The sequence below is a fragment of the Sorghum bicolor genome, chromosome 5, assembly GCF_000003195.3.
Source record: "Sorghum bicolor cultivar BTx623 chromosome 5, Sorghum_bicolor_NCBIv3, whole genome shotgun sequence".
NCBI lineage: Eukaryota > Viridiplantae > Streptophyta > Magnoliopsida > Poales > Poaceae > Sorghum > Sorghum bicolor.
The window spans coordinates 70,312,025-70,367,196 of NC_012874.2; the positions used below are offsets into that span (position 1 = coordinate 70,312,025).

General features: G+C 41.5%; 4 protein-coding genes, 2 long non-coding RNA genes and 1 pseudogene across 6 annotated transcripts; 3 read left to right on the plus strand and 4 right to left on the minus strand.

The window, feature by feature from the left end:
• Window positions 5,130-7,253, plus strand: LOC8085990. The gene has a single exon (XM_002449952.1). The coding sequence runs from the start codon at window positions 5,130-5,132 to the stop codon at window positions 7,251-7,253; it is 2,124 nt and encodes a 707-aa protein (XP_002449997.1).
• LOC8070242 (ethylene-responsive transcription factor ERF094) lies at window positions 17,394-18,282 on the plus strand. Its single transcript, XM_021462181.1, has 2 exons — window positions 17,394-17,997; window positions 18,068-18,282. Exons 1-2 carry the CDS (start codon window positions 17,655-17,657, stop codon window positions 18,280-18,282), a joined length of 558 nt encoding a protein of 185 aa, XP_021317856.1. The 5' UTR covers window positions 17,394-17,654.
• On the minus strand, window positions 21,785-23,633 carry LOC8085991 (9-beta-pimara-7,15-diene oxidase). The gene is made up of 2 exons (XM_002451234.1): window positions 22,683-23,633; window positions 21,785-22,411 (listed from the first exon to the last, which is right to left on the minus strand). The coding sequence occupies exons 1-2, from the start codon at window positions 23,631-23,633 to the stop codon at window positions 21,785-21,787; spliced, it is 1,578 nt and encodes a 525-aa protein (XP_002451279.1).
• LOC8085992 (cytosolic sulfotransferase 10) lies at window positions 28,385-29,773 on the minus strand. Its single transcript, XM_002451235.2, has 2 exons — window positions 29,703-29,773; window positions 28,385-29,612 (listed from the first exon to the last, which is right to left on the minus strand). The coding sequence occupies exons 1-2, from the start codon at window positions 29,718-29,720 to the stop codon at window positions 28,620-28,622; spliced, it is 1,011 nt and encodes a 336-aa protein (XP_002451280.2). The 5' UTR covers window positions 29,721-29,773; the 3' UTR covers window positions 28,385-28,619.
• Window positions 42,071-53,777, plus strand: LOC8070244 (annotated as a pseudogene).
• Window positions 45,521-47,346, minus strand: LOC110435414. The gene is made up of 3 exons (XR_002453073.1): window positions 47,187-47,346; window positions 46,729-47,078; window positions 45,521-45,672 (listed from the first exon to the last, which is right to left on the minus strand). It is a non-coding gene; the product is annotated as an uncharacterized LOC110435414 (long non-coding RNA).
• LOC110435415 lies at window positions 50,211-52,036 on the minus strand. The gene is made up of 3 exons (XR_002453074.1): window positions 51,877-52,036; window positions 51,419-51,768; window positions 50,211-50,362 (listed from the first exon to the last, which is right to left on the minus strand). It is a non-coding gene; the product is annotated as an uncharacterized LOC110435415 (long non-coding RNA).

Genomic DNA, 55,172 nt, shown 5'->3' on the forward strand with positions numbered 1-55,172 from the left:
GAATATTTTAATCTCTTTAAGGTCTACAATATCTTTTTATAGTCGAGGGGTTTTGTAATCAACTCTTGATATGATATGTCATGGGTTTATATAGATATCTTCCTATTATTTGTTGAGTGACCATAATATACCTCATCAGCGAAACTACCTTTAAAGCAGCATAATGCATTTATATAGATGGTTAGCTTTCATGGTGTAGAATACATGATTTTGTAGGTGAATAAATGAAGTATAGACAACCAACAATATTAAGCAGGGTTAAATAGATATTTTTGTTTAATTTTTGTGTGAATTACACAAGTACAAAATGCAGACGCTCAATACATACGCACACTCACTTCTATGAACACACGTATACAAACCCTACCTCTATAAGCATCTGCGAAAGACTATGTCGGTACGTCTCAAGATTGACAAAGTCACCACAGACGTCTCGCTGTCGACGAAAACATCGCCTCTACCATTGAAAGCACAACGCCGTTAAATCCTGAAATAAATCCAAGAAAGCCCGAACACCCATGCCAAGTTGATATTATGATCGGTAATTTTTTTGTGTTTTAACCCCCGTTTGTCATGGCTTCACTTCACTAGTGAAGCCTTTTTTTGCCTCTATAAACAACTTTATCGTTGGAGCTATAGCTGTTTTAATGACCCATTTGGCAATACTGCTTCTCATGGTGTGCAAAAGGAATGAGATAACTAGAACGCCCTTCTCCTTTTCTTCTTTGCTTCTTCTCCGGTTCTTCATGTGAGTCCCGGCAGCTTGCACGGACTTCCTTCTTTACGCGCTTCTTCTTTGCGGGGCAAAACAGGCTCAATGCTTGCTGAGATACACGTGGAGCCATGTGGTGAATAATGTTTAGACAAGTGTTTGGCATTCGAGGTTATGTCATGTTAATTTTGATTGCATGTCCCCGCTTAGCTAGTTTAAAATTAATCCTGAAATTTGATATGGTCAATGTTTTAAGTGCCACGCTTGTGTTAAAGCAAAACAAGAGAAGCTTAATATACAAAGGCTAATGAGTTATGATCACCATGTTACCTTTGAAAACAATGCACTTGTGATACTAGATCATTGTAAGAGCAATGCAGTTTCATTTATAATATAGTACACATTTGTGCAAGCTTATTAACATATGCTATTATTTGTAGTACATATTAATCGAGCTTTGTTCTAACTGTAAAAAAGAATAGCAAAATCACTAAGCGCATGTGAGTGTTGGCACTAGAATATTTTTTTTGAAAGATCCGGACATTGTCCGGCTTTGATTAATAATAAGGAGAAGGAGCAAAACATCCGTTTACATGTGCGAGCAGCGCCCCCCCACTGTGGCCTAGGCCGTGCGGGAGTAGGAAACAACTGACTAGCTAATTACTCACTAATTGTGTGGACAATAAAGAGAGACTGTAGAGCAGAGCCACCAGCCAAGCTCCATTGATGCGCCGTATCCTTTATTTCGATTAGCAGTGCATGTGCTGTTCTCCATTCTTGCCTGAAGATGACCGCATTCCGTCTATTCCAGATGCTCCACAGGGTGAGGATTGCCAGGGTGTGACTCTTCTTCCCTCCTGATGCCAACATTTGACTGAACCAGTCTTCAAGCTCATGCTTAACCTCCCAATTTGCCGGGTGTAGACTGGAACAAGAGCTCCATGAAGCCACAAGCTGCCAGACAAGGCGGGAGTAGGGGCATTCGAAGAACAAGTGATGTGCCGTCTCCAGATTTCTCTCGCAAAGAGCACAGAAGTAATTGTTTTCCCATTGACGTCGTAGTAGCCGTGCCGCTGTCCACAACCTGTCCTGGAGTAACAGCCATAAGAAAAAATTGCATTTCGGCGGCGCCCAAGCTTTCCAGATCAAAACTGGGTGAGCCGACTGGAGGTGTCCTGCAAACTGGATTGTATAAGCTGACTTGGCTGAGTATTCGCCTGAGCTCTCCAAGGTCCAAATTATGGTATCCTCCCGGCTATCTTTAAAGTCGAGCTGCACTGACTCAATAGCAGTCCATAACGTGAAGTACTCCCTTAGAAGGTCATGGTTCAGGTTATGTGCAATATCCAGGATCCATCTTCCACCTAACAGTGCTTCCCTTACCGTTCGATTTTTGCGCTTGCTGTATCTGTACAGCCGTGGACACAAGCTTGCTGGAGGGCGCCCTTCAATTCAGCTAGAGTGCCAAAAGGAAGCCTTCCGTCCATTCCTAACTGTGACCTTGGTGGCCGCTGAGAAAAGCGCCAGGTCCTTATAATCCACTGGCAGTTCAGATCCCTGCCATGCTCTCTCTGGATTTGTCCAACTGAACCAAAGCCATCTTAGTCTTAAAGCTCTACTAAACTTTTCCAATTCAATAATGCCTAGCCCACCAAATTCTACTGGTCTCGCTACGGTTGTCCATGCTACTTTGCACTTTCCCCCAGTCAGTGTACTGTCACCTGCCGAGAGGAAGCGTTGTCTCATCTTGTCTATGTCCTCTGTCATTTGTTTTGGGGCCTTAAGCGAAGTCATCAGGTAGATTGGTATGGCACTGAGCACCGAGCGAACTAGTTCTCTCCTCCCGGCTGGGTTTAGTAACTGTCCCTGCCATACAGCAAGTCGGGACTTTGCTTTGTCAATAATGTTTTGGACATGGACTACCTTGAGTCTTCCCAAAGACAATGGCAAGCCTAGATATGTTATTGGAAAGCTTGATTTTTTACCCCTGAAATCCTGCAGAACATGGTCCAGGTTGACTGCCGCACATCTGATTGGCGCAACCGTGCATTTCTCAATATTCAGCCTCAGTCCAGTTGCAGCCCCAAAAAGCTCTAGGATACTGAAAAGTGCTCTTACTTCCTCCCTAACCGGGTTGACGAAAATTACAGCATCATCAGCATAGAGTGACAGCCGCAACTTGGCATTCCTCCCTCGTAGCGGAGACAAGGTATTGTTCTCTGTTGCCACCTCTAAGATCCTGTGTAGGGTGTCAATGGCGAGAATGAATAGGTATGGAGATAGCGGGTCACCTTGCCTGAGCCCACGGACATGGTTAACGTTGCTCCCCTCAGTGCCATTTAGGAGAACAGTTGAGTGCGAGGATTTAAAAATGATGGTGAGCCACTCCCTCCACCTGGCACTAAAACCTCTGTGGTCTAGCAGCTCCAGCATGTATTCCTAGGATACCGTGTCAAAGGCTTTGGAGATGTCCAGTTTAAATAGCAGTGCCGGGATCTTCTTGCGATGGTATGCACGGGCCAGGTTTTTAACATACAGGAAGTTGTCCTAGATGCAGCGTCGTTTTATGAATGCACTCTGGGCATTGGAGATCAGCTTGTCAACATGTGGTGAAAGTCGGATAGCCAGGGTCTTAGTCACAAATTCACCAAAAGAATGAATTAAGCTGATCGGTCTATAATCTTTTGGTGACTCCGCTGTGACCGTTTTCGGAATGAGGATTATGTTGGCTCCATTCAAACTGCTCATTGGGCCGGTCCGTAGTCCATAAAAACTATTCATTGCAGCTAGCAAATCAGCCTTGATGGTATCCCAACATTTCTTGTAGAAGAGTCCAGTGAATCCGTCCGGCCCTGGTGCCTTCTCTGCCGGCAGCTCATCGACCGTGTGTTTCAGTTCCTCTAGCGTGAATGGCCGGTCTAGATAATGGTCATCAAGTCTGCTCAGGTTGAGGCTGTCCCAGTCTAGCGTCTGGCATCTGTTTAACTTAGTGCCCAGAATCTCTACAAAGTGTCGGTGGAGTATACTTTCCTTTTCACTGTGCTTCCAGACTAGGACATCAGCTTCATTTTTAAGGTATGCAATCATGTTTCTTTTTCGACGCCCTTTGGCTCGCTGATGGAAAAACTTAGTACAAGCATCACCTTCTCTTATTTGTATGATTCGAGAGCTTTGACGTCGCCTTGATCGCTCAATAGCAGCCCAGCCAAGGGTTTGTTTTTTAAGACGTCCGTGTAATTCCAATTCAGCATCAGAGAGTGACCTGGATTCTTGAGCAATATCCAACCGCAGGATTACTTTGTTAGCCATTTGCAATTGCATACGGGCTTCACTGAAAAGGGATTTGCTCCAGTTTTTGAGAGCAGAGGCTGTGTTCAGCAACCGGTTATGTAGGATTAGTAGTGGGTTTAAACCATGGACAGGCTTCTCCCAGGCCTCCTGTACCACTTCCAGGAAGCCCGGAGTGCGAGTCCAGAAATTTTCAAATTTGAAGGTCGCTTTACGGTGCGGTTGTTGTTGGTTGCAGAGGACCAAGAGGCAATGGTCTGAGCATGAACTACTTAGGGCTGACAGTGTGACCCAGGGGAAAAGCTCATCCCAAAGCAGGTTGCAAAAGGCTCTATCCAGTCTTACAAGCGTCGGGTTTCTCCTCCCGTTGCTCCATGTGAATATTTTGAGCCAGTTAAATATTCGTTGCCATTTCTAGATCTTTGTAGCATACACATCCCGCTGCACTAGTTGTTTCTAACCAGATCAGGTCGTCACTAAATCCAGCGCGGGGTTCTGCTTTGAATCTATATATCGGCAATCTTAGGACCTAATGTTATAAGGATGGATTAAGTTGGTCATATTCTAACATGGCTCTGTGTTGTGTTTCTTCTAACATCGCTTGTGATTAGTAATTACAACCCAGTTGTTCAGAAACGTGTTCAGCCGGCGCACCTATATATATATATATTATATTGCGTCTAAAATGTGGTCACATATGTCCACTCACATGAACTGTAATATATATATATATATTTCTCCATATGGTAGAGTGTGTTACGCATACAGGCTACAATGACAGGGCGCCCGACTTCAACAACCCTAGCTATGTGGCAAAACAACTCACCCAACTGGACCAAGAAGAAGCAATACTTATAATTTGATTTGACTTGTCTACGGCGTGACTTTCTTGGAAGCAGGTTTCGTTATTGTGTGACGTTGGATGCTTACGTTAGCTTTTCCCAACACTAACAACCATCAAGCGATGCTTCTCTCGCTCTCTCCCTAATCCATAGAGCCTTAGAAGAGACGACCTCTCCACCCTCCAACTGTTGTACTCCCTTCATTAGAGTGAGGCAGAGAGACTACTAGTATAAACAGTGTCCACTCTTGTCAAATTCTTGGGGAGGAAACCATGCTTGATGCCGACATGGATTTGTCACCGAGTCCCTCTCCAATTTCTAGTCCCATATACGATTGCATTGATTCTGGGAAGAATCATATAGGAATAGTAGAAATTTTGGTCGTCCTGGCCGTTGCTGCCATGTTCATCCTACACATACTTGGTTCCTCGCGCCGGAGGTCCAGCCACGGTGGCATCCACGCCCTGGTGATGGGAGTCAGCACGCTGTCCTACCCACTGGTGAGCTTCACCATTGGGCGGATGAGAACTTCCGATTGGTACCTCGATGACTTCCCTGTGTGGGCTGTGTTCATGCTTCTCCTCCTTGGAAGCACGGACAACCTCACAGTTTGCCACCTCAACGACATCGACAACTGGAAAAGCATCTATGTAAATCACCTATTCAAGGGATTCTTGGTGGTGTATGTCGTCGTGAATATTACCATGTTGCAAAATCATCACTTCCGCTACCTTCACTCGATCCTGGCTATCCTGTTTGTCGGCGTCCTCAAGTGGTACCAGAGGATCGCTGCCATGAGGATGGTGAGCAAGTCCTACCTCTGCAAGAACATGAAGGTGATCGCCGAATACATGAAGCACAAGGACAACCAGCTGAGGTCCTTCGACCCAGTGACCATGGAAGGCTACAAGTACATGGTCGCTGGTGAGAAATACTGCACCAAGCGTCGTACTGGGCGCATGCCGTGGTACCATGAGGATGGCAGCACCTCCAAGGTTACCACAGTGGAGCAGATCTGGCAATGTACTGGGAATCTACTGCTCCATGAGCGGGGCATGTTGCTCAAGGACGTGTGCCTGTCCATGGCACTCTCCAAGATGCTCAACCGAAGGTTTGCTGGCTTCATGCTCTCAGAGGCGAAGCTTCCGAAAACTCATGACTTCGTGTTCAAAGGCCTACTTGCTGGGGACAAGCCACATCAGCGGGCATTCAGGGTCATCGAGGAAGAGCTTGTTTTTGTCCATGACTTGTATTACACAAGGTACTCTTACCTCTACCAGAAGGGTCGCTACTTAGCTCTCTGTCTTCCTATCATCATGTTTGGCCTATGCTCGTGGCTCACCTACCTCATCGTCAGGGATCGCTCTAAGGATGACCCGATACTGTCTGATTTGACCATATTCATAACTGTTGTCTTGGCATTCCTAGAGCTATACCAGCTGTACCTGTACGTAGCCTCAGGTTGGTTCAAGGTGGCCCTGATAAGAAGCTATGTCACTACATCTTTCTTGCAAAGAAGGGGTTGTTTCCATGAGATGATCTTGGGACTTCTCTTGAGGTTGCAGGCATTTCGCCCATGGAAGAATAGACTGGGGCAGTACTGTGTCATCCAGGAGCTTGGCCACAAAAGTAGAGCTAGCAATTGTCTCCATTATGCTACACTGCGCCTGGTGGACAAGGCCAAGAACAAGAAGGGGTGCAAGAAATCAGTCAAGCTATCTGAAAATGTGAAGAAAGCCATCGTTGAGACATTACTAGGAAGCAACGGCCACCTGACTAACGGGGTAACATCGCTGAAGAAAAATGGCGTTCATGGTCACCTATCCTGGGCATGCGATGGTGGTATCGCTGCTGAGGGATCGGTAACGCGCACCATACTGGTCTGGCACATTGCTACAACCCTGTGTGAGCACCAGCTGGATACACAAGCCAAAAAACAAGATGTCGTCAGAACAGCCTCCACGTTATCTCAGTACTGCTTGCAGCTCCTCGCTTTCGCACCTCACCTCTTGCCTGACCACATCTCTATATCAGAATCTATACTTGACGAAGTAATTGAGAAAGCAGGTGAGGTAATCGAAGGAGCAAAGACGATGAAGGACAAGTGTGAAAAACTAAGGGCATTTGGCACCCATATAGGTCCGCATGCTGATGAAGCAATGCTGGTAATCGCACAAGGCGCTAGGCTTGCAAGCTATCTGCTTGAACATGTACAAGAAATGAGATCAAGGTGGAAGGTCCTCTCTGATTTCTGGGCGGAGATGATGTTGTACATCTCGCCGTCCGACGATGCCCGCGCGCACCTGGAAACTCTTGCCAGAGGAGGGGAGTTCATCACGCATCTTTGGGCACTGCTCACACACGCTGGTGTGCTAAACCGAGTGCCCACAGGGCCAAATGATGTTGTCTGATCTTTCCAACCAGTGGATGCGTATATCAATCCATGTATTTCTATTCATCTTTCCATATTGATAATAAGTTGTAATTGTTATTTTATCTTTTTAGTTGTCTAAATTTTCATTAATGATCTTCAACTTTGTTTGTTATATTTATAGTTTTTATCAATATATATATGTACTATAAGAATAAGCATCCATTTGTTGAAAGCCTTCTATACCAATAGTAAAAGCGGTAAATTTTCTTTCTTCTGTCTCACGTTCTCTTCCCTGTCCATCTGTGCGTCACTTCACTTTTATCCCTGACTCTTACTCTCGCTTTGAGTCTGTCCATGGAATATAAGTGAATTGTCCATCTCTTCTCATCAGCTTAAACTTTGGGGTTGAATTGGTCGGTGCATGCAACTCAATAAGTTATCAAAGCTAGAGGTCTCAAGTTCGAATCCTTGTTAGCGCTCCTATTCCACGTCTGAGGCCTGAGGGAGCCTCCACACATGAGGGGGAGTGTTGGAATATAAGTGAATTGTCCACCTCTTCTCATCAGCTTTAAGCTTTTGGATTGAATTGGTCGGTACATGCAACTCAATATACCCCTCGTTATATTCCTCTTCGTTCCTCACACTCGCTCCCAGCCGCTTTAAGTTTCGAGCTGCAAATTAAATAAACCTTCGCTTGTGCCGCACAACTCATGTCATGATATGGCCATCTGAGTCCATGTGTGCCACGACATTTGTGCGGGTGTGTGGCTCACCCTTCCACCTTCCTTAAACTCACAACTGGTGTATACACTCACTCTCACTCTCGCTTTCAGTTCATCGTCCATCCCTCATTCCTCTTTCGTCCCTCACACTCACTATCAATTTGAGATGCAGAACTTATGATGCTGCCACACCACTGATGTTATGACCTGGTCACCTGAGCCCGTCCACGTCGTGTCGTTCATGTGAGCATGTGGGCATGCAGGCGTTCAACTGACACCTCACTTCTCATGTAAATCAAGAGTCATAGCGGCGTGCTACAGAGCAGCTCTAAAACTATTGCTCGCTGCCACTGCCAGTGCCAGGTCACACTACAGGAAACCGAAACTTTGCCGAGTGTTATATGCTTTGTCGAGTGCCGTGCCGAGTGCCTGACACTCGGCACAGTTTGGCACTCAGCAAAGAGCCTATTTGCCGAGTCTCAGACACTCGGCACATCTTTGCACTCGGCAAAGGTTAACGGTGGTACACATCGTCAGCCTTTATCGAGTGCCACGGGCAGACAATCGGCAAAGAGGCTCTTTGCCGAGCAAGTGCCAGGCAAAGAATTTTGTTTTTTTTTGCCTCCAAACTTTCTTTGCTGACTTTGCACTTTATTTTGAATTGTATGTTAAAATTTGGCACAATTCATGGTTAACTATTGCTCGCTGCCACTGCCAGGTCACCCATATGGAACCCATTTGCGGCCAGCCATTCGAATATTAGGTTTCATGGGCCAAAAGGTTAACCTTGCCATCCCATTTCTATTGCACCCATTATGCAAGCACAACAACGACATGCCATTCCAAAATTATGCATCATTTCATCTTGCACGATTCACCAGCCAAATCAAACTGTAGCTCGTCGCCCTGACCCAGGGTCTTAACACACCTTGTGCTTTGATCCACACCCACATCTTTCCCAAGCTAGGGTTAAATCCATAATACTGGGTCCGCTTCTTGATGTTATAGTAAGAGAAAAAGCACAACTATTTAAGGTTGGATGTGATGCCACGAGGGAGAAGCTGATCAATCCCTTGGTGCATTGCGTAGAATCCTAATTGATAGAACAGTGCCTCAACAGGATGGTGAAGAGTGGGACGATTCTGCAGCCAATTCAAAGGAGCTCGTTGCATGGTGCGCCACCAATGGTCAACATATCCTATCCAGAAACACCGATGAAGTAGTCGTGTATGTTTCTTCTGATACAGTTTATAAGTTGTACAAGCATATTAAGATTCAAACTTTACATTCTTTGCCCAATAATTTGGTCAATAAATTTTAGTTAGTGTAGCACAGACTTGATACGGTTAGTTTGTAATAAACTGTACTACTAGTAATCACAATTTCATAATCATAAAATAAATGAATAATCAAGGTCCAACGTACTCCCTCTGTTCCAAATTATAATTTGTTTGACTTTTTTGAGCCTAGGTTTGATCAATCCTCTTATTCAAAAAATTTATACAAATCAAATTTAAATTATTTTTAAAGAACTTTTGTTAATAAAGTGAGCCACAACAAAAGAAGTGATATTTTGCATACATTTTTGAATAAGACACGGGGTCAACCTTGAGGTAAAAAAAGTCAAACGAATTATAATTTGGAACGGATTTAGTATGAGACTATGCCATATCAAACTGGTCCTCGTAAAGTGAACTGGAGTTAAGAGAATAAATAAAGCACATTTTCTCTATACAGATGAAGTTTTATCATACTTGTATTCGGTTTTATTTGTAAAATAGGGCGCGACAAGGACGTTGTTGATACAATTTCAATACATGTGTTACCAAAAGAATAGTTGTTATAATATTTCAATTCTCAAGACTTGAGAGGAAAAAAAGAAACATGAGTGTTCTCTTTTTTAAGTACCCGTTGCAACGCATGTTGCAGCAATGATCGGTACTGAAGCAATCATATACCCGGTGACGTTATAATATTGAGGTGATGTCAGTGGAATTTTTTAGGTCTACACGTCAGTGAGGTCAAGGACTGCACCCAAAATAGATAAATACGTGGTCTCCGCAAGTTGATCGTTAAAATTTTGTCAAATTAATGTCGATGACCTTTCTCACGCAAAATAGACAACATGTGCTAATTATTTTGTTTTGGTTGTAACTTTTGAACTAACAAGCTACGTGGGTACGTATCTCATATCGATTACCGTTGTTCACAGTTGCCAGCATTTCCAGAGTGATGAACTGATGCATACAGGAATGCGCATTCTAGCTAGTAGCTCGGTCTAGTCAGCTCTATGATCGTGTGGTTCAACGTTGATCGAGTCATTTGTGCTGGAGTCTACTTCCAATGTTCCATTATACTATTGATGATCCATCAACTAGTATAAAGAAGATAATGCATGAATAACTACCGTAATACTGTACCATGCATGCATGTAGGAGGCTTCATATATAGCTTGTCAACTGCAAGATGTCAATGATCACGCACGTTATTTATTAGCTTGTTGTACAATACGAATATACTATAACATATGTGGAGTACGTATAACAGCTAAGGTTAGCCTGACTATGCATCTGCTTGTTGGGCAAAACGACGAAGACGAAGCTTCATTCCTCACAGAAAGCTAAAGAACTAAATCATGTTCCTAATTCAACTGCCTTAGCACTATACATATATCTTCGATTGCTAAAAATCATTGTCCTACAAAAATTTATTTTACAACCATCATATATACAATACATCCTAACATTTGTTTTTTTCAAAATTAATGATGTTTCACTTTAATTCGTAATAATGCTACATTATATATAATGAAAAAGTGTAAAACTTAGAAAACTACGTGTTGTTAGTCGAAGTCATTGTAAAACAACATATTTAAGCAGTTATATAAAAAATTACAGACAAAACATGTCGAAGTAGTTCTAAAGCACTAGAGACTTTACAAGTTATGTCACAATTAAACCATAGAATTTGGTGCATGACGCATCATCATAATATAAACGCATTAGAATGTCAACTATACATATGATTGAGCAAGTTGCATACAAGTATATATATATGAGAATGGGTCAGTCCGATCTGTTACTACAGTTTAGAGTAACCCTATGACTTTGTCCCCCAATGGTATAGTTGCTACTAGGCCTCAGTGGAGAGTTTCATAGCGTTGTTTTCAAGACTGCCATGTCATGTGAAAGGAAATGAAATTTGGATGAAACACCCACCCTCAAAAGAGTTTCATTTCATAGTTTTATAGACATTTAATTCCAAGACTCATAGAGTTGGTAATCGTATTAAGAAGTTTCATCTAGATAAAACCTATTTCTTCTCTCTCTTCTTAAATACACCGCTATGTCATAAAAAAATCTATGTGGTAACCTATTTAATGCAATGCAACTCACATGAAACTATAAGCGCTTATTAACTAGTTGTATTTGGCTAATAGACTAACAACTAAGGAAGCTTGACTAAAATTTAGTTCACTTATATTATCCTTCTAGTTTAGATGAACTTGAACTATTAATTGTTAGTTGTTATTTGCAAGTCCATGGATCCCTTATTATGTTATTAGAAATACTTATATATACTGTACCAAGTGGGATAGACACTGAACCTATACAATCTTTGGCTTTGCTTGACACTGCTTCTCAGGCTTAGGAGCAGACTTTACAAATCCAAGTATTCAATTTGTTTTTATCAAATCATTTTCGCTTTAGCTTGGTTAGGTGCACACTTTACAAGTTTATGTATTCGAAACAATCGCTAGATTTTGTGAAAGGGTCTATATTCTAGTGGTTACAAGAGCTCTATGGAACCTTTTCCAACAACGAAGAGGTGCCAGTGATGACTACATCAATCTTGAGGATTTGGCCCAACCATTGAAGATGCTCATATTGAGCATGCAGAAAATATAGCTCTAAATAAGATTGATTATATGCAAATTTTTTGATTACCATAATCCCATAATGCAGGTGGATACCAACAGTAGTATAAGCGCAGTGCGAGCCTCAGAGTTTGGCTAAGTTGCTGTGCGCGTGGTGCTGCTGGCCCTGCTTTTGTTTAAGCCATGAGCTGATCCATTCGCTTGTCTTATCAACCGTATTTTTTCGGTCAGCCAACAATATTTTTCTCTTATAATAAATCAACGGTTAGATCTTCTCGAAATAAAACAAAAAATTACTATTATTTTGCTAATTTTTTGGCCAAGATTTTCTATTTTTTTAAAAAAATAATTTATAGAGGCCGTCCGTTTTTTTAGCTACCCCTAAAAATATATATGTAGCCTCTATATTTTTAGAAACAATTGACCAACTGTTCCTAAAAATTAATTATTTATAGTAACAGATAAATAGGGGGTGGCTAGCCTAACCACACCTACATGGTTAGGAGCCGCCCCCTAAAAATTCCCTCGGTAGTAGTGAAAAGGCACCATTAGCCCACAAGTGACATGTACAAACAGTAAACAGAAAGACAAAAAAATGCAACATATGAAGGCGAAAAAAGTTGCCCAAATTTGATTTCACAACATAATGCAACACATTGGAATCAGGAGCAGCTTCATTTCTTTTTTCCTTTTTTATTTTTTGGAACGATGAGCAACTTGATTTCAATCAATCAGACTTTTAGACTTCAAGTTGCTAGGAAGTGCATCACTAATCTAAGCTAAGGGCCCACTGCAACACCGATGCGAAGGTCCTTTCCTAGACAAAATGATCCTCACGTTGACCTGGGGGCCTACATGTAAAATTCGGTTTGTGATGAATACACGACCTAATCCTACCATTTTCCTAATTAATGGACCGGCCATTAGTTGGAGTGTCCGTGCAGCCTTCTGGCCGGTCCAGGCAGTCCCATTCTAAGGCCCATCAGCCCATGTGCCCCAAAGAATACAAGCCCATGATTTGGTTTTTGAGTACAACTTTCAGAAAGTGGTTCCAAAAAAAAAAAAAGAAAAACAACTTTCAGAACCGAACTTGGCTTCCATGGGCAAAATAACGTATTACAGTTTTGCAATAACAATACATACCTGCCCGTCTTCTTTCCAAATTCATTTATTCATAGTAAAATGTTTGTATATATGTGACAACATTTATAGGAACAGAAACGTGGAGTTGGGTACGGTAAGGTATTATTCCTCATTGACATCTTCAAATATAACCTTGGAGATGTGAGTATCAACTGTTTCTGGTGAGCAGTGAGTGACGTAGTAGTAGCTCTTTGCAACGTGGAGGAATGTCTGCCTGGTATCCCAGCTGATGGAGCTGCAGGTCCGAAGAACGTACTGAGCCAATTCCTGTATCTCCAGCTCAACTTCTTCCACGTCTATATTCTTCCCAACACTTTCCATATTTTCTCCATTCTGATCATTGATCTTCAGTTGCATTATTGTTCGTAATATAAATCAGTAAGCAGCATAGATTTAGAAAAAAAAGGAACCGTCGGTAATTTCAGGATGATCGAAGCCAGTACATACCTGAGCACGAAATCTAGATGCCAGTTTGGAGCAGATTGAAAAGGTGAGCTTCTCCAGCTGGGAATACTCCAGACTGTTGATGTTCTGCTCCTCCATCAAACTGTGCCTTCCTGAACAGATCTCTACTGTACGAACTAACAGCAACGCTGTGCTCCCTTGACGCGTTCCCAGTGTCTCCTTTGTACATCTTGCCATGAGCCACTGCTTCCGCTGCAATTTCAAGAAAATATATTGATTCATTACCATTTTGATTTATCAGTAACAATTTAATATTATGATGTGTGCATCCATCTTACAGGTTCACGAAGACTGCAGGAAGCATCGCCAGAAGCAGACAGGTCGATGAGGTCATCTACCGGATCCTCCATTCCACTGCATCCAAAGCATCTTAATTATTACATTTGATTACTGAAACCAGATACTGAATTATTGAACATGAATTTGTTCCATACCTGGCTAGTTCATTGCGGCCATGGTTGTCCAGTTTACTAATGAGTGCATTCCTCTTTTTGTCAGTATAAGTGTCGCATTGCAAGTGCCACGAGATAGCATCGGCAACCACGCACCGCCGTGCGCACCCAAGAGCGAGCCGCTCCACTGCTCGATTTTTCTCAAAGATGTTAGCTCCAACTAGGAAGTATGCCGTCTGTGCGCCTTTTGCGGTCACTCCAAACCTTTCGAAAGTTGTTCCTGTCATACCACCTGCAAAGAACACACAGTACTTGAGCACCTGTAAGTAACCCCTCCACTTCACCAGTGAAACCTTTTTTTTGCCTCTATGAACAACTTTGTCATTGGAGCTGTAGCCGTTTTAATGACCCATTTGGCAAATCATCTTCTCATGGTGTGCAAAAGGAATGAGATGACTAGAACGTCCTTCTCTTTTTCTTCTTCCCTTCTTCTCTGGTTCTTCATGTGAGTCCCGGCAGCTTGCGCGGGCTTCCTTCTCTGCGCGCTTCTTCTTTGCGGGGCAAAACAGGCTCAATGCTTGCTAAGTTACACGTGGATGAGGTGAAGCTAGGTGAAATTACTCTTTTTGGCTTTTTATCTCTCCCCAACCCAATGTGAGAGCATGTTTTAAGAGACTTCATCAATGAAGCCATTTTATTTTACCGGTTTAGCATAAAATAGCTCAAAAAACGGCTCCAGAAGGTGGAGAAGCTTTGCCCAACAAGGCCTTACTTCCTGTTTGTCAACAACCGAGTTTATTTTTCTCATTTGACCTTGATATTTACCGTCCACGCCAGCGCAACAATAAATTTATACTATTGTTTTTCCAGTCTCCTTTGACATTGCAGTGAGCGCAAGTACTGTACTTGTTGGCCGTCCGGCCGTACCACCTTTGCTGTGCGTGGTTATTATTTGCTCTATACTTTTCCACACAGACAGTTGTATTTTGGCTAATTCATCTCTGGTAATTCATGATTGTTGTAGTTTCGGTCAAAAAGGAAAAATGATTTGTTGTAACATGGGATATTATTTCTTGTATCTCTCGATCGTATTAGATCATGACAGGACTGTGCAACAGACGAAGACAAGATGAAGGCCGGCCCAACCAAAACATCGAAAGTTTCAGCCATTCATGTCAGCATAGAAGTGATAGTTAGCGACGAACACGCGCTCAGAGCCCCGGTGGTCTGGCAGATCCAGAAGGACGAGCGAGGAGATCCAACGCAAGAGCAAGAGGCCTAATTAACAACCAGGCAAAATTAGTTTGTAAAGACATAAGTTACCGGGGTGAGCAATACAGACTTGCTACATACATATTTCCTCCGTACTTAATACATACTTTCATGGCACAGTTAAACTAGGTAACCGAGCCACTTCAGTTTCATGGGGATGAAATTCCTCTCTCATCTGATGAAACTCCTTCATTTAATGACCCTGCCAAGTCAACAATTTTGCTTATGTGGCACTCTATTCAATGTGCATGACACTCTCATGAAACATGCATTGAGACTGGCCTTAGGACAGCGACATGGTCTTCAAAGCTTAACTTTTGACTCTTTGTCTTTTTATAAAAATATTTACCAAAAATGGTATATATATACTTTTATGAAACTATTTTTCAAAAAAAATCTATTTATATGGTCTTCAAAACAAAAAAATATATAAAATGTGATGCAATTCAAATGTTTATAATAATTAATTTTTTTTCACAGTTTTCGGAGAGCCACGACCCTGCTAGCCCACTGGTTCTGCCATTGCGCCCATCCTGTCTCCTCGTTTTCTTTGACATTTATAACCAGGATTTTTTTTAGTAACGGGGTATTTAGTTCTCTTTTTCCTAAAAAAATTTAGGTTTTGGTCCAAAATGGAACTAAACACCATATGCAATTTTTTTTTGGCAAAAAAGTAGTTTTTCTCCATTTTGGATTTTGGCCTCAAGAGGCAAAAAAAAACCCCCAAAAAGAGCATCAAGAGGTCATGAGGACAATAAATTCTTTATTTTAGATGAAACTAAACATGATCCTGAAAATTTTGACATTTTACATTTCATCACTCTAAAGTAGTTGAAATTTTGCATTTTAAATTCTATTGGAAACTAAACAGAACCCCATATATAAAATAGAAAACTGTTTTACTGCTGTCCGTCAACAAAACGACTTTGTCCATTTGACCATGATATTTATAATTAATTTAAATAACTAGGGCCATAATAAATTTTAGCTAATGTCGGTGGTGGTTGACGGCGGTTGCAACAATGGCGGTGGTGGTTCGTGCAAGCGAGAGGAGGGGTGTTACTTGCCCCTCCCACATGACTTTACCATCGTGTTGGCAGCAAGCGGCCTAGACGGCTACCGCGGCGGTCAAGGTTAGGAGAAGGCGTCCACATTGGAGATGGCTTTGTCGTCCGCAATGGGCATCTAGTTGGTGGAACTTGGCTCTCCGGATTTGATGGATTGATCCAGTGATGCTTATGTCGCTGGTGTTTGGCGTAACAGAATGGCTCGTGGACGTAGTGGCAGTGCTACCATGTTTAGACGGCGGTGACACCCGTGGGCGCCACTTTCCTCGCTGGAGGCGTCATCGGGTCTTACATGAGGATCTCCTGAGTGAAAACCCAACACCGGTGTTTCTGGTGGGTGATGATGGCGTCTTTGGATGTCATATGCTCGTTGGAGACGTCGCTTTTGGATTATCCCATGGAGTGTCGGCTTTGGTGCCGAATTGGTATTGGTATGTCCCTTGCAAGTGCACCAGGAGCTTTGTTCTGTTGCCAGGTTAATGGCGGTCGGCGTCTTACGTTTTTTCAGTATCCTCTTGGTCTTGATGTGGATTAGTGACTTGGTGGTCTTACCAGTGCAAGTCATAGTTTCTTATTGGAGATGTAATATATTTTTTATCAGTTTTGTTTCAGTTAATCCAGTGTACTCAGGTGACGTAGGTCTTACCTGTTTTACTAAAATGTAATCCTCGTAAGAGGATGAGTGAAGCCGGAAATATCAATTTCCTTTATCTAAAAAAATAAATTTTATATCGTCTTTTGCAGTCTCTTTGACATTGCACTGAGCGCAGGTACTACGTGTCGCACTCGTGATGTAGGAAATCACCCGTGCAACACTGTTTTGCCGATGTCCACGTGTTCTGACTCCGCAGAAACTTATTAGGGCGGCAGCTTGTACCATGCAGGCGGCATGCCACTATGCGCGGCGCATGACCATCAGATTAAAGATCAAACGGCAGTGAATTTTTCTGCATCACGCGTGCAGTGATTTTTTCCCCCATCTGGACGTAATTAACACCTTTGCGGTGGGTAGCTAATTCATCTTTGGTAATGATTATCGTACTTATTGTAGATACGAAAATTTTTTGGATTCAGCTACTGTAGCACTTTCGTTTGTTTGTGGCAAATATTGTCAGATTATAGAATAACTAGGATCAAAAGATTCGTCTCGCGATTTACAGGTAAATTGTGCAATTAGTTTTATTTTCATCTATATTTAATGCTTCATGCATGTGCCGAAAGATTTGACGTGACGAAAAATTTTAAAAACTTTTTTGGTTTTTAAGGTGAACTAAACAAAGCCTGATCAGTCGATCGAGAGAGCTGAGGTTGACAAGCTAGAGAGGCTTTGTCATCTTTCACGTACAGTACGGTTGTACGTAGAGCAAATGCAACAGGGGCAGAGAGAGGCTATAAATTTCGCGAGAGGTGATGTGCTTCAGTTGCATCGTCGTCCCTTCGTCGTCGTCATCCTCCTCCTCCTCCTGTAACTGTAATTAAGGTGTCGTCGGACCAGCAGAGATGACGGACGACGCCTCGTCACGGGGCGCCACCGCCTTCTTCATCGGGGTGCGGCCGCGGCCGTGGGGCACGTTCGCCGCCGAGATCCGGGACTCCACGCGCAGGGGCGCCCGCGTGTGGCTCGGCACCTTCGACACCGCCGAGGCCGCCGCGCTCGCCTACGACCAGGCCGCCTTCGCGGCGCCCGGCGCCGCCGCCGTCTTCAACTTCCCCGTCGACTGCGTGCGGGAGTCGCTGGCGCCGCTCGAGCTCGCCGCGACGCTGGGGTCCCCTGTCCTCGCGCTGAAGCGGCGGCACTGCAAGCGGAAGCACAGGCGCAGGCGCAGGCGCAAAAGCAGCTCGAGCTCGAGGAGCTCGCCTCTGCCGTCTGCCCACCGTCACCAACGGCGGCGGTAATCCTGATCCATGCGTAGGCGGCGCACTGCCTCCGACGGCTTCTTCTTCTTCTTCCATGCTGCCGGAATGCTCCGACGAGGTGTCGTCCAGCAGCTCCAACGTGTCCATGGCAGCGCCGCCGCAGCAGCAGGTCATCAGCCAGTGCTGCAGTAGCATCATTGAGCTCGAGGACCTCGGCGCTGATTACTTGGACGAGCTGCTGCGGGTATCATGCGAGTCCACAACAGGTTGAGGATATTGAGCGGCTGTGTAACACAAAAACACTATTGAATGGCTAATAAATTTGATAATAAATAAACTCAAATAAACAGGGATTGTCATAGTATAGTAAGCTAAGGTTGTAGTCAACGTACGAGGACACACTTAATTACTCAATGTCCTTTTAGTTATACCCTAGCTCCATAGTTATAGGTAAGCTTGGACTGTCTCCAACAAAGAGAATCCAAATACCACACCTATTCTATGTTTTGGGTTAGATACAGTAAAAGTGTAAGGCACCCAAACCTTATCGTCTCCAACAGCCATCCTAAAAGCAGAGCTCCCATTTGGTTTGGCCTGCATACATGCCGCAGAAGACGCTGCCACTGCATAGCTCGCCGCGGATCACCGGCGCGCGGAGGAGTGGGGTCTGAATCGCAATGACAGCGACCGCAGAGGACAATCTCCAGCTCCTCCTCGTAGCCTGCACCACCCTGGCACCACGCCCCCACTGCAGCTCCCAGCGACGACCTGTGGATAGATGCTCGGACGCCAGCAATGGTGGTGGAGGAAGACGAGGTGCCCACGGCCTCTGATGTGGGCGGCTCAACAACAGACTCCTGTGGCGGCGGCACGAGCGGCTGGGACGGTCTTGCGTCGGTGAAGAAACGGCGGGCAACCATCGCCGCCGCAGAGGCGAAGGAAGGAGATGGGTAGACGGCGCACCGCGGCAGCGTGGGAGAGGAGGCGACGCACAAATGAGGGGAGGAGGCCACATGGTGCGGCAGGGAGATGCTCATCGGGTGGCCCCGCGGATCGAAGTTGTGGTGGTTGCGTTGGCTGGAGACCCAAAAAGACAAGGAGAAGACCCTTATTTGGGTTCTGCATAACCTCGCACCCAAAATGAGTCATGGCTTTGCCTACGTTGGAGGCATGTTTTGTTAAAAAAACACTGTATGCAACCTATTTTGGTCACGTTATGGCTACTCTATTGGAGTTAGTCTTAAGGACCACCTATTATACATATATATTGTTACCGAACCGAATATCCATATACAACTTACTCCATGGATATTCACGGTTCACTACTGCTTCTTCCATTCTAAATTGTAAATTTTTTTGGCTTTTTTTTGATCCGTAGATTTTATTATACTATGATGATGTATAGCAAAAAACTACACATCTAGAAGAATAAAAATGACATATAGTTTGAAATGAGGGAGTGCAAAAATTTGTTTTTTTACCAAAGGTATTTTAGCACCAGTTTGAACAAAACCATTGGTGATAATATTCACTGTCAATCCATAATGTAAAATAGGTGAAATCAAGGCGACTCGTTACCACTGGTTCGTGTTACCAACTAGCGCTGATAGTTCATCATCATCAAAAAGGATTGATTATAAGAAACCTAATGATGCAAATTTAATTTGACTCTTTATTTTTTAAATTGTAGAATTTTTTAATTCGGAGTGACATCATCGTTATCATATCTGCATGCATGCATTTGTACGACCGCCGGTGCAGACTCTGCTCTTCATGCATGCGCTCGTAGTTGGCGGGAAAGATGCACAGGGCGGAAATTGTTGGCACTCTTGGCTGGACGGAGGTACGGTCAGACTAAGCCCAGCCACCACGAGAACCTCATCTCCGGGACAAAGGTGACTGCCGCCTGGTCTTGTTTGCTTTTTTTTTTTTCACTTTTCTTTTTGTCTGGGTAGTGCTTGAACTTCGGAGGAATAAATCTGCATATGCAGTTCAAACACTGCAGTTCTTAGCTAGATAAATATGGTTTTTGCCATCAGTCATATTTCGTCATGGCAATGCAGAACTTGAGTGTGTTTTTAATAACAGTAGCCTTAACTTCTTATACTGCCCACGTAATTTCAACCACTTAGCTTCTTTGTCAATTGAAAAAAACACTAATTAGTAAATATAGTTTGACATTATTGCTTCTTGCTTTCCCTTTGCACCACCCAAATGTTAAATGAATCTTGTATTTTGGGTGTTGTTGGTGAAAATAGTTTTATACGGCAAAAAAAAATCCAAAATCAAACCATATAGCACAAAAAGAACACCGTAAAAAAACCACCGTCGTCCCCATTTCAAATCCTATATGAAAAAAAACATTTTTGGAGAAAACACATACAAAATATAAAAACTTTTCCCATGATTTTTTTTTCGAAACAAACTCTTCCACATCGAAAAACATATAAAGGACTAATTACAGCCCAATGAAACAGATTAGGCACATGTTAAAACAAAGGAATTCGGTAAGGGCGTTGCTTATGGCAACAAAAAAATTACACATACTAATACACAGGAAATCTTTGCTAACACCGATGAAACAGATCACGCACATATTCATACACATAAAAATGAGAGGAATAAACTCTCTCCGTGTGAAAACAAATCAATCCATCGAAAACTATATAAAAGACTGATTACAGAAAAATGAAACAGATCAGGCATATATTCAAACAGAGGAATTTGACAAAGTCTTTGCTTACGGCAACCCAAAAAATTATGCACATATTCATACACAGGAAATCTTTGCTGACACCGATGAAACAAAATCATGCACACATTCATAAATAAAAAATGAGAGGAATAAAATCTCTCCATGAGAAAAAAATTAAATTCCTAAAAAATCAAATAAAACAATTTTAATAAGGTAGACATATGCAAATAATAATTTCCTCAAATTCACCTTAAATAGGTGTGGTGAACATAGGTGTTGCAATATAAAATGGATTGAATAGATTACATGTGATCGGGTCAAGATCAATATTCATCATTCACTCGACACATGTTTGTGCACCTAGTTCTGATTGAAAGACCAAATCTATATGTCCATGCGTGTTCAATACGAAGTCTTCAAAGTTCATGCGTTCGCGTCCTATCAGATTCCAATACAAAAACAAAATATACTTGTCCGCATCCAATACAAAGTCCTCATAGCTCATACACTCATGTCCAATTACTAAGGTTCACTCAAAAAAATTTGCCCCCCGTACAATGCAAAGACATTTACCTAGTAATAAATAAATTTTAACTGTAGGGGTTTTGGGCCATCCAGGCTCTTCAAAAAAAAAAAAAAAAAGCTAACACCAGGGGCAGCTGTGTTAAGTCAATTGCCAATGTAAATGGATCTCCAAGGATGTTGGAAGCCCTATGCTAGAAAGGACACATCTTTTCAGTCCTAGGGCAGTGTCAGTTCTGAAAACTGCCTAAGACCGACCATAGATATCATCTCCGCTGTAGTGTATGTTTAACGAAGCAGTAATAGAAAAGCTTTGTGTGTTTTTAATGTGTAAAAGTTGAACAGAACTGTATTTATGCTTCATAGTTGATAAACAAACTGACGTGATAGGACCGACATACAATTCAAAAGAGCCAACGCATGCATTCTTCTTCAGTGCATTTTTACATCTGTAATGTACTTTGCACTAAAACCATGAAAGCTTTTTTGACATTAAGGCACGTGAAAAGGATAAGACCACCAAAAATCAGTGGAGTGTTCAGTTCTACTGGGGTCTTCACATTTCAATTGGAACATCATAAGGCGTCGCAACAAGGTGTAGCTGGTTGCGTCTCCTTGCTGTTGAGCCAACTATTGTTTCCATGTTGACCTCCTCTGGGAGCATTTTGCCTGGAAGGCTCCAATCAAAGTAGTAGAGAAGCCGTGCCACTATGAGCTCCAATGTGGCCATCCCGAAGCCCGAGCCAGGACACATCCTCCTCCCACTACCAAATGGCAAGTAATAAAATTCTGTGCCTCTATATTCAGCCATTGTGTTCTCAAATCTTGCTGGCCTGAACTCCTCAGCATTGTCCCAGTACATTGGGCTTCTTGCAATTGCCCATGCATTGATGATCACCCTAGAACCTTTTGTGATCTCAAACCCACCAATGTCACAGGTGTTCCGGCAGAGACGGGGTAGGAGAAGGGGGAGAGGTGGGTGAAGCCGTAGTGTCTCCTTGATCACCATCCTCGTGTAGTGTAGCCTGTCCATACAAGATTCATGATGATGAGGGTTTATGTTGTTAAAGGCTTCCCGCACCTCTGCTTGCGCCTTAGCCATTTCTCCCGGATGTCGCATGAGCTCGGACATGACCCACTCAGCTAAAGATGAAATTGTTTCTGTCCCTCCTGTGAATAAATCCTACATTTCATTGATAGAAGAACAGTCAAAATGATGCATGAGGAAAAAAAACTGCTACCATACCCTAGTACTTATAAGTTTCAACTTTCAGTTTGAAACAGGAGATCCAAACTTTCAGATTAGTCTGCTGCTTAAGTTAAGTTCCTAGATAGTTGCATTCTATATCTGATATATAGTAACCGGCCTGTACTAGATCTGATATATAGTAACCTCTAATCCTTTTATGATGCCAAATATTTTTGGGTAGTTAGCCTCACAGTGCAGGACCTACAAATATGATGGCCTTGATGTTGGTGTTGTTGAAGGGGAATTCTAGGTCCTCCTCATCCCGGACCCTCAGCATGATGCTCAGAAGATCATTTTCTGCAGCAGCCTCATCCTCTCCTCCACCACTCTTAACCTTGCGTTCCTTCCTCCTCTGTTCACAGTCTTCGATGATCTTGTCGAACAATTCGTCGAGCTGCCGGTGCGCCCTCCACAGCCGGCGTGTCACACCAGTAACAACGTCCACGAACCACAGTGATGGGAACATGTCTGAGACGCAGAAACCCATGCTGTGGTTCAGCGCCACAGCCACTGCGGACAGGAACTGCTCTTTGCGCTCTTGGCTGCAGACATCGCCGAAGGTCGCCAGCGACGTTATTGTGTTGGTGCATGACACCAGCAGCCCACGGATGTTCACAGGTTTAGGTTTATTAGCTCCGGCAGCGGCAGCGGCAGCGGCGGTGGCACGGATCTCTGCAACCAGGGACATGGTTTGCCTCTCCCTGTAGGAAGCGAAGTGCCTGACCTTGCGCGCGCTGAGGAGCTCGATGGTGCAGAGCTTGCGCAGTGCCCGCCAGTAGCTGCCGTACGGCGCAAAGGCCACGTCGAGGTTGCCGTAGCAGATGATCCCCGGGCCGATGAGACACGGCCGTGACGCGAAGTCGAGGTCGTTGGCCTGGAGAACCTCCTGAGCTGCCGCCGGTGAGGAGACGATGACGGTGTCCGTCTGCCCCAGCCGCAGGTACATCACTGGCCCGTGCTTGTCGGCGAGCTCCCGGAGGGCAGCCTGTGGCTGCGAGGTGACCATGTGGTGGATGCTGCCGACGAAGGGGAGAGCCCATGGTCCCGGAGGACGCTTTTTCTTGGAGTTTGCTCTCGGACGCTGCCTCAAGGATGATACAAGGATCAGCAGTGAAAGGAGAAACAGGAAGATGAGGCCGATTCGGCTTATCTCCATGGACGATGCTAGCTGAATAGGAAGATGAGCAGTGAATAAAGGGTATTCAGATTTCTATACGTACAAATGCAACTTATCTCATCGGCATACGATCGAGATGACTTCTACTTATAGTAGAGTATAGTTTGTACTGTATATAAAACTATACTGAATTAGATACGTGTACATCCAAAAAAGAACACAAATCTAGTACAGTAGTAATAACGAATTGTAGTATCTTGAGTATTCTCTTGACATTAATTTTGGACACCAAAGAAACTATCTAAGTTTCTATATTGAACTACCATTATGGCATCGTTGCAATTAAGAGTGTAGTCTACCACTCAATGTCCTTAACAATGCAAAGAGAGCGGTCACAACACAAAGATAATCAAGTTATTTTCTCTGTTGGTATCGAAGAGGAATTTTCTAATGTGTGAGCTGTGGGACTAGTTGTTGATGACTAAGACCAAAATACAAAAAAACATAAGCTCTTCAGAGCTTGTGTCATATCAAAGACGAGAAAAATATAATCATGGAACATAAGACAGACTAGTATGAAATGACGGATGAAACAGCAGGGGAGCCACTGCATGCGCGACCTGATATGTAAGACAAAATGGTATCAACACACATCGAACAAACCCAGGTGGTCAAATATTCCAGTACTGTAGAAACGCATCATACGGGAATGTGCAACACCTTAGATAATGGGCTAATCCTGCCAATCAAATTTAGGTACCTCTCAAGATGTCTCCACCTGCTCTGCTGTGTTTCAATCTGAATCTGGTCAATTCCAGCACATGCAACTGTCGCTGTTGTATTTCATTAACGAGATAGCTAGCTGTCAACAACAGCTCCATTAATATAACATACTCCCTCCGTCCTATAATATAGGATATTCTAGCATTCAAAATTTATTCTCAAATACAAGGCATTCCCGAAATCAGAAACTAGTTTTGCATTTAAAATTTTCTATTTATCAACCAGTCACTACTAATTTTATTGATAATTAATACTGTCTTATATAGAAACAAAGTGAGGATATATGCATCTTTTGTTAATATGTCCTAGAAATTATAGAATACACATATTACAAGGGGAGTATAGAAACTGAGTCCTACGACTTGCCGGATGACGACAGTTGCGCACCATGACCATGACATTTTTGGAGTATTCGTAATATATGAAATACTTGTGACAGCTAATAAATAATGCAAATCATGAAGCTAGTCCACGAGTTAGTTAGAGGAAAGGAAAGCCGCCACACAATGTTTTTAAAAGACTTATACAGGACATGAATAAAGCTTGGGGCAGAAGCTAGCGCTTGTGCGGTTCTAATTCCTTGTTTTGATCTAAGAAGAAGCAGCAGGCCATGCGTATCTGACATTCTTGAGTAGTGTGGTGCTGGTGGCGGCCCATGTGGATCCAGCGAGCCCATAGTGGTGGCCCATGCGGATCCAGTGAGCATGCATGGATGGGTGGCCCATGTGGATCCATTGTGCTCGTGGCGGTGCTCATATAATAATGGAAATTAATAAAGAAGGATAAAAATCAAGCACGAGGTGATCACAATACGTATCTGACATGATGCAGCTGGTTGAGGCAGATGATAGAGATGGAAATAAAGAAAAGCACCAATTATGATCGAAGGATTAAAATGGGCCCCACTATATCACCTAGATAAGAATGAGCTTCTTACGCTAGTAGAAAAGAGTACAACGCCGATGTTCTTCTTTTATACCATAGACGGTTTTAGTTATCACATGTCCAACCGTCTGTAAAGATGGTTACATTTACATTGTGGTAATGTATCTTCACAGACGGTTTTCCACACAAGACGGTTTTTCTAAGGAACCACCACTAAAAATCATATTTCTACATGCGGTTGCTTAAGAAAAAACCAACTATAAAAATAATTTAAAATTGATTTTTTTGAGCTTTTCAAATGACCTCATTTAAAAAAACTATCAAAATGAAAGTTGTAGATCTCGAAAAGTTATGAAATTTTATAGTTGATAATTTTTCATTGAGATCATCTTGTCGTCGAAAACAACGTTTGAATTTCTCAAATTTTGTAAATGACCTCAGATGGAGAAACTACCAATATAAAAGTTGTAGATCTTGAAAAGTTATGAAACTTTATAGTTGACATCTTTTCCATTTGAATCTGTTGGGCCTCAAATAATTAATGTATGTCCAGTTTAGGATAATTTGTGGGGAACTAAACTCTAATATAAACACATTTGAGTGATAGGTGGAGTGGAAGAGGAGGTTACGCGCGAGGGCGAGGTCTGAGGTTCGAATCCCACTAGCCGTGTAGCGCGCAATTTTACGTGAAAGATTGCGCGACTTGTGACTTAGCCAGTGGGAAAAAATTCCACAAGCGATTCCTAAGAGAGTCGTCTCTGGAAATATTTTCTACAGGCGGCTCACAAGGAACCACATGTGGAATTAGCTCATTTCTACTGGCCTCCAACGCAGGCGGTATTGAAAACGCTAGTAGAAATAGGTTACCAACCGCCTATATAGTATTGCCCCTATACTAGTGTGATCTTCGGACCATGCATACAGAGACATGTCTATACCCATTTAGGCTGGCTCTACGACTCGAATATAGATTGAAGATCTAAACGGGTGATCTACGAGTTTAGGGACCGAGATGATACGACTCAATAATTTTAAGAACTTAAACATGTGTTTTATGAGTTTTGATTCCGGCCAAGATGACACAACCAAACAAGTTTGATGACCTAAATGGTTGATTCACATGTTTTGAGACAAGGATGACACAGTGAACAAGTATGATGATCTAAACATATGATTTATGAGTTTAGGGTTGCTATTTTTATAAGTATTTTGAATTTTGAATATTTTAGCTACTAAATGAAATAAAATTAAAAAAATTTCAACTAAGAAACACGGGAACCATATAAACATGTATAAGAGTGATTGCAAGTGCGCATAAGCGACATTCAAGTCAGACAACACCAATGCATTCGTTTAAGGCCACATAGAGTATCTATCGGCTACTTTTGGTTGCTCCAAGGGTACCCTCCCCTTCACTTACCTTGGTTTATCCCTGGGAACGACAAAGCCCAAAATTGTAGATTTCTTACCTTTAGTAAATTAATAAATGTGAAAGGAGGCTTGGGGGGATCTATTCCATGTTAAATCAAGCAGGCAGACTTCAAGTCACGAATGCAGTTTTCTCAGCTTTGCCAACCTTCTACCTTGGAGCTCCCAAAAGCAGTCATAAAGCAAATTGATAAATTCAGAAGAAATTGCTTGTGGAGGGGATCTAATGTAAATGGACGAGGAGGGCCCAAAGTAGCTTGGAAAATGGTCTGTAAAGAAAAAAAAGGAAGGAGGCCTTGGCATCATTAACCTACAAGTGCAAAATCAATCTCTGTTGATGAAAAACCTAAATAAATTCTTCAACAAAAAAGACATTCCATGGGTCAATCTAGTGTGGGAAAAACACTAGAGAAATAATAGGCTACCAGGAATTGTGAAAAGAGGTCCTTTTGGTAGAGAGATATTATGAAGTTGTTAGACATTTTCAAACAACTGGCCAATGTTCAAGTCAAAAGCGGGAAAACTTGTTTTTTCTGGCAAGACAATTGGCATCCTAACTCTCAACCGTTGCAGTTGCTCTTCCCTCAAGCCTTTTCCTTTGTCAGAAACAAGCATATCACAGTCAAAAGCAGGCCTTTGAACAGGATGATCTCACCAGTCTGTTTATCCTCCCCCTCTCCCAAATTTCCTTTGATCAAGTACAGGAAATAGATCAGATAAGAGAAGCAACGTCTTTGGAAGAGCACGTCAATGACACCTGGACTTATTCAAGGGGGACCCCGTTTTTCACATCAAAAACTGCTTACAGGCACATCTCAGGTCACCAAGATATTGAGGCGCCTTCAAATGGCTATGGAAGTGTTTTTGCCAACCAAAACACAAAGTCTTCTTTTGGCTCCTAATGAATGATAGGCTAAATACGAGAAACTTACTAAGAAGAAAACAGATGCAACTGGATTCCTTTAGTTGTGTGTTCTGCCTCTCTACACAGGAGGAAACCTTGGAACACTTCTTCTGGCAATGCCCTTTTGCACAACAATGTTGGGGGATTTTAAATCTCAGTACGGTCCAGGGAGAAGGAACCTTTGTTAACATTATGGCAATCAAAGATCAGTTGCAAAGTCAGTTCTTTATGATCGCCATCGTCTTAATGGCATGGACAATCTGGCAGGCCAGAAATGACATGATATTCAACAATAATCAGATGCATTTCCAGCAATGCAGAGAAAGTTTCTTCAAAGAATTACGGCTTGTCGCTCTGAGAATGAAAGTAGGCCTTTCTAATTTTTTTGATCAATGGATCCTAAGCCTGTAATTGATTCTTGCAATAGCTTTCTTTTCTTTCTTTGTTTCTTTGTCTCTTGATTTTGTTCTGTAACTCCTTTCTAACCCCTATGTAACTTCTTCCCTGCTTGTTTGTACTTACTTTTAAATAAATTCCTGCAGGGACTCTAGGCCCTCCAGTTCAGTAAAAAAAAAGTCCTACTGCAGCTCATAAAATTCATAAATTTGAACCCTGGTACACTAGCTCCTAGTTTATTTTCATGGAAAAGATAAAATATTATCTCTTTCCTAGGAGCTCCACCAAAAGAGAGACCTTATTCTTTTATCAAGATGAAATCTGCATTGGTCCAACCATATATGCCTGATCTCCATTATTAAGAAAGTAAACTAGGAACGACGACCATGGTGTCTGAAATGAAGAACATAATTTCATTATATAACAAAGATGTGTGATCCGTATTTTCTTGTACAACCACAAAAACTGACACACACACATGAGGTTCCAACCTGTTTTCTTGTACAACCATGATTTTAGCGGTCGGCAAAGCCCAGTTTTCATGTAGTGCGTACTGCCATATTTCATCTTATATATATAGCTATATATTATATGATGGTAAATATAGAGAGGGTTGAACAATCTTATTATTAATTATGCAACACTGATCCTGCAAAGGTGAGTCCAGAACCTCGAGTGGCCTCCTCAACAATCTTATCCAGCCTCGCCGCCATGTCCACCGTCATGTAGTTTTTCCAGTCACCAACCTTTCCCTTCCTGAAGTACGCCTCATTCCTGAAGGACAGCACCGTAGTGCCATTCTTGTTCACCTCCATGCTCTTCAGACTCTCCAAGCTGCAGAGCTCCACGATCTGCTCCACGACCCCATCCCCCTCCTCCTCCTCCTCGAACGCACACCCCATGAACGCTGCTAGCTTCTTGACATTACCGACCGGATCACCCAGCATGTCTTCGTACCTCAGGAACAGCACCTCGTTGGGCCTCCTCTGGCTCTCATGCCAGAACTCCATGGCGTTGAGCCAGTAGGGGCCTCCAGGGTACCGTCCCTCGCAGAAGAGCTCGAAGACGTCCTCGAATTTGGTCAGGCCTGCTGCCGCCGCCGACGAGTCGCCGACCCAGGCGCCGCCGCCACCGGCAGCGGCCAAAGTCGGTCCCTCCTTGAGGTGGAAGTTCCAGAAGGAGACCAGCATGTCCTTGGGATCCCGGCACACGTACACGAGCCGGCACCCGGAGCCCTCCGCCGTGATGGCATCAGGAAGCAGGGAGTAGGGCACGTGTGTTTGTACCAGCAGTGGCCGTGATGGAGAACGGAGGAGGGCCTCGTCGTCGTCGTCGTCCTTGGTCACCATCATCTCCAGGAAGCCGACGCAGTCGTGGGGGTTGTGGTGCCTGAGCGGGTGCTGGGCGTCGGACGGCGAGTGCGTGGCACGGTTCAGCGTCGCGAAGGCGAGGGCCTTGAGCCAGGTGGTGCCGGATTTCGGCAAGCTGGCCAGCAAGATGTCAGGTGGGTTGGACTTGATGCGTGTGTGAGCGGCAGCGATGGCGTTTTGCATGATCTCGGCGAGCCAGAAGCCTCCGTACTGCCCATGGTTCTCCTTCCTCCTCGCGGTGGTGGTGTTCAGCTGTGTTTTTCAGAATAAGCATTTAGTACGTACTTCAGCTCAATTGATGAAAGAACAAAGAACGGGATTGAATTGCCAAATAAAACTCACCAGAATGTCATCCTCCATGAGCTCCCTCCTGGCGACTGCTGACTCCCCCAACCATCAGAAACTGCATCTGCATGTATATTAATGGAGGTGGACTTTTTTTATTTACCAACAGGTGGTCCCTTTTGCTCGCCTCGTAAAATCAATTTACAGAGACGGTCAACATAAAATAACTGTCTAAAAAATTAATCTATTTTCAAAGACGGTCATATTAAAGGAACTGTCTCCATAAATCAATATACGGAGGCGGGCAGGTTATATGGCTCGTCTCTAAAAATAGTGGCCCAGATAGCCTAAAATTCGGCCCAATATCGCACTCATCATATATATACGATGAGTTAGGGTTCTGTTTCAATTGTTCAGTCTCTCTCCCTCCCTCACATTCCTTCCTCATATGCGCCTCCCTCCCTCCCTCCCTCATGCCCTCCCATCGCACACCCTCTCCCTCCTCTGACTCTATCTTCGACTGGCCCTAGTGGAGGGCCTGGTGGCTGGTGCCACGTACCCAGGGAGTGGAGGCCGTGTGCGCCAGCCGCGAGGGTCCGTGCAATCATGACGGTGGAGGCCGCGCATGCCTGGCCATGAGGTTCCATGCGCTCCGGGCAATGGAGGCCCCACATGCTCGGTGACGGCGGGCATGGCGCCTGGCAATGGCGGCCAGCTAGCAGCGGCACGACACACCTTCGAGCAGCGGCGCGACACCCCTCCCACTCTGAGCAAGGCAAAGGCGCTCCTCTCCAACCCTAGCAGCGGCAGCGGTGCTGGAGCGGGGCCTCCAGTGCCTGCGCATCAGATCCAGTGTTGGGGCTTACTGATCCGACGGATCCAGCCTCGAGGCTCGTGGATCCGGTGAGCTCGCTAGTGTGTCCGCTCTCCGAAGGTGGATCGAGGGCTGGCATAGGCGTGGTGGCAGAGCACCAGTGAGTTGCTCGATCTTCTCCTTCTCCGACGCCAAGCGTGGGGCCCGACCATTTCTCATGGTGCTCAAATCCAGCGAGCAGAGCGGCGGATCCAGCGGATCCGATGAGCAGTAGTAGCCACCCGTGGATGAGCTTGGTTGGCTTGTGGATGGGCTCGGCAGGCCTATTCATATGATTTTATTTTTTTTCTGGTTTTCATAACAATTAACCGAGGCGGGCAAAGCACCTGCTTCCATGGTCTGTGCATTAACCGTGACCTTTCATTAGAGGCGGTTGCTTATGCCTACCTCCAATAATCAAAAGTGACAACCTCCATTAAATTTTATGTACTAGTGTGCCAACCTTGAACTGTATTCTTTTTGCTGTTATGACATAGTGGTGTTTAGTTAGAGCACTCACAATGCAAGACTCTATCACAGAGTCCAAGACAATTAATTACATATTATTTATGATATTTTGCTAATGTGGCAGCATATTTATTGAAGAAAGTGGTGGAAAAAATAAGACTCCAAGTCTTATTTAGACTCTAAGCCCACATTGTTTGAGGTAATAAATAACTTTTAAACTCTATGATAAAGTCTGCATTGTGAGTGCCCTTAATAAATGTACTGTTAATATATTTTGTTCATGTTATACATATATCGTTCTCACCTATGCACGAAGGACAAGTTTGAGGTAGGAGGAAGAATCTCCTAGCTAGCAATACTAAGATGCCCTATATTTAATCAACAGTTGTGTGCATCACTATAGGCCTTGTTTTAGTTCGCGAAAAGATAAGTTTTTAAATATTGTAACATATTTGTAACGATAACAATTAGTGTCCAATCATAGAGTAATTAGGCTCAAAAGATTTGTCTCGCAAAATACATTTAAACTGTACAATTAGTTATTTATTATCTATATTTAATGCTCCATGCATTTATCTAAACATTCGATGGGATGGGGTGAAACGTTTTTGGATGGGATCAACTAAACAACGCATCATTATTAGTACGACTGTGCATCATTATCCTGGTCCTTTTAATTTGTGCATCGATCACTATTGCTCCGATGTGTCACTGATTGCAATCCCTCAGCGGTGCATCTAATTGGGAAGATTCTCTGATAACTTATCAATAGTGCATTTTGTTTCCTAGCCATGGGTGACATCTAAGCAGTGACGCATTTTGTTTACCTGTGTCACTCATAATATATATTTTTGACGCATTATTCCACCTTTCAGTGTCTCCTTTGTGCTGTTTTGGCAAGTGGGCGTTTAGTTAAGTGCATGGTTAATATGTTTTGTTCCCGTAGTACTTATGTCGACCTCAGCTGTATAGGCACGAAGGACATATTTGAGGTAGGAGGAAGAATCTCCTCAGCTATGTTCTATTTCACCAATAATTGTGTACATATGTATACATCATTATTTTTTTTGAGCAATCAACTACGCATCATGATTAGTCCGGCCTTGCATCACTATCCTGGTTTTTTTAATCTGCGCATGAATCATTATACCTGCTCTTAACTCATAGTTAGAAAAACTGATCCATAAATATTTCACACACAAGCTTTGTACGCATGTACCAACTGATAAGCATGCAGTATAATGACATATAAATCCATTATTGTTAGTGTCGTAGTCTTTAGTTGCTGGTCCATATATACTCCCTAATTTATCAAGAAGTCGTCACTTCGAGTTGCATACAGTGGCCATAGTCGTCATTAGCTCAAATGGCTGACAAATCAGTAAGCCTATCGTATGTTACATAAAAAAAGGGTAAGCAATATAATTATCACTTAATTTCAACAAATATAATAACACCAACAACAACTCCTACTTTCCTAGACATTCACACCAACATTTCAGGATTGATATTTCAGAGAGCTGGCCAATGTAACATCAGGTTGTGACACCTAATGCAAGCTAATGAGCTATGTGTCAAAGTTACGCTGAAAGGATAAGCACAGCCAGAGGGTCCTACAGCTGCTTGTACATGTATATATACCAGTCTCGGGAATGCATTTTACAATGCAATGACCCACACAAACACTTCGTGGTTTTATCATCGTTGCGCCAATAGGAGCTATACACGCACACATGAATTACTAGAGGCCTGCCTCTATTGCTCGATTGATCCTAAATAATTTGTAGTCGTCTGGCTAATTAATCAACACAACTCCTAGGGCAGCATGCAGCTAGATAGTCATGATATGTAATACTCATTGGGCACATACAAAATCATACTACTCGCTGCTTCAGAATGTTTGTCTCCTTTATTTAATTAATTATTTATGCGAGTGTTTTCTGCAGCCAATCATTGTTATTTGTTTGTTCTGCTTGTATATATGACTTGTGTCATTACTGCACTATTCATGTATATATGTAGATGGTGCCTCCCTCTAGTACACAAATAATTTTTGTAAGACGGTGTCCTTTTTATCACGGTAATGATATATAACAAACGTCTAGACGGATGGACGTTGTTCTATGCTCACTTCCCGCATCCGCTCATTCCTCGCCCACTTCCCCCATCATGGCATCTCCGCACCACGCCGGGACAATAACTGAGTTCAATCCGGAATTGATCCTGAGAAGATCAAGAAAACGTTTCAAAACATGAAAGATAGGCAAATGCAATTGCCTAGGCGTAAATAAAGCTTCATCGTCACATGGTTAGTTGACTTTGTATGTATTTTCTATAATTTTTTATATCCTAAATGCTTGTACTTTGTGCTTTACTATCACTATGTCTAGTGAACCGTTTTGAGAGAGATTACTTTACTTATCGATCTCGCCATACCTTAATTTTTTTTCGTCCTCCGCCACTGATGCTGGCCGCTATTCACATGCTTTGCTTCTACGCCTAAAAATGCATGCTGGTTTCCCCTAAAATTCCTTGTCTCATACATGGGCTCTCACATTTTGTCATACCACAGTGGAGTGCAGCACGTGAAGTCCAGCCCGTTGTAGAGAAATTCAAAAATCAGCAGGCCCATTGTAAGCATTGGTGAGGTGATAGTGTCTCGGCCCGTTTCTGGCCTTCAATCCGTCTACTCTTCACTACCCCCTTTCTTTGTTTTTCTCCCCCCCCCCCCCTGATGTGCATGCATGTGAGCTCGCTCATATGTCAACCACTACAAGAACGTTGTTCATACCGTCAACCGTTACAACCCTAGATAATGATCTGAACCGTTCACCATTAAAAAGAATTATATTGTATGTACAAAGGTGCATCTTTGTTCACAGCTATTACTAACATCATTCCATGAACAATGAACTCATGTTTTTAGTAGCATTATGCCCGTACATTGCAACGCGAAAATTAACACCATAATAATTACATTGCATTGGCCACATTATATACACTATAATGAATACCAATGTTTTGAGTCTCAGCAATATTACTTTTGTAACCAATCCTTTGCTATTTTCACCTGTTGTTCTTTCAGTTTTAGATATCAGATTGCTCTCATCGAAAAACTATTTATCATGGCAAATAATAGATTATCCAAAAGGGGTACCAGTCCACAACTCTAGATCACATAAAGCTTACCCCTAATACAGGAACAATTATAGCAATGGGTTAAATCTTAGGGAAAAAGTATGTTGACACTGATTTGGATCACACACTGGTAGAGCCTAGACTGCTCATAGACGCACATGACCTTGCATGTAGCAGAGGGAAGTCCGAATAGAGAGGCAGATCAGCAGGTTGGTGAGGCCGATTAGACACACGTTGTTCACCCCCACAAACACCATGTTGGAAGACCCGTGTGCCGCCATGCCATATATAGTAGGAGGGGGGCCTGGCCTCGTGCACAGATGAGAAGGCCATGTGTGCCGCTGGGGAGATCGTGTGATGCCACACCGTGAGGCTGCGCTGCTGCTCAGCTCAGGTGGTCTCGCCACTGCACCAGAGGACATGTGTCGCCGACCGAGGCCGTGCCGCGCCGCTCCACAGGCCGTGCCACCGCATGGGAGGATGTTCACCACCACCGCCTCCTCCATTAGAGATCCACGGTGGCCAGAAGAAGAGCTCCAAACCCTAAGTCGTTTTTGGCTTGGTGGAGTGACACATGTGTGGTCGTCGTCTCTATTCCTAAAAGAACAACACATAAAAGCACACAACCATGCATGTTTTACACATACGATTCCCCAACCCCAGCATTAGTTGTTTAACCAGGCGGTTAATGTTTATGGACTAAATAATCAATCGTGTCGGCTTCGATCTTGTACAACGAGTGTGAAAATTAACTAATTTTCTACAGGGTCTTCACGGCCGGCCGGTTCGTGGCCGCGAGGTGTGTCGTCTCAGTCGGCGTGCGCTAGCTTTGATGCCTACCACTTCCAGCGTGCTCTACTATCTATGTGTGTTGGGCGTGTGAAGCTATGTCTCTATCCAAACGAGTAGTCGTGCTTTGTCCGACCACTGAGAGCAGAGGTAGAAACAATGCTAGAAAATTTGTATTGTGCAGCGATGCATGGGTATGATTTAGTAATAGATAAATGGCAATGGATCTAGTGCAAACTCATCTTCCGTGCAAACTGTGCAAACTCTAATCCGGACCGCAGGATGTTGATCCAAAGGAGCGCATGAGAGAGGTGGAACGGATCTAGTGCAAACTCATCTTCCGTGCAAACTGTGCAAACTCTAATCTGGACCGCAGGATGTTGATCCAAAGGAGCGCATGAGAGAGGTGGAAGGAGAGATTTGTAAAAGTGTGATTAAGAGCGGGCGGTTAAGTGCAAAATTACCAATCTCTCCGTGCTCCTTGGATCAACATCATGTGGTCCAGATTAGAGTTTGCACAGTTTAACGGAAGATGAGTTTGCACTAGATCCGTTGCCTAGATAAATATATAATAACCATGACACAAAATTAAGACCAATTTGGTACAACTTCATCAACAATTTCAAGAGCTGTTGTAAGCTGTTTTTTACCGAAGACCCCTTTTCAAAAAAACTCATCATGAACTAAGCTTTCTTTTTTTATGCTCTCGAAAAGAAATTGAGGAGATATGAAGCTGAAAAAATAGCTTTTCACATCTCTCTCCCATATTTTCCTCTCTCAGCCATGTATAAAGCTATTTTGCCAACCAATTTTTTTCAAAACGGTTCAGTTTCACCAAGAAAACATTTCATGAAGCTATTTTCTATAAAATAATTTCACTGGTGAAGCTGTGCCATGTCAAATGAGGCATTACTATCCACCTCAGGTATTTTTTTGGGGACAATAATAATCGTAGACAAATTCACACGCACACTCTGCATACGCAAGCCCAACACTCTCATAGTTGCACACCTCGGCCCAGGAACGTACCCAAATCCAGTGACGGACGGACGGGGGGGGGGGGGGGCTGGGGGGGCTGCAGCCCCCCTCGTGGGCCGAAAACGCTTGGAGCAAATCTTCATCAGGCCCAAAAGTTTGTGACCTAAAAAAAACTCACTCGACGCCAGTCCACACGCACGCGACCCCGACGCTCGCCCGCTCTGCGCCCGACGCCCGACCCCTCCCCTCTCCACGCGCTCCTCCACTCCACCGTCTCCAGTCTCCACTGCGCCGCGCCGCCGCCCGCCGGGACAGCCAGCGACTCAGCGAGGATCGAGGCCTCGGCCCTCGAGGGAGGCCAGCGGCAGCCGGCCAGGCAGCGGCCAGGCCAGGCGCGGGGCGCCCACCAGCGCGGCTGCGCGGGCGCGCGGTGCACGGCCAGCCGCCAGTCGCCAGAGCCACAGCCCGCAGCCAGCCCTAGGGGCTAGGGTTAGGGATTGTGCAACAAGGTGAGAAGATCCCTCTGTTTTTTTTCATTACTGTACTGATTAGATTTAGATTCAAGCCATTACTGATTTATTGATTGGTTTGAATTTATAGAATGGAAAAATATTTTTCTAAGAAAGATGATTCCAGTAAAAAGAGTCGAGTTGAGCAAAAAAAGACCCCGTATTGAGCTTGATATGAATGATATAGTTGCTGATCCAGGTCTTAGAAAGCCAATTGATGAATTTCATCCAGATATTAGGGATGATGCTAGGAGAGCATACATACAGATGGGTCCATATCAACCAAATTGTGAGTATGAAAGAACAGGGGGTAAAACTCAAACCAGAGGTTTTGTTAAATCATGGTTTTCTCAATTTGATTGGTTAGAGTACAGTCCTGGAAAGAATGCAGCCTATTGCTTTTATTGCTTCCTCTTTAAGCCACCAAAAACAAGTGATTTTGATAATGATGCATTCAACAGAGTAGGGTTTAGGAATTGGAAAAAGGGAAAGGCTTCTTTGCTCAAGCATGCTCAATCAATAGATGGCTATCATAGTGTAGCAAGAAAACGAGCAATTGATTTCAACAATCAGAGGCAAAGTCTACAACATGTGTGGACAGTAACAACTGCAGCAGAAGAGGAGGCATATAAAGCTCGTTTAACCATAATGTTAGGCATTGCTAGATTTCTCCTTTTACAAGCTCTAGCATTTCGTGGACATGATGAGTCTAAAACATCAAAAAATAAAGGGAATTTTTTGGAGATGCTTGATTGGTATAGAAAGAAAGACAGTAAAGCTGCACTTGTGACCAATGAAAATGCTCTAGGGAATAATCAAATGAGTTGTCCAACAGTTCAAAAAGATTTGGTTAGGGCTTGTGCAGAGGAGACAAGTGAATTAATTAAGAGTGAAATTGGAGATCGTTGGTTTGCAGTGCTCGTTGATGAGGCCCGTGATGCATCAATTAAGGAACAAATGGCTGTGGTTGTGAGGTATATACTATATGTTTGTGTATTTCATTTGTTCCTTTTTGTTGTATTTAATTAACACTATGTTTCTTTTTGTTTAATAGGTTTGTCAATGACAAAGGAAGTGTGATTGAGAGGTTCCTTGGCCTGCAACATGTTTCTGACACCACATCTTCTTTACTGAAGGAAGCATTAGTTTCTATGCTTGGAAAATATGGGTTGTCTATAGCTAAGATTAGAGGACAAGGATATGATGGAGCCTCAAACATGAGAGGGCAGTTTCATGGGTTACAAAGGCTGGTATTGAATGAAAACCCATTTGCTTTTTACATCCACTGTTTTGCTCATCAATTGCAGCTTGTGGTAATTGCTGTAGCTAGATGTTGTGCTTCAACTGATGATTTCTTCAATTATGTCACTTTGGTTGTCAATACTGTCAGTGCTTCTTGCAAGAGAAAAGATCAACTTTTGCAAAAACACCATGATAATCTTGTTGAGCAATTAGATAGTGGTGAAATAACTCCTGGAAGAGGGAAAAACCAAGAAACTAGTCTTGCTAGGGCTGGTGATACACGATGGGGTACACATCACAAAACATTAGTACGTCTTATGCTCATGTGGGAATTTGTGCTTGAGGTGTTAGAGAATATTAGTGATGATGGAACTGATGGTGAAAAGAAAACTTTAGCCTCTGGATTGATAGAAAAAATGGAGCCATTTCAATTTGTGTTCATATTGCATCTTATTATTAGAGTATTGGGGATAACTCAGGACCTATCACAATGTTTGCAAAAGAAAAATCAAAACATTATTCGTGCAACAGGATTGATTGGGGCTGTGATGAGAAATTTAAATGCCATGAGGGAAAATGGTTGCGATAATATTTTTGAGGAGGTAAAAGCTTTTGCTGACAAACAGAAGATAGACATTCCTAATATGGACGATATGATACCAGTCAGAGGTCGTTCAAAATGTCGTGGAGCCAAATTAGTGAGCTACTACCATCATTTTCATCATGGGATTTTCAATGTTGTCCTTGGTCAAATAATTTGTGAGTTGAACAATCGATTTCCTGAAAGATCAACACAACTGTTGAGATGTGTTGCTTGTCTTGATCCAAGAAATAAATTTACCAATTATGAGGTGGAGAAATTAATTCAGCTTGCTAAGATTTATTATGCTAACTTTAGTGATTATGAATGTGTGAAGCTAAGAACTGAGCTTCAAAATTTCATGGATGAAGTCAAATATGATGAAGATTTTGACACTTGTATTGATCTTGGTAGCCTTGCCGAGAAGATGGTTCTAAGTGATAGACATACATATTTTCCTTTGGTGTATCGCCGCATTGAGCTTGCATTGATATTGCCCGTGGCAACATCAACTGTTGAAAGAGCCTTCTCTGCTATGAATATTATCAAGACCGGTAGGAGGAATAAGATGAATGATGATTGGATGAATGATAGCATGATATGTTATATTGAGCGGGATTTGTTTGTATCTATTGAAGATGACAAAATTTTGGAGCGCTTTCAGGGCATAAGAAATCGTAAGATAAACTTGCCACGCAAGGTCCCAAGGTGTGTATTGTTTTATTACTTTTCTTTTTATTTGTTATCTTGATTATTGAAGAAGTGTATGACATTTGCAAATTATGTAGCATTGAGTGTGGCGGTTCAAGTCGTATTGGTTCAAGTGGTGTCAATTCTTAAGCTGGAAGACTTCTTGTATTTGGTACTTTTCTATCCTTAATTCTATGTATCTTTGACTTTAACTACTTTGAATCCATATTACATTATCAATCTAGGTTATATCTACTAGTATACTGTGTCTACCGAGCAAAATTTTTTGTTCGCCTTGTTCTTTAGCCCCCCCTGGTTCGTTTCTGGATCCGCCACTGCCCATATCTATCAAGTTGAGAACATAAACTATGGAGGACAGACGTTCGAACCTGACCCTAGCCACGATATATTTCATACCAACAATAAATTAAAAGGAAAACTATATATAAAACAAGGAACAAGTCGGCTACTAGCTTGAGAAAAACTGTAGACTTTCTACACCATCGACGTACGTGCCAAACCGGCCCATTCAGCCATATCACCATTTACTGTTGGAGTATATACTATGCATTTGACACAAATTGTTATATTTATTACCACCATTGGATAGTTGAAGCTCGTTGGCCGACGACTACGAGTCAATCTCGATCGGACAACTGTTGCCAGCGTATGTATGTGCTACGGCGAGCGTGAAACATAACTAATTTTCGATGAAGTCTTCACGCCGAGACGTGCGCGATGCGTCGTCTCTCAGTCAGTCAGCGTGCATCGTTTTGATGCTAGCATTGCGTGCTATATGGGTTCAGGCATGCGCTATCATATCTATCTTTATCTGTTCAATGTGTCAAGTTATATAGAGCATGTCACTATCCATATATGCTTCCGGCGTCCCTTCCACATCAGTACTCAATAGTCTGTCCAACTTTCCACATCAATATATTAATACTAGATATTTTTGGAAATACTCGATATCTGTGTATCTGGTAAATCTATTAAACGACATATCTTTATTGGCAATAATAAAAACAAAGATGTGGATCCTTATGGAAAAAGAATTTGGTAGGTACTATACCGAAATATACTAAAGGAAAAGTAATTTTAGGAGACAGCCTCTACGAGTGACGAAAGCAAAGCAAACAAGACACCACCTCCGTAAATGACGAATGCATGCATGGCCTCCAGGAAAGTGCCCAGCTCTGAAAATATATCATTTACATTGGTGGGCATCCTAAGGTTGCCACCTCTAGCAGTCGTATTAGCACGTCCTGTCTCTAGCTTTTTTATTTGAAACTGTATAGAATCCAAAATATTGTTTAAAGTTCATAGATTTTGGAAATTTAAAATTTGCAAATAACTCCAGATGTTGACATGGTCTATCCAAAGTCGTAGCTATCAACTCAATCTACAACTTGTAGTTCAAAAGATACTTATTTGAAATCATCTAGAGTGTCAAATATGTGTGTTCTAAGTTCACATAGTTAATACGAAAGTTACTTATTCAGAATTCCTATAAACAACATTGAATGTTCACATTTAATACGAAAGTTGTGGTGGCTGATCTGATCTATATATTTGATATGGATAATTTTTCAATTTGAAGTTCTTTATTGTCTCAAAATATTTGTTTCAGGTTCAAATATTTTGATATTTAAATTTTTGATTTTTTCAAAAAATCTCCACTAGAGACACATCCTATACCTAAGTTGTCGTACATTACAAGAGTTTCAACTTAGTAGTTGAAACTTTTTATATATGTTTGAGTTCATAAAGTAGCCGGTTAAGTTGTCGTACATTACACGAAGTTCATACGGTTTGGCAGAGATGGACGTGCTGCTCGCCTCCATTCAGAGAAAGTGCCAGAGTCTGAAAATACTTCGTGTAGTGGTGATATGTAAAAAATATTTTCGCAGGCACTACCTTATGCGAGACCTTTGGAAAAGACGCCTGTATTTTTGGTCTTCATGAATTGTACCTCTCCATTCATAATTTGAGTTTTCCATTGAAAAGTTATGTACCTCTTCATGAATTGTACCTCTCCATTCATGAAGTGTATATTTTTGAACATAGAGAGTAACATCTTAAATAAGTTGTGTTTGCCATTGAAAACTTATGTGCGGATATATCATCAACATCCCTATCTCCGGAATAAGTAAAGTGTTTGCAAAAAGTTCCCCGTTTTCAAATTGTATGTCATTTTGGCTTTGTCCTACGTCGAACTTTATAAAATCAATTAACATCTATAATATCAAATAAATGCACTATAATAACATATCTTGTTATTTGTGTATGTAAGTAATCTTCATTTACGTATGCTATAAATCTTTCTGCAATTTTCTATAAATATGGTCAAATCAAGAGAAGTTTGACTTAGGACAAATCTAAAAGTACTTACAATTTGGTGCACAGTGAAGTATTTTGTAGGTACTACTAGATATTGTGTTCAACGCGTGTGTGAACCTCCACAATATATCATTATTCATTGAGAATTCAAAGGATTGTTTGGCACCATAGAAAATTGACATGAGACAAATCAAGACTTGGATGACTGCAAAATCCGTCTCCATATAGAAGACTAAAGAATATCTCCTCATTCCCAACCTGCCTTACACGTCAGTCTTGCTTGCCGTATATACTACAGATTCATATATCCTTTCTGACTCATGACTCATCAATTGAGTGACACCGCAATAATCGGCCAGAAAATCAACTATATGCTTTGGTAGATATGTGTCGAATATTTGTATGAATCTTGTTACATTAGAACTTTGAGTTGTATTTGACAGTACAAAGTAAAGGTTCTATATGAATTCAAGGTGAGGCGATTAATCGATGCTGAGGCCAGTACAGGGTGATGAAAATTCTATCAATATTAATTCAAGTTCATCAGATTTAATTTTGCACGACTGAGCATTTGATGGAACACAAAGAGTTCGCTGAAGAGCATAAGATGGGCTCAATGGATGTAGTCGTCAGTTGAAGCTTCCGTGAACCTGACGCTGACGCGTTTGGCTTAGCAACATTCGCGAGAAGCATACGGCGGGAAAATACTTTGACGACGTGCTCATCCACAACAAGAACAAGGCAGAGCGCCCAACCAGCATGGATGTCTCGCTACTCGCTACTCGACCTCGAGCTCCTATAAAATGACCACGGCGTTCGGCCTTCCCTACGCACTACTGCACACTGCTTGAAGCACAAGCTAGAAACTAGTAGTACCACACGTAGCTATAGGGTGCCCCAATGGCAGCCATGCGAACGTGCTTGGTCGCCATTGTTGTGGCTCTAGGGTTTCTCTTCCTCGAGAAGCCAGAAGTCACAGCGGCGGCGACGGAGACGACTACTGGGATGTCCGCGGAGCAGCGGCAGGAGGTGGAGAGCCTCCTGAGGCGTGTCAACAAGACTCCTCTGGCAACCATCGAGGTAGATAGATGTGTAGAACTGCTTGACGTTCAGCTTGACGACGTTCACGCGTGTATGCAGCATGCAAAGGTCGTGCATGGTATTTTTCAATAGATACATGTACCGTACCGATGCATGCATGCATATGCAAACGTACGTGTTTGTAGGACCTCCACATGTGGTAATGCATTTCTGTTGGCATTTTTATTAGTTTAGGCGTTGTTTAGTTTCCAAAAATTTTCAAGATTTTTCATCACATCGAATCTTACGGCAACTGCATGAAGCATTAAATATAGATGAAAACAAAAACTAATTATACAGTTTGCATGTAATTTACGAGACGAATCTTTTAAGCCTAGTTAGTTCATGATTGGACAATTTTTATCACATACATACGAAAGTGCTACAGTACTCGAAAACAAAATTTTTTAACAACTGAACAAGGCCTTAGCCGTCTCTAGAAACACATGTTGGTCATAGACGGCTACTTCGACAAAACTACTTCAGCAATGATTTTAAATATGTTACATGTTTTCTGAAATTTACTATTTACTCCATCAGTTACAAATTTTAAGTTGTATTAGCTTTGACATGATTCAGCCTTGTTCTATATTCAAAAAAGTGATTTATAAAAAAATTACACTGATATATACAACATCAAACTAGATGTTACATGAAAAAGTTATTTTGATAGTACGTTTATTTGGTATTACATTTGTTAATGTATTTTATGTAAACTTGGTCAAATTCCAACAAGTTTCACATAAAGTGAAATTAAAAAAAATACAATTTGAAACATATGAAGAGTTGTCCCATCAGGCTCTCTTTAGAACACTGGACTTTTTTCAGTTCTTGCATTTTCTCTATAGAATTGATCTGATTCCAAATTCCAGCATTCTAAACAGTCCCCAATTGTAAAATATCTAGTTACCGCCACATTTCAGAGATGACATACACATACTATGTCCCTAAATGCTGATCGCAATGTTTTGCGTGCCAACAACTTTGACTCGCTTTATAGAAAATATGTGCAATGATACTAATTTTATATTATAAATATTATTAATATTTTTAATACATATTTAGTTAAAGTTATTTTTTGGGAACAGATCGACATATCTCCAACTCGCCTCAGTCTTTATATTCATGTGTCAACAAAAGTTTATTAAAGACAAATATTCATCACATATATTGTATATATGTGAAGATGAATATAGTTCAACTTGAACTGTCCCAACGATAGGGTAATTAGTCTTGTAATTCTCCCTTCTCAATCTTGTTCCAACCACTGATTCTGAGCGCATTTAGCAGAGCCCAGATGGAGATATCATAGACGTACTGTGTGCACGTCTCCAAACAACCCGCATTTGATCATCCACTACTCAAGAATCATACTATCCAGGTTCCTCTTTCCTTACCAAACATACTCAGGAGTAGCATGCTTGGGTGATTCTGTTGAAAATATGCAGTCGCCGCCACTAACACCTATGTATCATTATATCACTTATCTATCAACTTTCAGATGCGGCCTTCTTACCACCCAAGAAGCCTAAATCAAAACTACAACATTACCTCCCATCCAATCACCCAAACATGGCATCAAAATGGCAAGTGCCCTGAGAACACCGTACCGATACGAAGAACCATGGTACAGGATGTCCTAAGGGCAAGTTCTATCAGCAGGTATGGCAAGAAGAGGCCCAGGAGTATTCCGAACCTCAATTCCATAAATGGCCCTGACACACCAAATGTATTGAATGGCCACCAGGTAAACAAAATCTATTCAAGAATCACCTTCATTTTATTGATAATCTCCCTCCTTGATTCATACGAAAATTTCTACTGTTGCTCATCTAACTTTGTTTTCGCTCACATGGAACAGCATGCTGTAGTAGCTGCACAGGATAATAAGTGCTATGGAACCAAAGCCTCCTTCAATTTGTGGGATCCAACAATTGCTCGGGCAAATGATTTCAGCTTGTCACAGCTCTGGGTCACTGCAGGTTCCTACAACGGAAATGACCTCAATACCATTGAAGCTGGATGGCAGGTCAGACCTGAAGTGGAAACATAATACCGGCAGTATTTTTGTCACACCCGATTTTAAAGAACAAAACCAGGCTAGCCATATGTGTGCCCAGGAAGTCCACAGATACAACAACAGAAGCAATAATATCAAAAACAATGTTATAGAGCGGAAACATACTTATAATTAACACTTACATCAGAGAATCGTAACACAATAACTAATCTTCAGGCTCAATCTTCACAGGGACGGCTGACTGGGGGTAACATATGCCTAGCACTTCTTGTATCCTGATAACGTCCTTCGTAACTCCTTCGCTCCTCTGATAACTCTTAGTAGTATACTGGAGTGGTGGGAAATAGCAAGAGTGAGCACATATCGTACTCAACAAGTATAACCAGGGGTTCATGAGGCTCAAATGGCTGACACTGGTTTAACTGCATTTAGCTTTTAATAGTGGAGAGCATGTTCATAATTTAATAGCAATTGTCAAGGTAGCAGTAATAATCCATTAATCACATGATCAAGTGTAAGCATAATTAATTCTTAGCATAAACGATAATCAAATGAACATAACAACTTAACAAGCTCATCGTCGTCGCAGCAAGAACCCCCAAGGCCGCTCTTAACCGTGAGCACGGCTAGTATACTAGTTTTAACACTCTGCAGAGGTTGTACATCTTTACCCATGAGTCATGATTTACCCTTTCGCCCGAGGTGATCAGCCTCTTAACCCACTCCCAAGGAAGGTCGGCAGGGATCACTATGAAGCCTTTCAAAAGTTCATCTAACATGTTAGGGCCGCAAGGTTTCCTTTGCGAGCAGATATAGATACCCCCCTTCCGAATGGCACAATGACGCGCAGCCTATACACATAGGGACAGGGGCTCGCACTATACCCGTGTCGGTTCAGCCCCTCCGCCCTTTCGGGTAACCTCTAACAAGCTAGAAAAGGTCTCCATACTGAGCTAAAGCCAGAGCCATTATAGCCCTCATGGTTGCACTGTTGTCCCGGTGATCACTTACAGACAAGATCTCATATAGTTATTTGTCATCTTTTAACGTTCATTGCATAGTTATTAATCATCTTACAAGATCATGGATTATATCAAGCACTAGCACATCTACAACAAATGCATATCAAGTAGGTAGCAAGGAATCCAGGTAACAATCATCTATGATTTTGCTAAGGTCGACAAGGTGAAAGCATGCATATGACATATATGTGTAGTTATAAGTGAATAGGTAACAAGGATGATCCCAAGTTATACTTGCCTTAAGCACTTGCTCAATTCTCACACCAACAGCTTTTGGTCATCATCTTCTCATCTTCAACGTCCACAAACAGTTCTCGTCTACTCGTATCAAGCACCACACATAGGCAAACATACAAACAACAATAGAACAACTAAGAACAGTACACCACACAAGAGAAAAGAGTGTACTAATAAATGATCAGCACTACAAGATCGCAAGAACCACCGAAACCGAACCTATCGTTAAAAGAAATGACTAACGATAGTTTTATATTATAAAAGAGAAGCTTACATATTTAATTTATTTAACTATTTAAGTAAACAAAATAATATAAAAGTTATTAATTCAGATTAATGTTAACATAAATTATTTTTAAAAGTCAAGTTAAAACTAATCATGTTTTATTTATAAATATTTAGATATCATTTATGCCAAATCCACACTAACATGTAAATACAAACTGACATATGAGAGCATCTAAAATCTAATCAAATTTAACATACATGTTTGGACTAAATAAATTATAATTTAGAAACATGATTATGTATACCATTTAATCAGCTTAACATTTATATATGAAATACATAAATATAAAACCTACTGATTTTTTACTTATAAAACTAGATGCAAGTGTATTAATCACTTTAGTATTTAACTATGTATAGAAAGCATGTGGTAAATAAACTAAAGCACTTATGTTTTAAGTTTGAATTAAACAACTTATAATTCAAAAGACACTAAAGTTGATATTAATTAAATTAATATTAATTTATATATAAAAAAAAGCTATACACAAATCCGTGTTGCTTTTAATTTGAAACTTAATTGCATAAGCATAAATTAAATTAATATTTAACTTATAACATTCGATGATGTGAGACATGTTAAACATCGCCACTAACACGTAGCTTATGGTCGGCACGGTCGTGGTGCGACAAGAACGAATTTACGACCCTAGGTTGGTTTTAATTAAAAAGCTATTAAATAAATACTAAACAAATTGTATTTTTAAATTAATAAATTCAGAATTGGGACACATCATAAACATTGGTACTACTACAACGTTATGAAAATAACGCAACTTGAATGAACCGAATTAGATTTAAGATGATTAAATTGTAGAAATTACGGATGAGTGGTGATTCTGTAAATACCTCATCTTCTATCTTGTGCCTGTACGGATCGTAACCTCCATGGCCATGGCGTTCACTGTGTACGTGAGTGGTAGGAGGCTCGCCTTGCCTCCTGGCCAGGGAAAGACGCCAAGGTGGGAGCTCACCAGCTGACCAAGAGGCCCAACGTGACCAGTGATGCGCAGCCCCGCACATGGGGCACGATGAGGCCACGTCGGAGCAGCTGGCCGGAGATAGCCTTGCCGGCCAGACTGGAACCAGTAGCGCAAGGGGTCACGAGTTGGGGCGCACGTCCCAAGGGTGGCACGATGTGCAGCAGCAGGGAGGGGTAGGGGTCACCGGCGGTCGAAAAAGATGAAGAACAGAGTCATCTATGGTGGAGCTCGTCGGAAAACATAAAGAAGGGTTAGGAAAACGATCATACGGCCACGGATTCAAAATAATAATGACATGCCGGTGTAGAGGATAACAAGACGAACCTCTAGATGGCGACGGTTTTCGCAGGAGATGTCCAAGATGGCTGGAAAAGCTCGCCGAACCTTCGCCGGAAGTTCGTCGGAGCTTTAGGTTTCGAAACTTCGGCTTTAGATCTAGAACGATAGAAGTGGCGGCTCAGAAAACCGATCGTACTTTCGGAACCAGCGCGTCAAGGGCTACGCCGGCATATATATAGTGTTAGGGTTTTGGGTTGATCGAAAAACGAGATATTTTATTATTTTCGGAATTAATTAATTTCGTGAATAAAAATAATTCTAGAAAGTCCAGAATTAATATTTAAGGTCCGAAAAATACTACGAAGGGTCCAAAAATCATGAGAAAATTCTTAGAGATATTTTAGAACATGAGGAACCCAAATAAAGTATTTAGAGCCCATAAAAGATATCTAGGAGTATCTAAAAATTAGATTATGCTCACAGAAAAGTGGAACGAGTTTCAGGAAAATGCGAAAATAATTCCCGGTAACTTTTTAGAGATTGATTGACGGGTGAGGAACTGAAAGGAGTGATTTGGGTTACACAGAAAAGATTTTGGGAAACTCGAAACGAAAGCATAGGGTGTAAAACAAGGAATAAAGATGTGCCGAACAAGGAGAAATTTTTTTTTTATATTTTCATGAGCACTCAAATACAAAACTAAATCAATTTTCATCTATTTTAAAAGGAGCAGATTTTAGGGTGTTACAATTCTACCCCACTTAACAGGAATCTCGTCCCGAGATTCGATGAGACTAGAGATAACGATAAAGCAGATCTTCAAGATTGTTTTGATACTTTTGACGGGATATGATTTAGAGATTAAGGATTAACAAAGGTTGACAAAAATGTCAAGGATTTGTTCTCAAGATTCATTTGGGATTTATGAAATGAGATCAAAGGATTGAAGATCAGCATAGGTAGAAAAGAAAGATCAAGGAAGGTTAAAAAAATAGATAAAGGTTGATCACAGATCTTTAGATTATGAGGTCTAAAGTCAAGGAGTGAAGATCAGCAAGAGATAATATAAATGATAAAGATACATCTTATAGTGCTTAGAATTCCTTGATTCAAGATTATGACATTTATGATAAAAGATTAAAATTAGCAAGGATTGGTAAGTTCTTCAATGTTATTTCGAGCTCTATAATGAGAGTTGATAAAATAACTGTAGACGGACAAAGGTTAAGTTGAAAAATAATAATCGATCACAAGAAATACAAAGATTGATGACAAGAAAAGTAGACTAAGAGGATGAAGTTGACCTTTAGATCATTATATTATAAGGTAAACAATCAAGGGGCAAAGACTAACAAAAGAGCAGAAGAAGATGACGATTGATGATAGAAAAGATAAAGTTTAATATACAAGAAAGAGATATACAAGAAAGATAAGATTGATCATTAGGTCGATAGGTCTTGAAACTTAAGATAGATGATGGTAGCAGACGCTACCCCACTTAACAAGATTGAGCTACTTCTCAAGACGATAACTTTTGGGCCTCCTTCAAAACACAAGAATAGAGACGACACACAAGCAATACGCCAAACAAGACAAGCACACAACACATCATCGATTCTATACGTGTTTCTTCAATATGGTGGTCATCCTAAAGGGCAGATGAGAGATGATAAAAGACTATCGAACTTTTGAATGAGGTAGGATAAAAAAACTTTTAGTAAAATTACATAGAACAAAAACCAAGGGAGTAAGCAATAATAGCTCAAAGGAAGCTATCAAGGAGAGAATACAACGGGACAAGGATTGAGAAATAATCAAAATTAAAGAGTCAAGGGATAATAAAATAGTTTTATAGCAAATTAGACTTTTCTAATCGACCAGTTCTATCTAGGCATACGTCCTACAGTCAACACTGCTTTGATACCACTCTGTCACACCCGATTTTAAAGAACAAAACCAGGCTAGCCATATGTGTGCCCAGGAAGTCCACAGATACAACAACAGAAGCAATAATATCAAAAACAATGTTATAGAGCGGAAACATACTTATAATTAACACTTACATCAGAGAATCGTAACACAATAACTAATCTTCAGGCTCAATCTTCACAGGGACGGCTGACTGGGGGTAACATATGCCTAGCACTTCTTGTATCCTGATAACGTCCTTCGTAACTCCTTCGCTCCTCTGATAACTCTTAGTAGTATACTGGAGTGGTGGGAAATAGCAAGAGTGAGCACATATCGTACTCAACAAGTATAACCAGGGGTTCATGAGGCTCAAATGGCTGACACTGGTTTAACTGCATTTAGCTTTTAATAGTGGAGAGCATGTTCATAATTTAATAGCAATTGTCAAGGTAGCAGTAATAATCCATTAATCACATGATCAAGTGTAAGCATAATTAATTCTTAGCATAAACGATAATCAAATGAACATAACAACTTAACAAGCTCATCGTCGTCGCAGCAAGAACCCCCAAGGCCGCTCTTAACCGTGAGCACGGCTAGTATACTAGTTTTAACACTCTGCAGAGGTTGTACATCTTTACCCATGAGTCATGATTTACCCTTTCGCCCGAGGTGATCAGCCTCTTAACCCACTCCCAAGGAAGGTCGGCAGGGATCACTATGAAGCCTTTCAAAAGTTCGTCTAACATGTTAGGGCCGCAAGGTTTCCTTTGCGAGCAGATATAGATACCCCCCTTCCGAATGGCACAATGACGCGCAGCCTATACACATAGGGACAGGGGCTCGCACTATACCCGTGTCGGTTCAGCCCCTCCGCCCTTTCGGGTAACCTCTAACAAGCTAGAAAAGGTCTCCATACTGAGCTAAAGCCAGAGCCATTATAGCCCTCATGGTTGCACTGTTGTCCCGGTGATCACTTACAGACAAGATCTCATATAGTTATTTGTCATCTTTTAACGTTCATTGCATAGTTATTAATCATCTTACAAGATCATGGATTATATCAAGCACTAGCACATCTACAACAAATGCATATCAAGTAGGTAGCAAGGAATCCAGGTAACAATCATCTATGATTTTGCTAAGGTCGACAAGGTGAAAGCATGCATATGACATATATGTGTAGTTATAAGTGAATAGGTAACAAGGATGATCCCAAGTTATACTTGCCTTAAGCACTTGCTCAATTCTCACACCAACAGCTTTTGGTCATCATCTTCTCATCTTCAACGTCCACAAACAGTTCTCGTCTACTCGTATCAAGCACCACACATAGGCAAACATACAAACAACAATAGAACAACTAAGAACAGTACACCACACAAGAGAAAAGAGTGTACTAATAAATGATCAGCACTACAAGATCGCAAGAACCACCGAAACCGAACCTATCGTTAAAAGAAATGACTAACGATAGTTTTATATTATAAAAGAGAAGCTTACATATTTAATTTATTTAACTATTTAAGTAAACAAAATAATATAAAAGTTATTAATTCAGATTAATGTTAACATAAATTATTTTTAAAAGTCAAGTTAAAACTAATCATGTTTTATTTATAAATATTTAGATATCATTTATGCCAAATCCACACTAACATGTAAATACAAACTGACATATGAGAGCATCTAAAATCTAATCAAATTTAACATACATGTTTGGACTAAATAAATTATAATTTAGAAACATGATTATGTATACCATTTAATCAGCTTAACATTTATATATGAAATACATAAATATAAAACCTACTGATTTTTTACTTATAAAACTAGATGCAAGTGTATTAATCACTTTAGTATTTAACTATGTATAGAAAGCATGTGGTAAATAAACTAAAGCACTTATGTTTTAAGTTTGAATTAAACAACTTATAATTCAAAAGACACTAAAGTTGATATTAATTAAATTAATATTAATTTATATATAAAAAAAAGCTATACACAAATCCGTGTTGCTTTTAATTTGAAACTTAATTGCATAAGCATAAATTAAATTAATATTTAACTTATAACATTCGATGATGTGAGACATGTTAAACATCGCCACTAACACGTAGCTTATGGTCGGCACGGTCGTGGTGCGACAAGAACGAATTTACGACCCTAGGTTGGTTTTAATTAAAAAGCTATTAAATAAATACTAAACAAATTGTATTTTTAAATTAATAAATTCAGAATTGGGACACATCATAAACATTGGTACTACTACAACGTTATGAAAATAACGCAACTTGAATGAACCGAATTAGATTTAAGATGATTAAATTGTAGAAATTACGGATGAGTGGTGATTCTGTAAATACCTCATCTTCTATCTTGTGCCTGTACGGATCGTAACCTCCATGGCCATGGCGTTCACTGTGTACGTGAGTGGTAGGAGGCTCGCCTTGCCTCCTGGCCAGGGAAAGACGCCAAGGTGGGAGCTCACCAGCTGACCAAGAGGCCCAACGTGACCAGTGATGCGCAGCCCCGCACATGGGGCACGATGAGGCCACGTCGGAGCAGCTGGCCGGAGATAGCCTTGCCGGCCAGACTGGAACCAGTAGCGCAAGGGGTCACGAGTTGGGGCGCACGTCCCAAGGGTGGCACGATGTGCAGCAGCAGGGAGGGGTAGGGGTCACCGGCGGTCGAAAAAGATGAAGAACAGAGTCATCTATGGTGGAGCTCGTCGGAAAACATAAAGAAGGGTTAGGAAAACGATCATACGGCCACGGATTCAAAATAATAATGACATGCCGGTGTAGAGGATAACAAGACGAACCTCTAGATGGCGACGGTTTTCGCAGGAGATGTCCAAGATGGCTGGAAAAGCTCGCCGAACCTTCGCCGGAAGTTCGTCGGAGCTTTAGGTTTCGAAACTTCGGCTTTAGATCTAGAACGATAGAAGTGGCGGCTCAGAAAACCGATCGTACTTTCGGAACCAGCGCGTCAAGGGCTACGCCGGCATATATATAGTGTTAGGGTTTTGGGTTGATCGAAAAACGAGATATTTTATTATTTTCGGAATTAATTAATTTCGTGAATAAAAATAATTCTAGAAAGTCCAGAATTAATATTTAAGGTCCGAAAAATACTACGAAGGGTCCAAAAATCATGAGAAAATTCTTAGAGATATTTTAGAACATGAGGAACCCAAATAAAGTATTTAGAGCCCATAAAAGATATCTAGGAGTATCTAAAAATTAGATTATGCTCACAGAAAAGTGGAACGAGTTTCAGGAAAATGCGAAAATAATTCCCGGTAACTTTTTAGAGATTGATTGACGGGTGAGGAACTGAAAGGAGTGATTTGGGTTACACAGAAAAGATTTTGGGAAACTCGAAACGAAAGCATAGGGTGTAAAACAAGGAATAAAGATGTGCCGAACAAGGAGAAATTTTTTTTTTATATTTTCATGAGCACTCAAATACAAAACTAAATCAATTTTCATCTATTTTAAAAGGAGCAGATTTTAGGGTGTTACAATTTTCTGCCTTGCTTGTTTTTTGTTTGCATCAGGAAAGGAAGCGCACCAAAAGCTCTGGTCCTTGCCCTCTAAGTTGTGCTATCACTTTCATTATTGTAAACTAATGATCCTTTTCTCTGTACAAAATTGCAGGTTTACCCCAGCTATGTATGGAGATAGCAATACTAGACTCTTCATCTACTGGACTGTAAGATAGACATCACGTTCCTTTTTGTCTTCATTGGAAATATTGATCATTTTTCATTGAGGTTGGGGTAAGTTTACTAACATTCTATTGATCTGGAATTTTATAGCGGGATGCATATCAACACACAGGATGTTACAACCTAGGATGCGCAGGGTTTGTCCAGACAAACAATCAGATCGCCATCGCTGGTAGCTTGTCCCCAATCTCCACCTATGGTGGCACACAATATGACTTCGATATTTTGGTTTGGAAGGTAAATAATACATAGCATTAATTCACACCCAAAGCACACAAACTAAATTCATTAATGTGCATAGAGAACTCGTGTCAAATGCATGCTTATTTGATGCATGATTCTGACTATTGAACAACTCTCCCAATTGACATTTTGCTTGCAGGATCCACAGAGTGGCAATTGGTGGCTACAAGTGGGAGGCACTGACGTGGGTTATTGGCCATCCTCGATCTTCACATACTTGAAAGATAGTGCCTCCTCTGTTGAGTGGGGTGGCGAGGTATTCTCGCCAGATGCTGGCCAAACTTCGACACAAATGGGCAGTGGACACTTCCCTAATGAAGGATTTGGCAAGGCTTGTCACATCAAGAACATGCTAGTGGTAGATTCGTCGAACACCCTCAGATCGCCAAGTAGTGTAAACCCGATAACTGAGCAGAGCAACTGCTATAATGTGCAGAGTGGTACCAGTGGCGACTGGGGCACGTACATCTACTTTGGCGGACCTGGGAAAAATCCTAACTGCTCATAGTAAAACTATCTCGTTGACACATGCATGACGAGTACCCATTTAGCAATATAATGCATATATATTACTAGACACAGGAATAAGAACTGTTAGGGTCCATATTAATGCATGCAATATGCGTATCCATGTATGGCCCTGCAGTGGTCAATTATTGTTATGCATCCATCAACATTAGTAAGATGTGTGATCAAATGTTAAAAGCTTTCACCAAATGAATTCATGTTTCAACGCGTGTTCCAGAATATATGGAATAAGAACTTTTTTCGTCGTTAGTTATTACAATCATATAGGCATTGCACCAAAGACATGACCAACTTGAAATAATTCTTTTTTTTAGTGTACAAATGTTATTATACTTACTTCTAGCACTCAAAGATATATAATACAACAAAAAAACTACAAAAATAAATTTAAAAAGATGTCCTACGAGCCCCTGAAACTCAATGTGAATTAAACACGTCCCATATGACAAGATGAAGCTGTTGATTAAAGGATAGGATGTTGCAATCTAGAGTCGGCAACAATGCATCTATTCACCTACCGTGGATGACGTTTTTCCCTTATAATAAATCAATAATGTGATTTTTGCAAAAAAAAATAAATAAATCAATAATGTGATTTTTGCAAAATAAATAAATAAATCAATAATGCGAAAGAAGGAATGATAGTATCTTCAACTAGTCGGTGTAAATTAGTTGTCTTTAAAAAGGTACACTAGTGGAGGTATGGGTAGCAGTCCCGGTTGGAAACCCCCTATTGTCTCGGTTTCCAACCAAGACTGCGAAAAGTCTCGCTTTTTAGTCCAAAGCCACCCAACAAGAATTGAATAGTGACTTCTAGTCCTAGTTTGTTATACTAGCTCAGCCTAAAGCTAGGGGGCTCTAGCCCGGGTCTGATGGCGCCCACCTCTAGTTTTGGTTGGTTTAACCAACCGAAACTAAATGCCACTTCTTTTTCTTTTTTCTTTTTCATTTTCTTTTTATTTTTTTCTTTTTAATTTTTGTTTCTTTTATTTTCTTTTCTCTTTGGTGGTTACTTTCCATTCAATCTGTTTTCATGTCAAATAGTTTTCATATTCGTATTATATGCTATACTATTGTACATCCATAAATGACAATGAAACTCATTAAGTAATTAAAGATCTTGTATATTACAATGATTATCCGCCCAAATTCATCAAGTTCATATAACCATAATAGTTTAAACTGAGTCATTACAAACTAGATGTCCCAAGTACGCCCCAAAGTTCATATAAACATTAGTAGATCACCGCCTAATTTGACTTCCTCATATTATTAAGTCGGTGTGGTGTAGGTCACCGATGTGGTATCCATAAATATCATTGTCATAGAGCAATGCATTATGTAGTACACTCTCCCTTGCTTCAAAAGTATGAACACGGAGTCTACTAGCAACGGCTAGCAGTGGTCGAGAAGTCGGTGGGCTAGGTGATCCCATCATAGTCATAAGCTAGTTTTCATGAAACCCTTCTATATAGTGAGTGTAAGCCATTCATCGTTATATTTCCAATCATAAGCCAATACATACATTGTCTAGTTTATAACGACTTCAAAGTTGCAACCTGAGTAGGTTAAGTCATAGCCATCAACATGTAAGTGTTGGCAAAAGAAATAGATAT

Coding starts and splice junctions, on each gene's coding strand:
- LOC8085990 (XM_002449952.1), top strand. CDS start 5,130: ATGGATTTGTCACCGAGTCCCTCTCCAATTTCTAGTCCCATATACGAT.
- LOC8070242 (XM_021462181.1), top strand. CDS start 17,655: ATGACGGACGACGCCTCGTCACGGGGCGCCACCGCCTTCTTCATCGGG. Junction 17,998..18,067: donor CAGGCGCAAAAGCAGCTCGA/GCTCGAGGAGCT, acceptor ATCCATGCGTAG/GCGGCGCACTGCCTCCGACG.
- LOC8085991 (XM_002451234.1), bottom strand. CDS start 23,633: ATGGAGATAAGCCGAATCGGCCTCATCTTCCTGTTTCTCCTTTCACTG. Junction 22,412..22,682: donor ACATCAAGGCCATCATATTT/GTAGGTCCTGCA, acceptor AATGAAATGTAG/GATTTATTCACAGGAGGGAC.